Source organism: Pomacea canaliculata, linkage group LG6, assembly GCF_003073045.1.
Source record: "Pomacea canaliculata isolate SZHN2017 linkage group LG6, ASM307304v1, whole genome shotgun sequence".
In the NCBI taxonomy this organism is placed as follows: domain Eukaryota; kingdom Metazoa; phylum Mollusca; class Gastropoda; order Architaenioglossa; family Ampullariidae; genus Pomacea; species Pomacea canaliculata.
The window spans coordinates 1,790,336-1,851,283 of NC_037595.1; the positions used below are offsets into that span (position 1 = coordinate 1,790,336).

At 41.4% G+C, this 60,948-nt stretch overlaps 4 protein-coding genes across 12 annotated transcripts; all 4 read right to left on the bottom strand.

The window, feature by feature from the left end:
• Positions 1–7,038: 7,038 nt before the first annotated feature.
• LOC112566649 (gamma-aminobutyric acid type B receptor subunit 2-like) lies at positions 7,039–24,860 on the bottom strand. Of its 3 annotated transcripts, none has more exons than XM_025242935.1 (18): positions 23,396–24,860; positions 20,466–20,832; positions 19,327–19,464; positions 18,839–19,009; positions 18,439–18,540; positions 16,624–16,689; positions 16,031–16,144; positions 15,062–15,305; positions 14,620–14,787; positions 14,065–14,148; positions 13,829–13,973; positions 11,981–12,098; positions 11,644–11,751; positions 11,383–11,505; positions 10,550–10,696; positions 9,990–10,178; positions 9,161–9,428; positions 7,039–8,577 (listed from the first exon to the last, which is right to left on the bottom strand). In XM_025242935.1, the coding sequence occupies exons 2-17, from the start codon at positions 20,718–20,720 to the stop codon at positions 9,210–9,212; spliced, it is 2,391 nt and encodes a 796-aa protein (XP_025098720.1). In that variant the 5' UTR covers positions 20,721–20,832; positions 23,396–24,860; the 3' UTR covers positions 7,039–8,577; positions 9,161–9,209. The 3 variants fall into 3 exon arrangements, with proteins under 3 accessions (XP_025098720.1, XP_025098721.1, XP_025098722.1); XM_025242936.1 differs by lacking the exon at positions 23,396–24,860 and adding an exon at positions 21,056–21,752; XM_025242937.1 differs by lacking the exons at positions 18,439–18,540; positions 18,839–19,009; positions 19,327–19,464; positions 20,466–20,832; positions 23,396–24,860 and adding an exon at positions 17,298–17,881.
• A 139-nt stretch (positions 24,861–24,999) lies between these two features.
• Positions 25,000–38,251, bottom strand: LOC112566648 (gamma-aminobutyric acid type B receptor subunit 1-like). Of its 4 annotated transcripts, none has more exons than XM_025242930.1 (17): positions 38,041–38,251; positions 35,377–35,642; positions 34,801–34,938; positions 34,271–34,441; positions 33,392–33,493; positions 32,327–32,392; positions 31,286–31,399; positions 30,587–30,830; positions 30,144–30,311; positions 29,479–29,571; positions 29,114–29,258; positions 28,830–28,947; positions 28,016–28,126; positions 27,758–27,880; positions 27,218–27,364; positions 26,676–26,864; positions 25,000–26,368 (listed from the first exon to the last, which is right to left on the bottom strand). In XM_025242930.1, exons 2-17 carry the CDS (start codon positions 35,629–35,631, stop codon positions 26,144–26,146), a joined length of 2,409 nt encoding a protein of 802 aa, XP_025098715.1. In that variant the 5' UTR covers positions 35,632–35,642; positions 38,041–38,251; the 3' UTR covers positions 25,000–26,143. The 4 variants fall into 4 exon arrangements, with proteins under 4 accessions (XP_025098715.1, XP_025098718.1, XP_025098717.1 ...); XM_025242933.1 differs by having other exon boundaries at positions 26,170–26,368; positions 26,676–26,880; XM_025242932.1 differs by having other exon boundaries at positions 26,170–26,368; positions 26,676–26,883.
• A 1,588-nt stretch (positions 38,252–39,839) lies between these two features.
• Positions 39,840–46,837, bottom strand: LOC112567357 (peptidase M20 domain-containing protein 2-like). 4 transcript variants are annotated; one of them, XM_025244039.1, is made up of 9 exons: positions 46,747–46,837; positions 44,715–44,822; positions 43,602–43,729; positions 43,086–43,331; positions 42,278–42,426; positions 41,888–42,030; positions 41,571–41,725; positions 41,081–41,318; positions 39,840–40,561 (listed from the first exon to the last, which is right to left on the bottom strand). In XM_025244039.1, the coding sequence occupies exons 3-9, from the start codon at positions 43,722–43,724 to the stop codon at positions 40,428–40,430; spliced, it is 1,188 nt and encodes a 395-aa protein (XP_025099824.1). In that variant the 5' UTR covers positions 43,725–43,729; positions 44,715–44,822; positions 46,747–46,837; the 3' UTR covers positions 39,840–40,427. The 4 variants fall into 4 exon arrangements, with proteins under 4 accessions (XP_025099824.1, XP_025099822.1, XP_025099825.1 ...); XM_025244037.1 differs by having other exon boundaries at positions 43,602–43,726; positions 46,747–46,836; XM_025244040.1 differs by lacking the exon at positions 46,747–46,837 and adding an exon at positions 46,307–46,420.
• A 1,466-nt stretch (positions 46,838–48,303) lies between these two features.
• Positions 48,304–58,866, bottom strand: LOC112567356 (gamma-aminobutyric acid type B receptor subunit 2-like). The gene is made up of 16 exons (XM_025244036.1): positions 58,255–58,866; positions 58,028–58,168; positions 57,323–57,493; positions 56,649–56,750; positions 56,050–56,115; positions 55,060–55,176; positions 54,371–54,614; positions 53,947–54,108; positions 53,230–53,313; positions 52,788–52,938; positions 52,423–52,540; positions 51,319–51,429; positions 50,905–51,027; positions 50,547–50,693; positions 50,043–50,231; positions 48,304–49,700 (listed from the first exon to the last, which is right to left on the bottom strand). Exons 1-16 carry the CDS (start codon positions 58,567–58,569, stop codon positions 49,389–49,391), a joined length of 2,553 nt encoding a protein of 850 aa, XP_025099821.1. The 5' UTR covers positions 58,570–58,866; the 3' UTR covers positions 48,304–49,388.
• Positions 58,867–60,948: the final 2,082 nt, after the last annotated feature.

The following is a 60,948-nucleotide window of genomic DNA, read 5'->3' on the forward strand; positions in this document are numbered from 1 at the left end:
CTCCACCCTTGAGAAAATAGGATCGCCTGCTGTCAAGTTTGTGACTCGAGAGTAGCCGTTGGCTGGACGAATCCACTCAATGAAAAAGAAAAAGGGGTCGAGGGTTATAAGTCGTCTGCTCGGCTGTCTAGCTGAAACAGGGTACAGACAAGGCGCCTGGAATCTTTTGGAGTAGGTACCTGAAAATGCCACGTGAGTACAAATTATTTATTTAATTTAGTATAAAATACTCGACCGCCATTTAAATTTTACTTGGGACAAGTTTTGACAAACTTTCCTCTGGTTACTGTTCAATTGGTGCTGCGTTATCAGGTCATACAGGTCATTCGTTCGTTTATCTTTCGATGTGCACGACACGAACACAAACACATATTCAAGAGATAAGTTCACTTTATGACATTGCAGTACCTATTATGATCCAAACTGACAAGAATTTTCCAAAAGAGAGCCCAAGGTAACTTTTCACTACAGTCGCCTGCACTGCCCTCAACATGGTCATCACTGCAGTTGTCCCTAGTTGAATGCTGTCGTGCCGAAATAGTCACTCCGAAATATGTATATCCAACTTAAAAGTTTCTCCAGCTTCCGGCTAATGACTCTAGAAGTTCGTGCCTTGGTTCTTTTCCATGTATGGGTTGTTGCTTTCTTCTTGTCTCTGTGAACAAGACGATTTTGTGAGGACAACAGTTGTGACAATGACCAGGATGAAGCAAGGCCTTGGTGAAGACTGGAACATACAGTTTAATTTTTCTGAACAATATTCATATTGTTTGCAAAGTATTTTTGTCTGGGATTCGTTTTTCTTCGTAGAATTGGCACATGGACATTTTTGGTGGTACTAAACAATGGGTGTTTGCAGTAAAGGCCATATTCCATGTGTTGAATATAAGCCCACAGAACATGTACTTCCAGCAATGCCCAAACATCAGCGGGTTATCTAGTATATTTGTAAGCAGTAAAAGTGTTTAAAGTCGCAGTAGTAAAGTGATTCTTGGTCGCTTACACACTGGGGCAGTCGCTATCAGGAAGTGTTCTCGGGATATACCAAGGCCATCGGAAAAACTAAACTGCTAAGAGCTAACCGCAAAGTACTGATCTTGAAGTCAATTGACTGCCAACAGCAAAATTAACCGACTGCCCCCCAGAAGGTCAAGTAACATGATGATGATGATGATGATGAGGATGAGGATGAGGAGGAGGAGGAGGAGGAGGAGGAGGAAAATAAAGGGAAAAAGAAAAGGAGGAGAAAAAGGATTTTCGGTCTCTTTGGATTTGCTATCCCCCTCTGTGTTTTTGTGTGTTAGGGAAGGAGGGGGCTGGGTGGTTTGATGTGTGGTGATGTTTACCACAGGAGTGCAAATGCTAGCCGAGGAGCACGATCAAGAAACACTGTTTCGAACATTTTCCTGAAAAGCTTGCTCTTGTTCTCAGATTCCCGACTTCGCTCGCCTCTTATCCAGACAACATACCCCTTGCGGCCCCATCCTGATTCCCCTCAGCACATATGTTTGGGCGACCGATCGACTTTGATCCCCAGGATCATTATACGCTGTGTGTGTGTGCGCGCGCGCGTGCTTCTTGTCCCGTCCCTCGGACTCCACTCGGTGTCTTCGAAGACCTCCGAACGTCACCCTTCCATCTGACATCAATTTTTTTTTTCTGCCAAAAAGCATTATATTACAGTCATTCAGTCATTCCTTTCCTCGTCATGAATATCAATATCAGTCTACTTGAAACAGAAATAACCCGTCCATCTGCGTCTGTCTGCTTTTCATACTGAATATTTTTTCTTCTTCCTAAATGCATCGCCTTAACAGTCGACATATTCATGCCTATAATGTACACCTTTTATGATTGCCCTGCTTAAATGCAGAAGCTCGCCATTTTAACATTTTGCACAATATTGTCTTCTGTCAAAACTGTCAAACATTTTCATAAAATGAAATTTAAAAAAAAAATTTATTCCGACTTTAACGCTGATCCTTTTGTTGTACAACAATTTCCTGTGCATCTGTTGTTTTTGAATTACAGGTAGTTTACAGTCGGGTATCACTACTGTTGGGAACATTGTAAGCACATATTCGCCACTGAATGTCACACACCTATTTGAAGCTATGCATGACATGCAACATTTTACTGCTAAGCGAGCAACGGCTGGCCTACATGGAGGGGGAATTTTAAGTTTGCCACTTCCTGTCTTGTCAGCCGGTGGATGCTACAACCGAAGTACATTTTTACTTTGTGTCTTTACCACCACACTTTCGCTTTCTCCACCAATTTTATTTTTCGTTGTCTCCCTCTCTTACTCTCTCGTTTAAAATGTTTGTGTGAATGTGAATGTGAATGTGAATGTGAATGTGAATGTGGTTGTTCTACTCACCAAAGCCTGAAGTCTTGTATGCAGATGTACCATCAAAAGTGTCAACTTTTCAGTAGCTTTTTATTTGTATTTAAACTTATGTTTATATTCTAGTTTTCAACGTATTTCATGTTAACGGCTCTGTAAGTGTTACTACGATGACGCTACCATCATCGCCACCACACCACCACACCGCCACACCACCACCATATTGTAATACTGTACTCTGTACTATGATGTACTCTGTATACTGCTAGTACGACTGCGGGACTGGTATCGGATGATGACTACATCGCCTGTGGCGGTAGCTGTGGTTCGGACATCATGCGGTGCTTGCCAAGAAGGGTGGGGAGGCCGGGGGGAAGAGCATCCTCAATTTGTAGGCGAGTCTGGGCAAATAATGAGGCTCCTGGGCTGCTGACTATCAGGGACAACCTCTTGCGTGCTTATCCGTGGAGCACAGAGAGAGTATTGCCGCGGTCAAACGCCTATTTCTTAGGTGTGGAAAATGCCAGCAACAACAAGGTCCCGTGACCTCTGATGACACATGCCTAGGGATGACGCTGGCGTGACCTTTCACATTTTATACAGACATGATTAACTTCCTTAGGATCAGCCGACATCACCTTGGACACAGTGTTTTGGGGGTCTTCGAGAGCCTTGCCAGTTTTCAAAGGCTAATGTATATAACAATTGCTTTTCATTGTTGTTTCCTTACACTTTCTCCGTCTTAACTTATTTTCTCTAAGAGATATTATATTTGTTTCGGTTTAATATTGTGTGTGTGTGTGCTCGCGCGTGCGTGCATACCCAGTATTATTATTTTTGCTATGTTTATCTCTTTGACCAAGGGAGAAAGTCGCTTCCCTTTTGTAACGAGTGTCGTATTTTTTTCTCAGACGATGAATGATAGGTAAAGTCATTATTCAATAACTTTTATTTCATTTACTTAATTTTTAAAATCTTATATAAAGCAGGGAGGCGGGATATGTTGATATGGGCATGTTAATTACTTCTTCACAAAAAGTCTAATGATGGGGGTTTCTATACTCATTAGAGGAATTGATATTAAGTAGTTTGTCTTCCACCTGCAGATACAGTGAACCAAATGTCACAGCGATGATTAAAGCAGCTGCGACTGTTTATGATGAGATTTATAATCAGCATGTACATTAAGAAATGTGTTATTTGATTATGATGATGGAGCCCTTCCCTACCATCAAGGCAGCCCAAAGCGCTTTACAAAAACAACACCTGATAACACATCAGGCAAACAGGTCCTTCAAGCCAATTAGGCAAAGGGACATCACTCTCAAATTTTTTTTAAAAATTCCTAGTAAATGTGGAAACTGTTTTTGCTTATTTACAGGCTTGATTACGGACGCTTTGCCGATTTTGTGATACAAGTTCGCGATTATAATTATTATACTTTCAGAAACGAGTCAGCACAGTTACCTCCCTTCCACCATCCACCACAAAATTTTGGCCTAGACAAGGATGACTGATTGTTGTGCACAAATGGAGTAACTTTCGCTATAAATATGTTTCGGGAATGTACAGAAATAGGTTCATCATCTTGAAGTAAAGGTGCAACAGCTGTTATCTCGAAATGTAAACACCTAATCAAAAACATCTCTGGCCACAGATTCCCTGTTATCTGATAAATCCCTGATTCTAAATGGTATCATCAGCAACTTAATGAATTTAAGAGTTTATATTATGTATGATATCTATATATATATATATAGAAAAGTAAAGTTCTTATTCAGCCTCAAAGGACAGTTTCTGACGAATATTTGGATATAATTATTTTCTACACGAGCTGTCCTTTCCTTACTGCGTCATTGCATTTGAAGAGACAGTAGTCAATATAGGTTACATCTGTTCATATTTTGAACTGCGTGTCTGTGCATATGAATGTGGCTACAAAGCACACTAACACACACACACAAACAATATTTGTACTGTCTTATGCGAACGGTGCCAAGTTCAGCCAAGTTCAGCCAAGTTCAGCCAAGTCAGAATCCCCGACCCTGCCTTCCAGCCAGGGCGGTGCTCTGGCCCGGCGATTGAGGGGTTGCCATGCCAGAATCCCCGACCCTGCCTTCCATCACCCCTTCCAACCAGTAAAGCTAGGGTAAAACTAGGCCGACTCCCCACCCATCAGAGAGGACAATGCTGGGATCTCATGCAATAAGTAGGATGATAGTGACCGATCTGCCTTCCAGCCCGGTTGTGGTGCTCTTGCCCAGTGGTAAAGCTAGGCCGACTCCCCATGGTAGATGTTTTCTGTTTTGGCATCTTTTAGTAATATCAGTAATAATAATACTGATTATTGATATAGCGCTTCTTCCCATCATTAAATGTCTTAAATTATTAGGTTCATTAAATTATCCCTCTGGGATGTAATCACGAAGATCATTTCTCTTACTATGTAAGCCTGTCGAAGTTTATTATTTACATTTTCTGTTTAGAAAAAAGATTGAATCCCAAACAAGTTATTAGTCCAATAGTCTCTTTGATAAATGGTTCACTTTTTATTAAAGACCTGGGTGTAGTATTTGCTTTGCTGGATGTGTACAGCACAGTCTTCCGCCGCCTTTGACCAGTCGGAAATGGCTGTGCCCCTGGAAACAATAACTGGACTTCTAAAATCTGACAACAGCCCGGCTGGTAATCCTCCCTCGCCCCTCACCATCTGACTTCACCCTTTACCCCTGCTGACTCCGCTTCCTGCTGCTTTCGTCGCCGAGTGGGCAGGGAGGGGTCAGCGGTGCTGGCCCCCCATGCCATCAGCCCCCTCGCCGCCTGGACAGGGCTGGGCCACTGGAGCATGGCCCTCCCTGCCATCAGGGAGGACAGGGCTGGGACATCATGCAATAAGTAGGATGCCAGTGACCGATCTGACGCACCTCACGTGGTCTGACGTGAAGATGGAGGGGTGTAGAGGCAGCTTAGTCCATGCGATTGTACACAAAGCGCTGAACAATATTTCTTATTATATCCCAGAGAGAAATAGAGATTAATAACCTAGGCAGCAGTTTGTTTTTAAATTTTTGGAGACTTGTCGAGGTCATTATGTACAGATACATGCGTGAATACAGTTAGAAGAGAATGACATATAACTGATTTTGACATATTTCCGATGTGATTTCTCCGAATTAGTAAAATCATCAGACCCATGAATTTAGTCATAGGGTTGCAAGCAGTTCGTTTGCAATAACTTGCTCGGGCTTGGACATAACATTTTTTAAACACAAGATTGCAGTGTTCATACAGATAACATTTCATAAAATTTCTCTCTCTCTAGGTCTGTGTGTGTCACTGTCCCGGGAAAAAGTCTTATTACAAACTTATGTCTTTTCGGAGGAGGATAAGAGACATTCACTGAGAAGAGCACCTCCTTTAACATAATTATGGCTCCCAACCTTGTCTGTCTATCTCTCTGTCCGTCTGTCTGTTCATCTGTCAGATTCTCTTTCAACGTCTCTGTAGGCAGTGTACTTCTCAAACAATCGTCGTGTGCTTCTCTTATCTTTCTCAACAACCCACCCGCCCACCTCCTCCTCTCTACATTTCGCATCCTTCACGTTCATGCACGTTTAACTCCACCTAGATGTACCCTCTTTAATTTCACCAAAGTACTTTTCTTCAAGCTTTTCACTGGTTTTGAGCTCCATGCAGGACGCCCTGGGCAGAGAGCTCGATAAAGCACAGTGCTCAGTAGACCTTTGCTAACTGCGGCCTTGTGATATACTGAGATCATTTAAGAGCCCGTCCTTGACTGAACACTTAAAGTGCAGCAAAATAATGTGGGTCGCACCGATCAGTGATGCACTAAAACTCTTGTCTACAGGTCGTAAGTGCGGTGCAAGGGAAGTAACCTGGTATAAAGTAATGCGATAGTCCTTCTAGGGTTCTTTTTCTTTTCAGCAACGCTAATGAAAAAGAGTTTATATTATTGGCATTGCAGATCATTTAGCATATTAGTAAGTTTTTTTTTTCTTTTGAATTTAAAAATTTCTAATTTAATTTCTTTCAATGTTCGTACCTCAGCATATTTCAAAGTAAACCTGGCGGTGTCTTACATAGAGTACACGTCTAAGCTTGTGTTTGATTGTGGTATATGTGTGTGTGTGTGTGTGATTTTCACGTTATTAAATGTAGTTTCTTCCCATAAATCTAAAGATATTCCCATTCTGTTCTGAAAATATTGATCCCTAGATTAAATGATTGATAAAAATGATATATAGTAATGAGTGTGAATATATATATATTGAATATCTCAATACCCTTGAAACGGCGAAAGAATAAAAAAAATCTTGAATCATAAGCTTAAGAAAGTGATGACACCCTGAAAAACATGAACTAAGTGAATGGATGAAGATGTAGGAATGAACCAAGTAATGCTAGATTACACAAAATATTTAAGAATGCTTAAAAACTAAGTAAAAGGTTATAAAATCAAATGCCCACAAATACAAGCACTGTTAAAGATTCCAAATGCTGTGCTTGTCTGTCCATGATAGGAACAGTTTGAACACTATTGCCAATGTTAGTTATAAGATCATTGGTGTCAAGCAGAGGAATTTGGGTTTTTGTTGCAATTAGTAAATTGTCAGGAAATTGGCATTCACTCAATATCTGATGTAAGGGAAAGGTGTGTATTGTAACTGAGCCCTTGCTTTGTAATTTAGCAGACCTATAAGTAACCTATGTTATTAATAATGCTTGTCAGTAGTCAATGACATATTTTTTGTGCTCCACTCACCATATTCAGTGAATGTATAAATCAGTTGTCAACATCTACTACAATGTTGCCCTCTCCTAATGCCCCTTAAGTGTGTTTACCATGTGTGTAGACTGTAAATGCAATGAACTTCTCCATCGGGAGGAGGTTGGTGTGTATGTGTATACTAGTCACTTGCTTTCAAGCGTTGAATAATGCATCATTTGGGTTATCAGTGTAATGATGTAACGAATTGAAACGAACATGAAAAGAATATGAAACGTCAATAAAAGAAAAAAAAAAACAAAACAAAACACGAAAAACTGTGTACAGTCTACAAAGCTCAGAACACTTCTATCTTTTGAAAGAAAGCGGCCGTTGCTGTAGGCTGAGGGTAGCCGGCGGATTAATCTCGATACCAAACTCCTAGGGTTAATTAGTGGAGAAAACGACTCAGGGTTAATTTTTATTTCTCAAATGAGAGAAACGGACTGACAGTATGTGCATGAGATCTCTAGATTTGAGAGCTTCCGGGTAATGGGAAAGGTAATTATAACACATATCATAACTAAAACTAATATCTGCAAAAAATAAGATAGCAATTAATAACAGTATCATTAAAAAGTGTTCATGGTTATACTCAGATACATATTGTCGTGCAAGCTGCTCGAACGAGCTTTTACAAACTTTCAAATCACAAACTGAAACACATAAACGTGTAAACGTCTGTGTGATACAATGTGTCATGTACAGTTGACATTGTATGTGTCATGTACAGTAGACATTGTGTCATGTACAGTTGACATTGTATGTGTCATGTACAGTTGACATTGTATGTGTCATGCACAGTTGACATTGTAGATATGTGTCATGCACAGTTGACATTGTATGTGTCATGTACAGTTGACATTGTATGTGTCATGCACAGTTGACATTGTATGTGTCATGCACAGTTGACATTGTATGTGTCATGTACAGTTGACATTGTATGTGTCATGTACAGTTGACACTGTATGTGTCGTGTACAGTTGACATTGTATGTGTCATGTACAGTTGACATTGTATGTGTCACGTACAGTTGACATTGTATGTGTCACGTACAGTTGACATTGTATGTGTCACGTACAGTTGACATTGTATGTGTCACGTACAGTTGACATTGTATGTGTCATGTACAGTAGACATTGTAGATATGTGTCATGTATAGTTGACATTGCAAATATGTATTATATTGTTAACATTTTTGACTCTTTCCACATTCTTTCTTTTTCTACTTTCATTTTCTTAATGTCCCCTTAAGTTCAAGAACACTCAGAAGCTTATTGTACTGCCAGTCATGTCTGTACGTTTGATAAACCAATGTCTCAGTATCCACATGAAGTTATGTTTCTTCAAAGACATCCTGGTCTTCTTCCTTTCTTTGTGAAGACTTGGTACAGTGCATCATGCAGACCAGTCTGGGGCGAGAAAGCACGATGTTCATGTTTGGCTGAAAAACAAGAGCACAGATAATCCAGCAAAATGTCTCAACGGAAAAGCTGAAACAAAACTGTGATAAAACATCAAGGTCCCAAGGGCAGGGGGAATATAACCATGTCTTGGATGCATTGTTACTGGAAACAAGGGGAGGGAGACAAAAGAATTAGACTAGGACTACGACAGCATGTAAATAAAGCTTACATATACCAAGACTGAGTTGTTTAGTGAGGCGATATCACACTCTCCTGTTATTGTTAGTTATCGTAGCAATGCACCGTTTTCTAGTTTCAAGGTGGTCACATTTCGCACATGCACTGAATCATTAATTCTGTATAAAACTTCAACTGAGTATTTATTTGTGGTGTGAAAATGAAGTGTATGACAACGAGGTCTGCTAATAGCAGCAAACAAACGACTATCGCCACGAAGAATTAGCAAGAATACTCTAATAGAGCGGAAACCTCACTACTGTCATGTTACTGTTGACATCATGGTTTAAAATCCCCAAGTAGACCTGCTGCTGTGATATTTAGGCCTTTAAAGCACAACATTATCGAGGTCATAGGTAAGATAAGCGTGACCCTTGAACTTACACCTTCCTGGAGACCTGGAGTGTCAATGAAGGATGTCGACGAGCGTCCACTAACAATTGCTGTCGGACTTCCTCGACCTACAGATTCGACAATCTTCAACCTCGGACATCGTGTTCACGGGAGAGGACTTCAAGCTGGTGACCACGGTGACGTGCTGCGACGTGGGCGACCGCGTAGAGCCAGAGGGCGCCAGGCACATGTTCTTCATCACCAGTCTACTCAGGAGGACGTCGGGACCTGCTTGTCGCTGGCGTCTGAACGCCATCATCTGTAGTGTCACCAGGGACGACAATGACAATTGAAATGCTTGTCGAATCTTGCTTATCACACAATCAAGACTGAATAATATCCGTGAATATACCATAATAATGAATAAACATTATATAGTTGTTTATACTCTATGAGCCTTAAAAGTAATATATATATTCTAACAGACGCTCATAAATTCAAGGAGTTATACATATTGAGAAAAGAATTCTCAGATTTTTGTACCCACTACAAGGCCTCGAGATACTAGCAGACAACTTAGAAGATATACAGATCATGTTTATTTTACAAATTGTCTACCACTAACCTCAACAGAAATAAAGCGCGAAACGAAGTCATGGTTTATGATTTCAAGGTACCAACTCTGTTTTTACTTGATTTTTTAAACAGGTAATTGGAGACTAATAAATTTTGCAGTTAGTTTTAATTTCCGTACATAACACAACTTCAATCGAGATCGACCAGTCAGACATCTCTGTGAAGCTTGTCTGGTTGGAAATAATGGCGATGATTCTGTGTGTGTGTGTGTGTGTGTGTTGCAAGAATAAAAAGAGATGTTTACCTTGGGAACAAAGATAAAGTACTGTGTGACACTGGCACCAATGAAGGCGATGACAGAGTCCGTGAGGTAGGTCATTTCGGGGGTCTGGTGTGTGCCCATCACCAGGATGGCGCGCAGAGAGCCGAGCAGCACCACGTTGTAGATACACATGCCGACCCAGCGAGAGTCGTTCAGCTCGGGGATGCTCACCTGGGAAAACAGCATCACCATGAGAAACACGCGAGCTTATGCTGTTAAGAGGCATGTGACATATTTCCCTGATGAAAAACTTATAACGTTTGACATTATTTCATGTTACTCAAACATAAAACGAGCAGATGACTGTCATGAGCCAGCACAGCTCAGCAGGTTTATGAAAGACTAATACGAGCGCTCAGCGAAAATCGTTCTTGCCGGAAACGGGAATTTTCTGAAAAATTTTAAACATCAGACGTGTGTGACTGGACTGCCAGCTTGTTGCCATCAGACGTGCGACGTTACAAAAACGTACACGTGATCACAGGAGGACCTAAAAATAGTTCTACGTCACGTGACGTAACATTCGGCTAAAGGAGCGTTACCTTGCGAGTCTGCCACGCCAGGAAGGCGCCAAAGAAGATGAGAAGCCCCTGAGTGGACAGCAGCACGAGGTCCAGAGACTGGGAGTATTTCAACCTGCAGCGAAGACTCTCGGATATTTCTATATAATCTTCTTCCTTGTTTAGTTCCTGTGTGGTCACATGACATAAGAAAGGCTCGTCATACCGATCGTACTCATCTAAAGCTTTATTGCATTTTTTCTTACAGAGACAAATATTGCTACAAGAGATCTTCAAACCTCATACAAGCTACATGAAAGCTTCTGGTGTATATATATATCTTACACCACATGAAACAGTCGGGCAAAGAATTTGACCAGTCAGACACGAGAATAGGCGATGGGCTCTCTCTAAATAATTATCATTATTGGAACTGTGAACATTTGCACTAGTTTACAACACTATTAGTAAAAATGTACGTAATATTACATGCTGTTGACTCAAACGTACCTACATTAACTTCCAAAATACACTAAGATACGCAAATGTGTGCACGTGTAGGAGCTAATGTAGATTTTTCACTTGCTGTTAACATTACTTGTCTATGGTATGTGTTATTCATGTTGTGTGTCCTTGACATGTTAGTATCACAATGTTGTAGGTGGGTGATGATAGGTCGTTAACCCCTGTGGTCGCAGTGTCAAGGCGGAGCACATCCTAAACACTCGCCAACGGAAGTAGCAAGTATCAATACTACGTGTGACTAGGACATGGAGTGAGTTGTAATGGGTAACGGGGACGTCCTTTTCTCGGTCCTGAGAGTACGCTGAGCACTACTCACTACTGTAAGGGGTAGGAGAATAAGAACCACTCACCGGCTGGCCCTCGGTTTGCCTTTCCACTATGAAAGGATCAACGCTGGTCCACACAACAAGCAGCAAAAGGTTAAAGATCACAAGGACTGCAACTCTCAGAAACAAGTGGCGATCTTGGAGGTCCTGAACAAGTTGGAATAAAATAAGCGGATGGCAAGTAACAGAAACAAAGACAAGGTATTTGAGCACGCAGACATGAAGAACAAAGTAAGGAATCAGGCTTCAGCTTAAAGGGGGTTTTGACATTCGAGGAACACCTACCTGACCGTTAAAGGACAGATCTGACATGATCTTGTACACCCGCCAGGTCTTGGAAAACAGAGCTCCGAACGCCGTATAGAAGCCCAGGATAGTCACGTACAGCTTGGCCTGCATCATCATCATCATGATCAATCATCAATCATCAATCATCATCCATGCATCATCCATCATCAATCATCATCATCAAGCAGCAGCAGCAGCAGAATACAGCACTGAACTTAAAAATGGTTAAGTAATTAAATAATAGAAATAATAGACAGCAGTTCCTCAACTGACGACATTTCGTCTTTCCTAGAACCTATCGTTTGCACACACACACACACAAAATAAAACTTACATAACAGTACACGCTGAGGCCAGAGAGAAAGACATCTTCGATGAAAATGCTGGAGTAGGAAAAGAGGCAGCCAATCACAATGAGGTTGTTGATCATGGGGGACGACATCTTGATCATCCTGAAACAGGAACACCACCTGCTTCTCATCTTCGTGCGCGGGGAAGGTAGTTAAACGATACTCCAACACACACACAGATAAACTGATAGGTTGGCGGGTGGACAAGCAGAAGGGCGCAACACCAAACAGGACTCTAAAAGGGACGAGGTGTGTGGGACAGACTGTCACTTGGCAGAATGTGTTCTAGACTGATACTGGCCGTTGGAGGGGGACAGAGTGCCCACCACTCACACCTATCTCAGCCATTGGTCAATGGGAAGCTGTCCACCCCTTCTTGACCATCTTTGCAGGTCAACAGAGATGGTGGCAGCTTGACTGTTGGTAGTCTAAACAAACGTAAACTAAAAGTACAAAATACATTTTCTACAGATAGTTTCTACAGGCTTGCACACGTTGACGCCCTAGCACTTCCTGGCTATTGACAGGAACACTTCTTTGATGTTTACAGCGAGGATGTCTGCATCACAGTACACCAGGTTCATTGCGACTAGTTTAGCTTTATTTTTCAAAATGTTTGGTATTTTAAGCTTCCAAATTCGGTGGATGCTTGAGCGGCTTTTCGCCTTCAGCTTGAACTTATATTTATCATGGTCGCTGCCTATATCAGTGCCTGATTGTGTCTTTGTCTTGGCTTTGTTGACGCTAGGTTTGAAGCCACTAGGCAGCAGGACGAAGTATAGAGTACTGGCCTGCGAAGCCTCTCGGAGTCTGAGGCCCTGTCATTGGTTTTGCCCAGGCGTAACTACACATCGTTCTTGCCATCTGCTGGTGGGCGTCTGAGCTGACCCTTGACTTTCAGTCTAAGTGTCACGAGGATGTTGCTTTTTACAACCGTCTTTATAACTTTGTCGTTGGTAAAACTCATTCACCTCGTTGTCTCCTTACATGAAAGTCAGAGCATATCATCGGACAATGGCGACATTGTGAGGTCTGCCAGAGACGCCATGTAGACCAGCCTGCTGGGTATGTGTGTACAGCTGATGACGGCCTGACTACATTCTCCTTTTAATGTAGTAAAATATTAATCTAGAACCAATCAAAACAATTGTACTATATATATGCATTTATGTATGTGACATATATGTGTTTATTCTTGTGATATATATATATAATGTTTGTAAGATATCTGTAGATAGATGTGTGTTTAGATGTGTGTATATATATATTTGTGATATATATATATATATCCATCTGTGGTGTATATATATATGTTTATGTCTGCGTTTGTGACGCATATGTGTTTGTGATATATAGATATATATGTATTTGTGATATACACATGTTTGAGAATAAAGATATATATATATAGATATTGTGTATATACAAGCGTGTATGCACATCAAGGTTCTTATCCTGTCCTGGCGAAAACAAAATATCCCCCCCCCCCAATAAAAACATTAAGAAACTGTATAAAATGAAACATCAGTATCGAAGTATCAAAACTTACCATAACTAGCTATTTTTAATAACAAGGATAGTGTTGGCTTGGGTATAGTACGTAAATATACAGAGAATTTTAGTCCCAGTTGAATTCCTCATCGATTTTGTTAGAAAATTGAGTTTAAAAACTGAGTTCGATGTCCTGCAATTATGTTTACAGCAAATCCACTCATTCCAATCTGGTAAAATGTAAAGAAAATGAACAGTTTTCTTAGGCAGGTACGACGAGACAGCAGTCTTTTGAGAGAAAGAATGTGTGCGTGCGTGCGTGCGTGCGTGTGTTTGCTTGCCTGACGTTGCGGTAGGCGATGTTAAAGGTCAAGAAGATTGCTGACGTCAGCATTCCCAGTGCAGCCAGAGAACACATGACGATGTACTTTTCTTTGGGCAACGGTATTAATCGTTTCTTGGTAGGACGGACAGAGACTGGCTTACCTGGGCAAGAAAATGACCAAAATCAGTTTTCACATCCAGATCACAGCAGCTGTCTCTCTGTGTGTAATTTGAAAACTTAATAAGAAATTACCTTTTGGCCAGTAGACCCTCGTATTGTTCCATTCAATCTCCATGTCTGATCGCTTTTGCCTCCCGATTGCTACAAACTGACCTCCTGTAGGCCACACACACACAAACACAAGAAGATATCGTGAACACAACTTTCATTTCCGTGTATAGATGTGTATATATATATATCTTGTTCTTTCATGTGTATGTATAATCAGAATTTTAGAATAATCCAGCCCACAAAAATATCATAAGAAAACAAAACTACATTTGAACTAAATTATTACTTACGCATTCCATCAATAGAAATGAGACGTGAATGGTCATAGCCCATATGTACAACAACCGTTTACAGCTAGGAATAAAAGCTCGTAATAAGAGCCAATACCTGTGTGAGAAACATGTTCGTCAAGAGACATGTCAGCAGACATTATTTAACCTAAGTGAATTGGAAAAATCTACTGAGCTGCCTGCTTATTCTACCAGCTCTAAGGCCAGCCTGATCTTTTTCCATCAGTTCTTTTGAGTCGCCCTTAAATAACTGACCATTGTTCTAAATATCACTTTGAAAAACTACCTGAATTTTGCTGGAACTGAAAGACTGATACGGTGGCCACTCTTTCCCCTTTTGGTGAGAACGCGATGTCTCCAGATATTCCTTTAAAAGAAACATTTTGCATATTTTCGTAGATTTTCTCAGCTAGCTTCGTGTTGTTGTATGTGAAGTTTTCCAGTCCACCAGAACCTGCATAAAATAGAAATGACCAAATTGTTCTCTTTCAAGATTAAGATATTAAAACAAATGTATTAATCCATTAAATTCAATAGAGAATTTTTTCCTATTTCGTCACGCAACGATGGTCAGAACTTGTGTCTGCTCCAAGACAGCAAACAACACACATTTGGAGGAGACGGAAGTGTAAACATCATGACTGCTACCAACAAATCTTTCTCCATTCTAATTAGAAAAACTGTAATTGAAAGCTGCCCCATCTACGTGAGACTAACATTGCACTTACCAGAAGCCTTGAGGTCAGTGAGAGTTTTGTGGAGGGCAAGGGCCACGGCCCACATGGCATCATAAGCCAGGGGCATGTAGTGCAAGCCCTGCAGGTCATCAACAGAGTTGTCCTTGTAGTGAGGGTCACAGGACTGGTTGCGCAAGGTCTTGTAGCGACAATACACGTCAGAGATAGACATCTTGCTGACTGTGTCATTTCCGTGGTAATGCGATGGGGCGATGGTGAAGTAGCCGTCGATGACCTGTTCGTCCAGATGATGTAGTCTTTCTTACATGTTTAGCGGGTTGTATTTAGAGTCTAATACAACATTTATAAGAATACATTTAGCGTCTAATAGCAAGTTTATTGGGTTGTATTTAAAGTGTAATAGCTTGTCTATCAGAATATTTCTGATGAGTCTTCCCAGTTTGATGGGATTGATGATGCTGCTGCTATCTTACATCGTATTGTGTTTGCATTGTTACAAAATGTGTTTACATTCTTATAACATGTCTGTTAATATGCTTTACTGGTATTTATCTGTGTTAATTCAGGGTTAGTATACTCATATTATTGTAGAACTGCTAAGTGCCGACTAGGTGTTCAAACAGTATTTTCAAGATGTTGATTTTCTAAGTTCTGATGCCGTTTAACTTAACTTACACGTACATTGAAATGGTATTGGCGGCAGTGTGGAATCAGAGAACACACTCACTCCTGTGAAAACTTTTCAACATCATGACCATCATCATACGTGATTTGCTCATTTGAAAACTGAGCACTGACAGCCTCATGGCCACAGCAAAATAACAAGACGATTAATGAGCATCACATTATTTAATTTTAAAACGTACAAGAAACTTTTTTTTACTCTAGTAATTTATTTAATATTTTATGAAGTGTAGTTTGAGTTGTAAAACACTAAGTTATAAAGAATTTTTGGCACGAGCAATGGGTAAGATGACAGCAACGATGAGACGTACGTACTTGCAGCATTTGAGATGCAGTGCACTTTGTGTCGTTAATCTCGTACCACTTGCTGCCGTAGGAGGCTGGAAATATCCACACTCTCTGGGGTCCGTAGAAGTTCCTTCTGTAGGCCTAACACATAAAATAGATTCTGTGGTGCGTATCCCACTTAAACATCTTCAAAAACCCGAAGCTTTCTAAGTATTCCCTCCCTCCCGTAAAGGTAATTCCAGCACATAGAGAGTTAAAAAATAATAGTGAAATCTTGTGAAACACGTTATGATTTTTGTGATGTTTTAAAAGATTATTATTTTCATTTTCATTTATTTCAACTATTTATTTTTATGTTGAAACTGTCTAAAAATACACCTACTTCCTCCCCCAGCCCCCCCCCCCACTTGCCGTTTCTGAAATTTTAGAATGGAAGGCCAAATGCTCTTCTGTGCATGAGGCAAACTCGCTAAAAGGAATTCTTGAGTTCAACCACACTTGACTGATGAATGACATGGCAGCGACACGCGGCATCTTAAGATACAGCACAAGATGGTTTGAGACAAAGTCATGTAAACACAACATGCACAACAAGAGGAGAGAGGATGGAAAATACTGACCGCGCATACTGCTTGCCTGGCCTTGTTCTCGAAAGAAGCGACGTAGATAATCCGCGCATCCTTCGACTGCAACAGACTTTGGGAACTAAGATTTCACTCAGTCTCGTTCCTAACGGTAGAGACAATGGTCTTCACGATTTTAGCACAAGTGTAGGGACTTGCTGGCTCTGAGCCTTTAAGCTTAACAACAACGACAACAACGACGACGACGACGACGACGACAACAACAACAACGCAAGATTTATGTAGCTCATGCTTGCAAATGTAAGGAGCAAGCTCTCAGCGCTTGTCCCAAGCGGATACAAACTGAATGTGCGGCACAAGAAAGATAAACAAACAAACTGACCATCAACCATACAATAAACACAAGCGTCAGACAGCCGATAGCACTCTAAAAAAGCACATGGATGAAAACTTGAGTAGTAGACGGAGCTACTTACAATGCAAGAAATTATAGAGTTTGGGTTTGAGACCGGATGTGAAGGCTTACAAGTAGACTCAGTTTGTAGAAAAAGGGGAAGACAATTGTTGCTCGCTTCGAAAGTGAAAAACAAGAAGAAAAGGAGTCATGCTGAGTACCTTTTCAGGAGATCTTCCTTAACAGTAAACTGAGAGTGTTTTTTATTTTTTTATAATTTTCTTTTTTTGGTAACAGCAAGCGAGAAATAAAGCACCTGATCACTTATGAAATTGAAAATGAGATGAGAGTGATTTCCCTTCTCATCAATTGGTGGAGGAGACCAGCTTTCTGTCGTTTTGTTTTGTCCGTGGATCTGTGTCGAGTTTGAGGTTATTTTACCGACCTGTGATGTTTGCTGCGTTGTTCTTATCTGTTCTAGATTGTTCCTCACTGCTTGTGCTGCGTCTTTTCTTCCAATCAACATTTTTCTCCCACTAGCGGCTTCTGTGTCCTGTTCTTCGCTGCCATCTTGTTTGGGTTGTGGACTGAACAGGATGATAATCCTTCGTTATTGACACAAACGCTTCCGAAGGACCGTGCAGGTGGCTACATGGGAAGCTTAGATCTCCCATCTTAGATCTCCCATCTTAGATCTCAAATCTTCGCTCTCTGCGCTCGCGCGATGTCGTCTACGGCTCGCGCGATGTCGTCTGCTCCTGCGATGTCGTCTGTTCGCGCGATGTCGTCTGCTCGCGCGATGTCGTCTGCTCATGCGATGTCGTGTCATCCTGCATTTTTCCTTGAATAGCCAAGGATCAGCGGCACCCACGCGTCTCGACTTCTTTGCTCCCACCATGGTTTTTTGCTTGTGAATGAAATCGTGGCAGATATAAGGATAACTTTAGTACCTTCCAACCGTTGACGAGAGATCACCCGTATGTTGACTGTTGAAAATCTGCCTGCTTGAGTCGCTTATTTTAAAGAACAAAATTAGTAGTCTGTTGGGCTTGAGGTTGTTATTACTATCAGCATAAGGGACAGGAAACCTACCAGCAGATCTTTGTCTTAGGTTGTCCGAAAAAAAACAACAACACGCGTGTTATGCATTTATATAATGTACTTCCATCACATATGGTGACACGATGTCAATCTATTGTTCGATTCTCATGTGCATGTAAATATATAAGATAAAAGTAAAAGGTTGCAGAGTTTAATAGCAGTAAGGGAGGGTATTCTAAATGGTTTATCGGACTGAAGAATATATCTGTATAAAGAGAGAGTCGGGGTTAATAAAGAAATCGGAAAATCATACTAAAAGTACTAATTAATGTTTTTATTGGAAACACGAGTAAAATGGGAAAAATATGAATGTGTTTATGGTTTGAAGTGACAAAGGTGAGAGTTCAAATAGTTACCTTAAGGTTTTTAATTGTCTTCCCTACGTTCGTGTGAAATGTTTCGACGTTGACTAGGGTGATATTAGTGGCGTTCAAAAACATATTCATCCTCTCCTCTGTCTGTAAAAAAAAACAACAACAAATTAACAGGAAGCAAGCAAGAGATTGCAGCTGTTTTCAGATCTACGTATAGTTATCGAATAGAGATCAAGGAAAGTGATCGTTCCAGACCTTGCCCTCGCCAAGGAATAAAGGTTCCACCGTCTTGTGGGGACTTCTAGAAGGTATATGCTAAGGAAAAAAACTTTACTGCAGTCAATGCTATTATCTAGCACTTACAATGTTGTGAGTAGTATATTACTATTGTAAGTTCCTTTACACACTTGCAAGCATGCAGGGACAAAACTTTGAAACTTACCGAGGTGAGCAACGCGTAGGATTGGTGTATCACAGAGAATTCGACCCACTGGAAGTTTTGCATCAGCTTGATGAAAGCTTGAGAATAGACTTCGGTGGACAGAGAGGTTCTGAAGAACCAGGGGAACTTGCTCTTGTCTGACAACGCTGGATCCGCGGCAGAGAAGGAAATCTGAATAAAGGGAAGGATGAAGATATGTGAGAGATACACATGTGACATGAACACACGGATCTCAAATCAGGGTAGACATGCCACATCGAGTATGAATGGCTAAAAGCAACACGTAGGCCAGAATGTATTCACAAACTTGTTTCTTACAACGATTAGACACTTTGCTGACCGTTAGAACTCTTTACCAGTTCATCAGGAGAACAGAAACGACATGGCTGAGCAGATGCTGTCCTTTTGTTGAGGTCTTTGGTGCGGGAATAAGTGAGAAACTTGTGTTTGTTCTTTCCGTCACAGTGTCAATGTATTTTCCAGCCTACCTGTACCAGATTCCACCTGCGGGATATTGCAGCCGTGAAGCTGGTGACGTACGATGTGGAGGCTCCGAGCACCATCACTTTGGTGGGGCATTCAAACAGCATTTTCAGCAGTTGCTCGATGCCTATGGAGACGTCGCCCTGTAATACAATAGAGTTCGTCAGACGTCACAGTGGAGCATGATACGTCACTGGCAGTCTTAACAGCTTTGAAACAGTGGTTAGATTGTTAGAATGTAACACGGACTCATTGAAAGCTAGGAAACAACACCAGTAACACAAATATTACATATTTACTTACAATAAATATATCTCTGGGTATTGGCATGAACAATGCTTGAAAGGTTGTTACTGTTCCTAGGTGTGGATGCAGACAGAAGTAGAGCCTATCCCTACATGTCAGCCCTACAACATACATGCTGATACAAGCTCATCATCGATGAAATCAGACTGCAAAGATGACCTCAGCTTAAAGGTCAATGGGTCCTTGCCTCAGCTTGTTTTAACCTCTGTCGAGCTAAACACTGAATGTCCGGACATTCAAGGCTTAAGAACGGATGTGAAATGTGAGCACAGTAGTCACTCGAGTTCCCTTCGTCCAGAGAGAAGGACGTTCCCGCCGCGGGCTCCAAGTGACACAGGTACCCTCATCAAGATGAGGTAAAATTGTTGGTGCTCATATTAATTTAAACTTTCAGTGCATGTATTCAGCAAAGCATGTTGGTGCCAGTCTTTTGTAAAACTGTTGATGCTCGCATTGTTAGGAAACGTTTGGTGCAAAAAGTGTTACGAACAGAGATTGTACATTTTCCACTGAGCATGTGAGAGATAAACAAAAGTAGTGAATGTCAGAGAAGATATTGTTATTACGCCCTTGGCTGTGACCATTTTGCCATCTGGCTTTGACCTCGTTAGAGTTCAACGTTCGATCGAGTCAAGGTCGTCTGGCACCGCGCGGACAGGTGGAGCTGCACGAGCTGAACAAGCAACTGCGAAGCCTTTTAAAGAAAAAAGAGGTTTTAGACTGGGTAGCAGAGGTGTAGATATCAAATACTGTTCAGCTTTTCACTTTCTATCGAGACAGCGGGCGTGCACCCGAGTCAATAGTCACTGTAGCGGCCATGTTTCGTCACGTGACGTACCTGAGTGGTGGCGGCCAGCAGGGCGATCTTGTAGCCCGGCAGAATGTCACTTCTACTGTTGATGTCGTTCACTGCCAGCTGTGCACCGTGTTCACTGATGTCCCCAATATCATATTGCACCGTTTTTCCAAACAGACCGATGACGCTTAACGTTTTATTGTTATTGCAGGAAACACTTTTTTGAAACAGTGCTGTTAATCCATCCAGGGTGACGAACACGAACCAGAACGTCAGCACGCGCCTATGTAGCTTCATGCTAGCTAACTGTATGACCAGGTTCTACGGTGGGTTGGACACAGTATCTCCTGCAGTTCTCTTTCTCCGGTATATATCAGCGCCACAGTAAGCGAAGATGTAGGAAAATTGTCTGCAACAAAGAAAGTGAAACTGAAATCCAACTCTGGATGTAGCCATCTAGTCTCGTTCCTTGCCACCTTTTAGGATCGACTCTAAGGAGTTGGCGAGTCCAAGATATCTGGCATAGATAGAGGTTAGTGTTTCAGGTGGTGGGACATTAAGTTGTCCTAGTGGCAGTCGTCTCGAAAAATGCCAATAATCATCGAATTACTAACAATTATCCGAATACGTACATTATTTCAATTTTGTTGATCTCAGAAGAGTCTCAGTATTACTCATGTTATCTCTACTTCCAATAATACAGTCGTTGCCATACTGGCTTGTCAAGGTCTTGAAGAAAAGTCCCTTGACGTTCAAAAAAAAAAAAATAAAAAAAATCTGGAAACTGGTGACCAAGGGACCAAGTCATTGCCAAGTTCTTGTTCACTTCAGTTTCACTTCAAAAACCAACACACATCCAAGAGTTTAGACCTACACACACACCCAGCGTCCTCCAGCCAATCCCCAACTAGCCGGAGCAACTGCAGAAAGACCACAACCCACCTAATCAGTCACTAACCCTAGAGTGTAATTCCGCTCTGGTGGTGGCAATATTAAGAAATATAGGTGAGTGGAGGAGGGAGGTAGCGAGAAGGGAAAGGGGTGACGGTAGTTGTAGAGGGAGGGTAGCTTCGTCCTCTTACTACTGTTGGTGCCCTCTGTCAGCTGTTGTTCCGTGTTCTTAGGTCCAGGAGGACTGCTATCTGCAGTGGTGGTGAACTGTGTTGGTTGCCAGATCCCTTCACGTGTGTTTTTTAAAAATTGTTTTTATGGGATATGTTATCCTATTAATACTCTTTGACAGTTTAGATAAATCTAGAATTAGGATAGACTGCCACCATTTTCACTCCCATAGCTCTTTGGGTGGGTTAAGGCAGCAATTAATGTGTGATGTCAGTCTATATTTATCTAAGACCTCTCAAAGTTTTTCTTGTTTGTTTTCAGTATACGCACCACCGCAGAGAAACTGCTAGCAGAGGAACAGGATGGTTTCAGACAAGGTAGGAGTACAGCTGAGCAGATCTTAAACAGTGTTAAATCTGTATAGAAAAGCATTTTCAGCATCATTGGGACCTCCACCACAGCTTCATTGACTTCAAATAGGTATTTGACAGAGTCTGAAACGATGGGTTATGGCACTTGATGCGAAAATGCAGCACCAAACATCGTTCAAGTCACGAAGGTATATATATAATAGTTCTACGAGTTCAGTAATGTTGAATAACGAAATAGGAGATTACTTTCGAACAGCAGTAGGCGTACTTCAAGGATGTACCCTAACACCGATGTTGTTCAACATCTTCTCTGAGAACATCATGCTCGAAACCTTCTACGACCAACATTTTTCCATTTCCATTTGTGGAAGGCCAATCTGCAACCTACTCTTTGCAGACGACAAAGATCTGTTAGCAGGCACTAACAAAGAACTGCAAGACCTCACCAACAGATTGACAGACAGTTCAAATGCATATGGAATGGAGACCAGCACTGTAAACAGCAAAGTTATGGTCAATGGCAGCAGCAAAACAGATCTCTTTGAACGAGGTACAACTCGAAGAGGTCAGCAGCTTCAAGTACTTGGAAGACACCCTCTCCAAGGACGGCAGCTCCATGCCAGGATCGCGACAGCAACAGCGGCATTGGCTAGACTAGATAGGATCTGACATAGCCATGAGATGAGGTTCGCTACCAAATACAATCTGTAAAAATCCCTGGTAGTGCCAATCCTGCTCTATGTTATACATTCTCTCTGAAACAGGAAACGAGAATCCAGGCATTGGAGAACAAGTACCTGAGGAGGCTGCTCTGGATCTCATACAAAGAACGTATCACCAACGACTTTGTACGAAACACGCTGGCGACAGTCAAAGGACAACAGGAACCTCTACTTTCAATATTCAAGCGACGTAAGTGGTCTTCTTTGACCACGTGACCCGGACGACACCCTATCGAAGACTGTCCTTCAAGGCGCCTTGGAGGATAGTGGACGAACGTCATCACAGTTCAACATCACACGTGAGGTGCTAAGGGTTTTAGATATGTGCCAGTACGAGGGTCTTAATATTTAGTTAAAGTATGCGTCGGGAGTCTGATGGACACGAGCATGCTGTCGGGATTTATTTCTATTTTGGCAGATTAAGAGATTTTGTAAACAGTTTGTTATTCTGAGAAAATTATTCCTAAGAATTGTACCCGAGAGCTGTGCCTAATGGTTGTCTAAAAGCTGACACACCGGGCCCTTTTAGTTATTCGAGTGGCCTGTGGTTTGTGAACGCCTCTACCATTTCAGTCACAACTTTTAATTGTAGATTTTCGTGTCCCACTTAGCTATCACATTACAAGAGTTGTTGAGGCCGCAAGTTCTTATAATCGCATTCAGTCGCTCATCAACTGAGTTCCTAGAGCACATCAACAACAGATGAACTTCTTTAAATTCCAGCTCATCCCATTGAATTAACTAATAAAAGGAAACATGGTAAGCGTGATGAGTGCACAACTAAACAATTACTAATTAAATGTAAAGAATACGATACATGTTCACTTAATGATTTCCCTCTGCTATCGTTTTGCTCCTTCTCCATGAAGCAACAGCACTTTACTTCTTATCTTGCTGACGTACCTCTGATATCTAACACGTCAAACTGCCGTGATGCTCACCTTCTATTCTTGCTCCTCCTCCTCCTCTTCTTCCTCCTCCCCCTCCCCCTCCTCATCATCATCTGTTAACAGTAACAATAGCAGTGGTTTTACTTCTTCGAAATCGGGTTCAAAGTACATTTACACACACAAAACAACGCGGAGCAAACACATAAGGGTGAAGGAAACCGGAGTACCCATCGCAAATCAGTCTTGCAAACAGGTGTCACATACAGAAAGAGATATGTCGAAGCCGAAATACGAACCCACGACACCCGATTCTCACTGTCATAATGACATTCACATTGCGCCATCAACCGTTTCAAAATTATTATTTTATCGACATTTCTGCTGTTATTGCTTTAATAAGCAGACAAATAAATATAGAAAAATACAGTTAAATGTTAAAATTGACAAAACCGCAATTACTAAAATCACTGCCCTGTATGAGAATAACAGAATTCAAACCATTCTGCTAACCGTTGAGTCGCTCCGAGTGCGGGAGAAGTAGCACAGCACCGTGCAGGTGTTCAGGTCTGCTGTCTAGTCGCTCAGGTACGAATCTCTAAATCCCTTGTCTTCTGTTAGTAATCAGTAACTTAGCAACTTAAGCATTAAAGAGGTGGATGTTAGGCACTAGTGGCGTAGGAGTTAAGTATGTGTAGAATAGGATGAAATTGGTCTGCACGTGTAAATAATGTAAATAAACCAATTCTAAATATTGTGTGACAGCGCGTGTTGTAGTTTGTCATTGTCCCTGGAACAGCAAAGAGGAAGGAACTGCGTGGCGCTAGGACATAAAGGAGACGCGATAAGCGGGTGGCCGGCCACAGTGTTTATTCGGCCATGTAAACATGGTGCGGCTACACCGTGTTCTAACAGGACTCTTATAATGTGCATTTTATTTTTGTTCCGATACAACTTTTATAGAAATATTTACAGTTTCTATAGACGATTTTGGTGGAAAGACCTATTACAGCTCCTAGAACAGAAATAGAAACAAAGACTTTGTAGGAAACAAGATGGCCACACTCGCAGGGGACGACTGACTGATTGACAAGAAACCGTTAAATTTTTCTGATGTGTTTTATAGAATCACTTGTCACAGCTTAATAGATTTTGTACAGGAACAATCCACTGCCTCATGTTACATCAGAACTAAACATGTTTATTTATGCGTGTGCTCAGCTCTACTAAGAAAAAGAAAGACAAATACTCAGACAAAATTAACGGCTTGAAAATAAAAACAATTAGTAAATATCATAATGTTGACTAATAAACAATATCTCTGTACTGTTGGAGATTTTACTGAAGGTTTTCAAGCTTAGTATCGGCAGACGTCATCATTAAGTTTCCTTGTATAATAGCTGCTGCATGGTTGTCGCCCTTGTTTAAGGCATTGTTGTTGACATCCTCCGTGTACTATCATTAATGACCTCTACTGTCTTATACTCTACGATAATGACTGTGTTACAGAGGAAACAGCAGACGAAAAATCAGGTATTTGTCGAGTAGCTTTAATTTAAAAAATGCATTAATTGTTACCTGTTGCAACTTAATTTTTTTAATCTAAGTGATACAAGCATTTTGATAAACAGGTTGTTATTAATTATATCTTTTCTGTTTAAATTAATTATATAAATATTCTAAAACAACACAGCACAAAGCAAACCTATAATAAATCATCTAATGAATGAAAAGGTTCGGATTGAAAAATAGAATGATTTTTGTTTTAAGTTATAACATACAACTATATTTTAAATATAAAAAAGGATAAAGAAAGAAGGGAAGTGCTCAACCCCTACCACCAAAAACAAAAACAAAAACAAAAACAAAACCCCCCCACGTGATTAGACCCAGGTGAATGCGATAAAAAAAAAAAGGTGCAAGCTTAACCATCATCAAAGTGTTGCACTAAGTCAGACCAACGCCAAGTCGTTTCTAAAAAAAATCATCTTTGATCGCCTGCAGCAGTCCAGGGGAGGTAAACACGTCGATAGCAGCCATCACCAGTGCTTTCCCTTGGTTTAGCGTGTTGGGTTGTGCAGCGTAGTAGACGCCATATATAAACAAAATTTCTGTTACAACGACTAATAAAAATACACGATAAATGTAGAAAATGATTAGCTCAGTAAACATTCATCCATCAATCCTCATTACTTCTTCTTCTTCTTCTTCTTCTTCTTCTTCTTCTTATTATTATTAATTGTAAATACAGTCCTTAAAGAAAGTTCCTTCTCTTAGGTTACTTGTTAACAACATGAAACAGGTGCGGCTTGACCACCCGCGCTGTGTTAAATACGCAGATAGTATTTAAATCCTTTGTAGGGGTTTTTTGACCGTTTGTAAACGTTGATAAAATGTTTAAATACTATCAGGGTAGTGAACCTTATGTAATCCCTCTGACAGCATTTCTTCTCTCTTGTGGTATTGTTTGTAAGACAAAGCTGCGAAACGAGCGAATATTGTCAGCTGTCGAAGCAATACACTGTTTTCCAGTTTGAGGAGGTCAAACATCGCATACACTGAATAATTACATCTGAAGCAACCATGATGAAGCTCTTAGCTAAGAAAAGCTTCACTCGAGACCTTGCACGTCCATCGAGACCTCGAGTGTCAAGGCTGTCCACGAATGCCCTCTGACCTCACTCGTTGTCTGACTCTCGCGGCCTAATGACTTGACAATCACCATCAGAGGTCGTGTGAATGGGAGAGGATTTCGAGCCGGCGACCACGGAGGTGTTGAGGTGCTGCGACTGGGGGGACTGCGCGGAGGAGCCGGCAGAGGGCGCCAGGCACATGTTCTTCAGCACCAGTCTACCCAGGAGGACGTCGGAGCCTGCTTGTCGCTGTCGTCTGAACGCTATCATCTGTAGTGTCACCAGGGAAAAGTGAATTTACCAGAATGATGAATGCATATTGTATTATAAGCGTTAAAAGTATTATATATTCTAGCAGATGCTTTTATGCACTATGAAAGTTACGCTGGATTTTAGTGAATAAACGCGAAAAAGGAAAATTAGTTAAAGAAAATCATTATATTTTGCAAATTTAAAAGTTCTTCATGAGAAACCATTAATCATTGGATGTTTTATCCATTACAAGGTCCACAGATGATAGCAGACAACTTATAAGGTAGTCAGAAAATGTTGCCGGCATAAAACGATGGTTAGTTACCTTGGGAACAAAGATCAAGCACTGTGTGACAGTTGCACCAGTGAAGACGATGACAGACTTCATGAGGTAGGTGACTGCGGGGGTCTGGTCTGTGCCCATCACCAGGATGGCTCCCAGAGAGCCGAGCAGCACCACGTTGTAGATACACATGCCGATCCAGCGAGAGTCGTTCAGCTCGGGGATGCTCACCTGGGAAGATCGCATCCTGCTGAGAAACACGTGACCTTACTCTGTCACGAGATATGTGACAGATCTTGCTGCCGTAAAACGTACACCAAGGTTTACGCTATTTCGTGTTATACAAACGTAAAATGAGCACGTGATTGTCACGATTGTCACAAGCCATGTGCAGCCCAGCACATGATTGTAATGAACCGGCAAAACCTAGAAAATAATTGTCATGACCCCACACAAAGCCCAGAAGATGTTTGTCATGGCCCCACACAAAGCTTAGCAGATAATTGTCATGAACCCACACAAAGCCCAGCAGATGTTGTCATGACCCCATGATACCTGGACGTAACGTCATCTCGGAGCGTTACCTTGCGAGTCTGCCACGCCAGGAAGGCACCAAAGAGGATGAGAAGCCCCTGAGTGGACATCAGAACGAGGTTCAGGTACTGGCTGTATTCCGACCTGCAGCCAAGACTCTGGAATATTTCCTTAATGTCTTTTTCCTCGTTCACTTTCTGTGTGGTCACGTGACATAAGAAAGGCAAGACAGCTCGTCACTGACGATCGTATTCATGTAAAGCTTTATCGCATTTCTTAGTACCAAGACAGCAAGAGGACTCCTACAGGGAGTCTTGAGAACTCATGGTATTAATATTACTTTTCTATGATTTGTGTTATTCATGTTGTGCGTTCTGGATATGTTAGTAATATGGCATTGAAGTAATGTCAATACAAGTATCAATACCATGTGTGACCAGGACATTACAGGGAGTTATGATGACAGATGAGCAACAGGTAGGTGCAACGTTTTCTCTGAGGACTACTCACTACTGCCCGAGTAATGTGATACTGTAAGTGAATACGGTCTGGTGCTTGTCAACAAGGAACTGCCTGTGTGAACCACTCACCGGCTGGCCCTCGGTTTGCCTTTCCACTGTGAAAGGGTCAACGCTGGTCCACACAACAAGCAGCAGAAGGTTAAAGATCACAAGGACTGCAACTCTCAGAAACAAGTGGCGATCTTGGAGGTCCTGAACAAGTTGGAATAAAATAAGCGGATGGCAAGTAACAGAAACAAAGACAAGGTATTTAAGCACGCAGACATGAAGAATAAAGTCAGGAATCAGGCTTCAGTGGAATGTGTTTGTGATTCGAAGAACACCTACCCGACCTCTAAAGGACAGATCTGCTGACATGATCTTGTACACCCGCCAGGTCTTGGAAAACAGAGCTCCGAACGCCGTATAGAAGCCCAGGGCAGCCATGTACAACTTGGCCTGCATCATCATCATCATCATCAATCATCATCATCATCAATAATCATCAATCATCAATCATCAATCATCATCAATCATCATCAATCATCATCATCATCATCATCATCATCATCATCATCATCATCATCATCATCATCATCATCATCATCATCATCATCATCATCATCATCCCTACCACATGAAGATATCTCGGGCTTGATTTCAGTTCAAGTTACATCACTAGGTTTTATTTGTTCTATCCTTAACACAAATTCAGTTCATCCTTCTTGCTGAGGAATCCGTCCACATTGGAGTATAAACCACTCTACATCCATTCAATTTGTGCTCGACATCTGTACTATCCACCTTTCTGTATTAAAAACCATAATTTTCAGCCTCTAATTGCTTAATTGCGTTCATCGATTCGTCTTTTCAGTTCCATTCTTAATTTTCTTTTGATTCATCCCTCTGTTTCTGAGTATAATCAGGATCAACATAAACCAGAATGAGTCATTGGAATAATAGCTTATCAAGAATAACTGCAATTGTAATCCATGTTATCATAATTGACATATCCATTGCAAATTAATTCATGATAATGGAGAGAGTGAAGCAGCACACATCAGATTCTCCCTGTTCTTGCCGATTCTGTTTTTTGTCGTTTTTTTTTCTCTCTCTCTCTCTCACCCCACCAACACACACACACACACAAAATAAAACTTACATAACAGAACACGCTGAGACCAGAGAGAAAGACATCTTCGATGAAAATGCTGGAGTAGAAGACGAGGCAGCCAATCAGAATGAGGTTGTTGATCTTGGGTGACGACATCTTGATCATCCTGAAACGAAGGTAGTTAAGACAGACAGACAGACAGACAGACAGACAGACAGACAGACAGACAGACAGACAGACAGACAGACAGACAGACAGAATGAATTTGCGTCTGTTTTCTTGGTTTGTGTATTTGTTAGTGTGTGCGTGCGTGCGTGCGTGTGTTTACTTGCCTGACGTTGCGGTAGGCGATGTTAAAGGTCAAGAAGACTGCTGACGTCAGCATTCCCAGTGCAGCCAGAGCACACATGGCGATGTACTTTTCTTTGGACAACGGTATTAATCGTTTCTTGGTAGGACGGACAGAGACTGGCTTACCTGGGCAAGAAAATCGCTGATAGTAAAAATAAAATTACGAAAACTGTTTTTGAAGAATTCGTGCAAAATGTCCTATCTTCGTACGAGCAGCGATTTGCATCACAAACAAATGTGGCACATTCCTGACATGTCACTATGACAAAAAAATGGCGAGGATGTCACTGAGTGTCCCACTGAAGTCTCGGTCGGACACCCTGGGTCTTTCTTCAAAGGAATTTACCTTTTGGCCAGTAGATCCTCGTGTTGTTCCATTTAATCTTCAGGTCTGGTCCCCTCTGCCTTCCAACTTCTACGAAAACACCTCCTCTAGGCCCTACACACATAAAAACACAAGACGATATCGTGAACACAACTTTCATTTCCACGTATCTGTATAGACATGTGTCTAAATATAATATTGTTCTTTCATGTGTATGTATAGTCAGAAGTTTAGAGCAGTCTAGCCATCAAAAATATACGAAAACAAAACTACCTTTGAACTTATTAGTTCTGCATCAAATAAATAGAAATGAGATGTGAATTGTCTTCATTGTTTATGCGTTTGAAATGTCAGTCAACATCATCGTCAACAACACAACTTTGTTTCCAGCAGATCACAAGAACTCCGTCCTGTGTTTTAAAGGATAAAATACAACTCTCTTGTCATACATGACCGGCACTGAAAATGTACAAAAGTACTGGTTTATTCACCATTTTTTCTCAAGTCATGATTATACCAACTACTTATCCCGTATCACATTCGACTCTCCATCGAGTCGTCGCTCCTCAGCAGACAACTCTATCTTACGTCTGTCAAAATTTCACACAAAATTGTCGACCGACACTTTTGTTATTCTAAACCCAAACTGACTGTAGATTGTTCTGAAAATCACTTTGAAAAACTACCTGAATTTTGCTGGAACTGAAAGACTGATACGGTGGCCACTCTGTCCCCTTTTGGTGAGAACGCGATGTCTCCAGATATTCCTCTAAAAGAAACATTTCGCATATTTTCGTAGATTTTCTCAGCTAGCTTCGTGTTGGTGTATGTGAAGTTTTCCAGTCCACCAGAACCTGCATAAAATAGAAATGACAAAATTGTTCTCTTTCAAGATTAAGATATTAAAACAAATGTATTAATCCATTAAATTCAATAGAGAATTGTTTCCCTATTTCGTCACGCAACGATGGTCAGAACTTCTGTCTGCTCCAAGACAACAAACAACACACATTTGGAGGAGACGGAAGTGTAAACATCGTGACTGCTACCAACAAATCTTTCTCCATTCTAATTAGAAAAACTGTAATTGAAAGCTGCGCCATCTACGTGAGACTAACATTGCACTCACCAGAAGCCTTGAGGTCAGTGAGAGTTTTGTGGAGGGCAAGGGCCACGGCCCACATGGCATCATAAGCCAGGGGCATGTAGTGCAAGCCCTGGAGGTCATCAACAGAGTTGTCCTTGTAGTGAGGGTCACAGGACTGGTTGCGCAAGGTCTTGTAGCGACAATACACGTCAGAGATAGACATTAAGCTGACTGTGTCATTTCCGTGGTAATGCGATGGGGCGATGGTGAAGTAGCCGTCGATGACCTGTTCGTCCAGATGATGTAGTCTTTCTTACATTCTGGCTAGCTGCTTAACTAGCTTCAATATGTTGAATTTCCAGCTTCGGATGTCTTTTAACTTAACTTCAATGTATTTCTCAAATAGTATTAGCAGCAGTGTGAACATTGTAGTCAACACTTACATAAGTGCAACGTTGCCCATGTAAACATATCAACATCATGGTCATGACCATTCGTGATTTACTTATTTAAACACTGAGCAATGACAGATGACAACAATAAAATAACATAAGAGCAAGAAAACTCCACATGAAGAAATCCAGATTCTGATATTTTTAATTATAAGATACACATACAACTTTACATAGTCCAGTAATTTATCTTATATTTCATTAAGTATAGTTTAAGCTTAGTACCATTTTTTGAGAAACATTCGCACGAGAAAAGGAATAGATGGCAGCAACGAGAAGACTCACGTACTTGCAAAATTTCAGATGCGCTGCACTTTGTATCATTAATCTCATACCATCTGTTGCTGTAATAGCCCTGTAATATCCACACTCTTCGGGGACCGTAGAAATTGTTCCTGAAGGCCTGACACGATGTAATATTTTTAATGATTCAGGGTTCTTCCCTAGATACATATAGGTAAGCATGCTAGCCACTAGACTTCCACTCGTGCATGTATAAAACACGCAGAATAAACATAGACATTATAATGCATATGGTATAAATACAGACGTATAATACACACAATATAAATAAAAATGTATTAAACCACTACAATCATGCATATGCACATGTACAGGCATGCAGTCAATAGTCATACATTTATGTATAAACACAGACATGCCATAAGCCTTTTGACACCAAAGAATCATGTAAACACAAAGGGACAAACACTAAAATTTAAAAAAAATTAATTGTAGTTTATTACGTAATCAACTTGCATTAACATTTCTGTGTGAACATTTCTAAGTGTAAAGGACTTTAATCAGCAGCACAACAGCTTTTTCTTATTCCAATGCATTGTAAATAAAGGAGGCGATGCATGGTGTAATTAGTAGTCGGGTGTCTGCCTTCAAGAGTGTGAAATGAGAAAAGGGAAGGTTTCTTTAATAGTATTTTTAGGGGGTGAAATATCTACAAAGATCCATATGTTCTGGGCATGCAAGAACAAAATACTGTTTAGTTTCAGCTGTCTCAGGACAAAAGGGTCAGTTCCAACATTCTGAATGAGTAAAGTTGCAGCGGTGATGATAACATTTAAGTATGGTTGCCGTTTCTGCTATGTTCTAATGTTTACGTAAAGATACAAACTGTGGATGAAACTATGGCCAAATATGAATCTATATTCACAATTTTTAAAGAAGAATTGCCAATATCCCATTTTTTCTACAAGATATAAGCACACACACGCACACACACGCGGCATCTTAAGATAGAGCACAAGATGGTTTGAGGCACAGTCATGTAAACACAACATGCACAACAAGAGGAGAGAGGATGGACAATACAGACCGCGCATACTGCTTGCCTGGCCTTGTTCTCGAAAGCAGCGACGTAGATAATCCGCGCATCCTTCGACTGCAACAGACTTTGGGAACTAAGATTTCACTCAGTCTCGTTCCTAACGGTAGAGACAATGGTCTTCACGATTTTAGCACAAGTGTAGGGACTGAAGGACAAGCAGGACTTGCTGGCTCCGAGCCGTTCAGAGTAGTAGTAGTAGTAGTAGTTATAATAATAATAATAATAATAATAATAATAATAATAATAATAATAATAATAATAATAAAAATATAATAAAATAATAATAATAAAATAATAATAAAATAATAATAATAAAATAATAATAAAATAATAATAGGCTTTTTGAAGCTCGGTTTTCCATGTGGGGCAGACGAAAGAGAAAAAAACGAAAAGACAGCCAACCGTACAGTAAACAAAGGCGTCAGGATACAGATAACACCACGACAGAAAAACGCATTGATGAAAACAGCAGAGTAGGTGGAATTGTACTATTGATAATGCCAGAAATTAAAGAGTTTGTTTTTGAGACCGGATATACATTATAATCTTTGAAAGTAGACACAGTTCGAAGAAAAAGGGAAAGAGAATTGTGGCTCACATCCGAAGTGAGAAAAGCGAGAAAAGAAAGACGCCAAGTGGAGCGCCCGTAGAAATCTTGGTGAACAGTCCCCCAAGTCTTTTCTTAGTAAAGAGAGAAAACAAAGCCTGATCACTAACTCAAAGATCGGTTACATCAATCAGAAACTGGGGCATTCTTCTTCGAGAAGAGAGTTATGCTTGCCAGCTATCGTTCCTCCTGAGGAATTGCCAAATGTGTTCTGGTGGGTTTTTTTCAGAAAAAAGCCAACACTCACTTTCTTTGGATCCCCCGTTACTCCCTCCCAGTCTCATAGCAGTAAGAGCTGTGAATTTAAAGTGGCTCGCCGTGATTAAGGATGTACACACATATGAATTTAAAGAGAGTCAGATAGTTAATAAAGAAACATGAGAAATAAGTGAAAATATGAATACATTGCGTGTTTTGAAGTGACAAAAGTGAACGTCAAGACTTACCTTAAGTTTTGCAATAGCATTTTCTAAGTCATTGTCAAATGTTTCCACGGTGTTTATGGTAATATCTGTGTTATTCAAATACCGTTTCATCGTCTCCTCTGTCTGTAAACAAATTAAAATGATTAACACAAGAGATTGCAGGTGTTTTCAGGCCTATATATAGCCTATCGGTAGCTAAAAATACATCAAGAAAAGTTGTCACCCAGACCTTGATGAGGTCTTCAGACTGAGCTTTCTTGTGCCGGCTCAAGCGTTTACCTCCCTTTCAGCACATGTACATGCACTAGTAAGAAAAATAACTCGAGACAATGTTTTCCCATGACGGGATGACACGCATGCGCATATCGTCTTTTAGTTTTTCCCTTTATAAAAAGAGAACTGCAATGGGCAACACGGGCATCAAGAAAGAATTATCAATCCGTCAATCCTTACAGTTGTCGCCCAGTGGTGGGGGTGGGATGTTGGTGAGGGGTCAACTTCCTTTCACGCGCTCAGTCAGACGCAGGACTAGCGCCACCAAAATGTCACGACCTTTAACCTCGACAACTTGACCTGTAACCCCCACGGCTGCGTGTCTCGTCACGTCAAACTAGTTTTTGACGTCATTATAACTATGACGTCTGTCACCTTGTTTTTCCTATTCCCTTACATCGCCTTGACCTCTAACCTACTGACCTCCCCTCTACACATGTCTTGAGAAATATTTGGTTTAAAATCAAACATCACTTCCCACTTTACTGTGAAGTCGTGAAGCTGAGATACATTACAACACATCAGTTGTGACTTATTATGTCACTTAACATGTTGTGAGTAGTATATTACTATTATAAGTTCCTTTACACACTTGCAAGCATGCAGGGTTACAACTGTGAAACTTACCGAGGTGAACAACCTGTAGGATTCCTGTATCACAGAGAAGTTGAACCACTGGAAGTTTTGCATCAGCTTGATGAAAGCTTGAGAATAGACTTCGGTGGACAGAGAGGTTCTGAAGAACCAGGGGAACTTGCTCTTGTTTGACAACGCTGGATCCGTGGCAGAGAAGGAAATCTGAATAAAGGGAAGGATGAAGATATGTACGTTGAGATACACATGTCACATCAACACACGGATCTCTAATCAGGGTTGACATGTTGGCTGACGATACACACGCCCCATCAAGATACATCTCTCTCTCTCAAAGCAACACTCAGGCCAGAAAGTATTCAGAAATATATTTCTTACAGCACATTAAGTAAGTTTAAGACCAACGCTGTTGAATTTTTAGTAAGTAAATACAGATGCTTGAAACAGGAAGGTTAACTTTTTTTCGAATATAGAATGTTTACTTTTCCCTACGATAAAGTTTTTTCACACAAAGAATGCTTGTTCTTTCCTTAACAGTGAGTGTTCTGTATTTTGCAGCCCACCTGTACCAGGTTCCACCTGCGGGATACTGCAGCCGTGTAGGTGGTGACGTAGGATGTGGAGGCTCCCAGCACCATCACTTTGGTGGGGCATTCAAACAGATGGTACAGCAGCTTCTCCATGCCTGTAGACACGTCACTCTGAAATACCACAGATTTCGTGAGACGTCACAATAGATCATGATATGTCACTGTTTGTCTCACCAGTTTGAAACAATCAATCAATCAATCAATCAATCAATCAAACACCACCACCACCTATTACAGGTAATAAGATAGGTGACAACACAGAAACAATGTACCCTTTCAGACTGTCATGCTCACATCCCAGTCTCTTTTGCCCTATTTATAATAAATATTGTGGTAGGCAATTTGTCTTTGGATGTATGGGTAAACAATATTTTGGAAGGTTCCTTCTCCCTTTCTTCTTCCAGGTAAGCATGGGACCAGTATTTTAAAAGGCTGTTTAGCTTCCTAGATAGCAAGGGTGTAGACATGAAATATTTTCTATGGAGACACAGCGGCCGCCCAGTCAAGTCGCTAGTCGCTGTGGCGGCCATGTTTCATCACGTGACGTACCTTAGTGTCCTCGGCCAGCAGGGCGATCTTGTAGCCCGGAAGAATGTCCTTTCTACTGTTGATGTCGTTCACTGCCAGTTGTGCACCGTGCTCACTGATGTCCCCAATATCATATTGCCCCGTTTTGCCAAACAGGCCGATGACGCTTAAAGTTTTATTTTTATTGCAGGAAATGTTTTGTCTGGACAGGACTGTCCATCCACCCAGGGTGACAAGCACGAGCCAGAACGTCAGCACGCGTCTATGAAGCTTCATTCTAAGGGATGCTGCAAGCAAAAGTAAAGACTTGTAAAGTAGTCGCATACCATCTTTAGAGTTCACATTAGTTCGCAAATTCAACAGTTGCTCCCAGACAGGATGTGTAGCCTTGATTACAGTGAAGCCTGTCCTAAGAGAATATCAGGATATGATATTCAATATTCAAGACATGTCAGAGACAGTAGAGGCTTTAGTGACTGCATTCAAACCGGACTTTGCATGCACCGACTCAACACCCGTGAGACGCAGAGAACCCACCCACCAGTAACTCGGTTGTAGAATTGGTAACTAAGGAGTTTTGAAGGTAAAAGCGGGGGAGAGATGGACACCACCCTCACAATAGGCTAGCTGTGAGAAAAGTGGGGTGTGTATGGCAGTCACGTCTGCTGCAACACAACTTGTCATTGTAGGCGATTTTCGTTTCCCACTTAGTTATCACATGACTTTACAGATTCGTGTTTTTGTTTTAATTTTGTTTCTGGGGATTTTTCTCTGACTTATGTCCGGCCTTTCGTCCCCCTCGCGTTGGTCGTACGTGACACGCAGCAGGTGCCTGAGAATCTGCTTGCTTTCATGGAACCCGATCTTGTGGTATCCTGAGATCAGATAAACTAAATCAGGAATGCCTGTGTGCTGTATTATCGCAGTTTGACATCCTGCCACAGCCGCTAAGGTTTTCCGCTTCAGTGAACGATGAGTCACGTCAGTGGAGTTGTGACCGGACAGTAGAGATGGAGAGAAGGAACTTTGGGTAGGGTAGATAAAACTACAGAGCGCAGATTGCTCTAGACATGTTTAGGGCAGTCGATTGGATATTAAAATGTTTTATTCACATAATATTCTAAAATTTTGTCATCATCAGAGCAGTCATCATCGTCGTGGCAGAAGTCCAGCGTATTTAATTAATTAATTAACCGCAGACATGGTGAGATAGTGAGCTGACATAAACTAAGTGTACAAGTGAACGACAATTAATTATAAACTGTGAACAATACGTTAATATACATTTAGTGATTTTATTTTGGACCAATCCATCCGGTATCGTTTTTCTCCTGCTCCTTTAGGCGACAGTTGTCTACATCGTCGTCTAGACTCGCCTCTGATGGATGTAACGTCAAGCTTGAGTGAAGGACTAGCTCACCCTCTATCCTTACAACCCCCTCGTTCAAAGTTGGCTGATTTCCTACCCGTAAGATCATCACCATCTTCTTCGTCTGTTAAAGTAACGAAAACGGAATATTATTTTATTGAGCTGCGTCACTTTGAGCATCACGTGTCACGACACGGGTGGCTGAACAGCACTCACGCCAGGCGAGTGCGCGTTTGTTCAACACACAACAAAACATCACAAGGGGTCAGTACCGCACGACATCCAGCGTGGATGGACACTACCCTGCTCTCTCTACTAGATACAAATCTCAACCTTGGGGATATTTACAGCTCGTGACTCAGGCTCGTCTTCTTCCGTCTGTATTCCGTCCTGAGTAAATTTCTTCCCTCTTTCCGGCTTAAAAATATCTACTGGTGAACCGGGTCACTTTGTGTCACAGTTAACACTTTCCCAGCTAATGTTCTCATCCATCCTCCCATACATTCAACATCCACTTGCAGTCCGTAAGTCTCAAAGGGGTTAAAATTCTCTGAAAAACACGGAGGCGCGGATTGGTCCGTGATATGCAAATGAAGGTCATAACCCTGCTGACGGACAAACAACCTCGGCGTCGTATGTTCTGATCGGTTTGTTTGATTACTAAAAATTAATCTGGCTTTAATATAATTGTTAATCTATTAAAGTGTACCTCACATTGTCTGAATTTGCCTCTTTTCTGCGATATAGTATATATCGGCGATACTAGGTGGGAAAACAACCATGTAAACGTAGTTTAAATAGAACTGTTCTGACTCTAGTCCTTAAAAAATAGTAATTAGTCTTTATTCAAATGGTAACGGTTGTCGTATATCATATTGTTGTGACTATCAACACTCATGTTTACAGATTTATTTGTATCTCACTTTCATTTTCCTGATATTATTGATTTAACAAGTAGACAAATGAAGCTGGAAAAATAAATTAAAACGACATTAAAATTGACAAAAGTGCTATTAATATAACAATTTATTTATCCCAGAGGGCAAATCGGGAAACCTCGATATGAAAGCAGTCAAAGCACAACATATCCATATCCTTGAAACAGACTCATACATTCATGATTCCTACAGATATATATATATTTGCACTCAGAAGTCACTAAAGTCATGTCCCTGGTTGAGAATAACAGCAGCCGAACTATTCGCTTAGTTGTTTTTTCACTGTCTGGACTTGCTTCTGTTCTTCTCCTGACACTCTGTATTGTAATAAATATACACATACACACGCAGAAAATGACTTTTGCTCTGTTTACTTACGTTTTGTAGCACTGCTGGCTTATAAGTGAAGTAGAGCCTCAGACCATCAATTCATGGAACTAACTAATACAAAAATGTTAGAAAATTAGAAAGTGTTTTGCTCGCCATGAGCAGCACAGTCTCATGGACTGAGTTGTGGGATGTGAAGATCTTTCCTGACGACAGGGATGAAGTCAGATCGTCTCGCTCTGTCCTGACTGGCTTTGCCAAGCTTTTGTTATCTACAATTGCAATATATTTCCTTTCTGCCCTCTGGCGGCGATCAGTTGCAAACGTCTGCAACCATCAAGGTCTAAATTCTCCGTACCAATTATATTGGTAATTATCAAGAATGCTTTATCGTTAAAACAGTTTTACAAGTTTGAATATTTGTTTTTCACAATCCCTGCTAAAAACCACATTCATACAGTGTTATTATCATAAGGTTTAACGAGATTATTTCAGTGTACATTTCTAACAAGATAAAGACAAAGGATGGTGTTGCGTGACCTTTAGCCCGTAACATGCGGGTGGTACCATCCACACCAAGGTACCATCCACACTCACAATGAAGAAAGACATTTGGGTTTCTTGCGGAGACACAGAGTAAGCTTTTCCTGTCAAACAGATGATGTCTTTGTCAGCACTACCCCCCCCCATCCAGTATTTCTGAGTCATATAAAAGAATTGGCTGAAGTTGAGGATCAAATAATTAGAGACAATGTTGGGTATGTATCGCCTAATACAGACCTGGGCAAACGCCGGCCCGCGGGCCGGATCCGGCCCGCCTCCTGTCTCTGACCGGCCCGCCCGCTGGCCGCCCACCAGTAAATATACTATATATACAGTATTGGGTAAAACTGAGTTAACTATATTAGTCCGGCCCTCTAGAACCATCCCAGTTTCTCATCCGGCCCCTTGGGAAAATTAATTGCCCACCCCTGGCCTAATAGTTCAAAACGTTTGTGAATATCCTGATGGCCGAAGATGGGTCATTGGTTTATTTGCTATGAAGTGAGTTCTCACTGCGAGAAAAATGTGTTTAATGAGAAGGAAACTTAGGTACCCTGAGTCGACCGACAAAGATGAGGACTGTGTTGATGAGCTGTTATTAACGAAATAATGAAAGCGCTGACTAATGAAATATTTCCCCAGATCAGTTAGTTTGTAACAGTTGAGTCCTTGTTACTAACGATCTGATGTGGGGAAATATTTCTCTCAGATCCCTGTATATAGTAACTCAGTTTTCAACATGTGCACATCAAGCTTTTTTTCTCTTGTCATCTACATCATTGTCTGTCTACAAGTCTCACTCACTCGTCGTATCACGTGACCGGAAAGGGCGACTGTATCTGATTTCTGATGATATCTTCATCAACATTTTTGAACAGGAAAGAGAGCCTATGTTTCCCTGCACCAGTCCCAGTGTTCACAGGTTACGGATGTATTCTTTGCTAAGTGCTTCCTCTCTCACTATCGTTGGTGTTGTATCGTGAGTTGATTTATAGTTGAGTCTTTGTGTTTCTGATTGTTTCACACTGTTTATGGTGTGGGCAGCGAGATGTGAGTAAAGAGTGGCGATGAATGTCTGTTGTTGCTGTGGCTGTTTTCTGCTGATGAATAAAGACATAGTGTCCTCTGATCTCTGTTGTCGAGGGTAGGGGTAGTGAAGATAAGAAAACAATTGAAGTGAGGACCTACCCAGCCTCACACACATGAAATTTGGTTTTAAAGTATGGTAATGCTCCCAACAAATCCAGTTTTGTCCCAGCACAACACAAACTCCAACTGCAGACTGTAATAAGAACTATTCAAGCGAGTGAAGAAACAATTTTTTATTTCATAATGTCTTTGGATCAGGAACTGTTATAATTATGGGTAAGTTGAGAAGTTATTGTTTGTCGTTGGCTGAAAGGCTCTTAGACTAGTGTTATGGTTGTGGACATCTTCAGTGTTCTTTCCCTAATGGCCTCTGCATCTTATAGTCTATGGTCATTACTGTGTTAGAGAAGAAACAGCAGACGAACAATCAAGTATATTTTCTGATAGTCAATGGTCATTACTGTGTTACACTTGAAAGAGCAGAAGAAATATCAGGTATGTCCAGTGGTTTGAACAGAGAAGAAGAAGAAGAAGAAGAAGAAGAAGAAGAAGAAGAAGAGAGAGAGAGAGAGAGAGAGAGAGAGAGAGAGAGAGAGAGAGAGAGAGAGAAAAGTAAAAAAGATTCTATACTTATGTATTACTTTGTTCAATATTCAGACAGAATGTAATTGCTACCTGCTGACTCATTGTTTTTCCTTTTTCATTAGATTACATAAATATCCCAAAACAACACAGCACAAAACAAAAATAATAAATTAGCTCCTTATGTAAAGGTGCCAGCTAATTCATCAAAATGCTGCACTAAGTCAGACCAACGCCATGTCGTTTCTGAAATCATCTTTGATCGCCTGTAGCAGTCCAGGGGAGGTAAACACGTCGATGGCAGTCATCGCCAGTGCTTTCCCTTGGTTTAACGTGTTGGGTTGTGCAGCGATGTCGCCTACAGATAACACCAAAGTAACAGAGCAAACGTGTGATGAAAAGCAGCATTTCATTAACATTAACGAGGATATATATATATTGTTAAATCAAGTTAACTTCTCAAAGACAGCATTTTCAGAACTTTGAGTAAGCATGCTGGCCCTGACCATTGCCACGTGCACAAAGACATCTGGAGATAGTGCCATCAAAAATATAGATACACTTATCTACAAAAAGCAAATAACCAATAGGAGGGCTGGGGCTCTCCTTTTGATTCTGCCATGTTGTCTGCACCACGTGACATATTGTTGTCCTTTGTATCTGAACCAGTTAGCGCTTGTACATCTCTTTTCCACACTCAGATAAACTCATTAGGCTTGTTCGTGGACAATCATGACGTCACAGTTTTAGTCTTTCTTAAAGACAAGATGGCGGTACTTATGGGATATTTTCTCACTCAGATATTGTTAACGCTAGTACTAATTACAAAAAAGCAGTTTGGCACATCTGGTAGATGTTTAGCAAGTTGTGTACAAACCTGACGCTTCGGTGAACTCTCGGGTGTGATTGAGAGCATTGCGGCCAACGGAGTACATCGGGTGGATGCTGGGGACCACGTGCGACACGTTGCCCATGTCTGTTGACCCTCGCGGGACGTCGGCCCGGACTGGCTCAAACTGAATGTCCAGGTCAGCAGCGTTGGCTTCGTAGGCTTTAATGAGAGAACTGTTGATGACCATGGCTGAGTACTGCACAGCTTCTGGAATGATCTCCACCTGGTAGTCACAGCAGACGGTAAGATGTAATGCCAAAAAGCAACTAACAAAAAAGAGGGAGCGCACGCGTGTGTAGGATTATTTTATTTTTGCAGTATCGAAGAAATTCTTTGAAAACTATAATTTTAAAGAAATCAGCGATTCTAATAAATAGTCCAACAGATCTTAAGAGCTGTAAAGGCTAAAACTGAGTAGTCTTCAAAACAATAAGTACTGAGCATAGGAGAAAACCCAGAGCCTGGAATAACTCACCGAGCAACCTGTGGCGGAGGCGGCAGCGTGGAAGTTGTTGTAGAGTTTGTCTTTAAGAACCTTGAGGTCCGCATCTGTCTCGGCCCTGATGATCAGTTCCAGCTCCGCGAAGTCGGGGATAATGTTGGCTTTTGCGCCGCCATTTTTGATGATGACTATAAGAAGATAGAAGTTTGTATTTGTATTAAAAGGCCGTGAAATATTGATGTTAACCATCCAATCGTTTTGTCATATTCTTTGAAAAAAAACAACAACAAGAGATACACACACAAAGGGAAAGAGAAAGAAGGAGAGAGAGAAAATGCCGACCACGTTACCGTTTACCCGCCATGACGGTTTAAACTGTTGTCGCATGTTGGAAATTCCCTGGTAACACATCACAGCAGCATCAAGGGCGTTAACTCCTTCCCAAGGAAAAGCGGCCGCGTGTGATGCTCTCCCCCGATACTTCACTGAAACACTGATTGACAGTGACAGATCAATCCAAAGGTGTCTTCTCACAGCTCCAGTACAAGCGAGTTCAAAGAGATACTTAAGAATAGTTGTAATGATAATGATCACACACACACACACACACACTCACAGTCATTCACACGTAAACTCTCTCTTATAAACACGCAACACACATATATATACACGCACTCTCTATCTCACACACGCCACACACACATATATATATATTATCACACACTCAGAGCACGACCTACAGAGATGCAGGCATGCAAGGAAACCGCGACATGTTGAAGGGACTTGGATGAACCATCATGGCGACATCCACGTCCTTAAAGACATCCTTGTTGATCAGCTCTATCTTTCCCCCTCCTCCTTCCTCCGCTGGGGTTCCCAGAACAGTCAGCTGACACAAGACAACGGCCAGTCGAGTTATTGAACATAAAGTCTGTAAAACTTACACAATTATATCACGCCTCTCTAATTTAAACACGTTTCTTGTTTTGTTAATTAAAGACATTGACTGCCACGAAGGTCCTGCAACCCAAGTGCGAATTCAGTTGTAGTCTCTACTTCGATAGAAAGATCATGAGAATGAGAATATTAGTTGAAGTTTTAGTTTATATGGCTATGAGGTATAGTTTTTTCAGAGCAGTCAAACTATGAAGAGGAATGTGAAAAACAAGATGAACATATGAAGACTTATTTTACCCATAAGAGGAATATCTGGAGATTGGCTTCAGACATTAGAAAGCATCTGGAGACTTATTTAAATTAAGAATGTTTTTAAGGTCAATGTAAAACTCACTCCGCCTACACAAATCTCAGGTGTCTTCATAAATGTGATTCTATGATTATACTTTCTACATATCTAACAAGTCATTGAAAAAATCTTTTCCTTATCCTTGTTAATAAAAATTTAGTTCATTAAAACAAAGACAATCAAAGAGTTTAGCAAAGATTTTGTCTCTCATCGCTTCTCTCTCTTGTTATCAGAAGATGACATGAATGTTGAGTGTTCAGAAAAGGATTGAGAGGAGGAAGAAAGAAAGTACATGTACAAACCTTCCCAAGAGGCTTTCCTGCTGTCTCCATGGCCGCTTTGATCCCCAGGCCAGCAGCGATGCCAGCCTCCGCGATGAGGTTGTGCCCGCAGCCGTGTCCGATTTCCGGAAGTGCGTCATACTCGCACAGCACCGCCACGTTAGGACCGGAAGTTGTCTCCCCTCCCCACGTAGCACGGAAGGCCGTGTCCAGCTTAAAGGAGCGCTCCACCTGGAAACCCTTCTCCTCCAAAAACTTCGTCAGCAGCTGCAACCACAGATGTGCGGATTGTTGTAAGATTGGACGATCGTTTGTATTCATGGAGGTGTGTACAAGACCTCGCTACATCGCATGACAATGAACTGGTGTGTGAACAGACAGCACACAGCATCCATAGGCGCCAACTGGGTGCAATAATCCTCACAATAATCCTACACAATAACCTCATTTGAAATCAAATGGCTGACTGTTACTCACTAACCAGCAGCGCTAACATGTTAGGACTGTAGGAGGACCTGGGTGTCGAGTGGATCTTACCGTGTGAGCGAAGTGTTCTTGGAAGTTCAGTTCCGGTGTTCGCCAGATGGCCTGACTGAGCGCGTGCAGCTCCTCCGCGTGCTGGTCAATGCGATCGCGCGCCACCTTCTTGAGGTCCGCCATGTCTGCTTGGGACAACCACAACGATGTGTCAACCACAGAGACTGTTGTCACATGACACCTACATCCGTGTAACTATGAACTAGTCATACCACACTCTCTCGTCACGTGACAGCTACACTAGCGACACCATAGCTTACCACACTGAGACAGATTTTACTTCTCTAATCGTGTTTGAGTATCTGTAAAACATGACACTTGTTACTGGTTGTCGTGTAAACACCTCAGTGATCACAGAGGTAGAAAACAGCGACCTGCTGACATTTTAGTTTCCTATCGCGGTGCACACATCCGGGTATTTTATAAGTTTTCTTCAGGCTGATCTCCACCTGGCCAAATCTTCTAACTGCGTTCTTCATATCAAACACTGACTGTCGCTGTATTGTGTGCTGTTGTGTCACTTGACCGTTTATCTTTTGTTCTTTCTGTGTTGGATTGTTATTTGATCTTCCTGCTCACTGCACTGACCTTGACAGGGGAGCATGCTACATGCTATACAAGTGAACTTTTATTACTGTAAAGTGCTTTGAGTCCTGCTAGTGCTAGAGACAGGCAAATGTAATCATAAATGTAAAACAACAGCAGCAGCAGCAGCAACAACAACAACGGTTAAGTTATTCGCAGGTGTGGCGGGCAGTGGACCCACCTGGCGGGAAGGGGTACCTGACTTTAGAGAGTCGGGGAAGGTGACCAGGGAGGGAGAGGAGATGGGCACCACCCTCATGTAAAGCTGATCACAAGAAAAGTGAGTGTCTAACACCTGACATTCAACGACCTGTAGTCAGAACAGTCTGTGGAATATGTTGCTATAGCAGACACCTGAGACCATACTCACGACATGTATGAAGTTTATATACGTGTTGTGAAATGTCCTAGGACAAGGGAGATAATTATAAGGATAAATAAAAAATGATGACGAGTTTATCAGTAAAGAAACTACAGTGTAACTGTGAATGTACATTGTTGTTTTAACCTATACGAAGTCTCCCTTACCTGCTAACACTGGGGTGGGACAGTCGCGCAGGAAATCACAACACAGACTAGAGTCAGGAGCTGAGACGATGGTTGACTTGCTTTCTCCTGGAACGGCGGAGGGCGAAGCTACTCCACAAAATACATGAATGTTAATGTGAGTAAGAGCATTTTAAACACATACACACCCTTCTCTACCCTGACTCCTTATACACTCCCCCAATCCAACCTTCCTTGTCCCACTTCTCATCTGTCTCTTAACGAACCCAGTTACTCTGGCCTTGACATAGAGGCTTGAGTAGACCCAGGAGGCCGCCGCAATGTATTTGTAGGTGAATATGTGTGTGTGTGTGAGAGTGCGTGTGTGTGAGAGAGAGTGAGTGTGTGTGTAAGAGAGTGTGCGTGTGTGTGTGAGTGAGTGCGTGTGTGTGTGTGCCAGTGTGTGCGTGTGTCTGCACACGCCTCCCTTACCTATTCGCCTGACTTAAAGTCAAAAATAAAATGTCATGTCATCTAGTGCCAAAGGGTCAGAAGGCCGAGCGGAAGGACGACAGACTCGGGGTTGTTCCAGTCTGGGTGTCACTTAAGCGGTACAGCAAAGATAGAAAGAAAATGAAAAAAGAAAGAAAAAAGGCAAAGATAACTGGGTCACCGACCTCCTGTGTCTGACCGACCAAAAAAAATTAGAAAAGACGAAAACGAGCGCATAAATATAATTGTTGTAACAATCAGGGTGCCGTAATACTGTAATAACAAGCACTGTAATACACTTGTATTTTCTGAACGCGATTCATTCTTTATGCATCGGATGAAGCCAGGTCATGGACACGACCCCATTTACTATATGGTAATCAGACGGGACACGCATCCCACAAATAGGTCAACACCAATTACCGTTGACATGTCTGGTGTACTTTTTTTCAATGGTTTGTGTCGAGAGGGTGGCATTGGGGGGGGTGCACTTGTGATGGGCAACCCATGTAGGCCCCATGTGGCCCCCACTTACAAAACCCACCGTGGGCCAGTGATGGACTTCCCCTTGTAAGACCATTCCTAGCCCACGTAGGGTTTGCTGGATGTGTGGAGTAGGTGACAAGAAAGCCTGAATTGTTTCCAGATATTTATGACAGGATAGGACTCCACTAGACATATAACAGTCAGGTGAGTGCCCATATTTTATGAACATCTTAAAGTTGTTAACCATCCAGGTGAGGCTTAGTGATGACGTGTGCACATGTCTCTTATCTCGTGGAGTACAAACCTTAATGTTGAGACTAACTGATTAAAGTCTCGGATTTCCATATTTCTCGTAATAATAAAAAGTTTAGTGTATAAAGGTTGCTATTAACTCTTTTCAGTCACGTTTAGATGAACCTATCGTATACGACACCACTGCTAACATCTTCCATAATAAAATCGTTTTTATTTTGCACATACTGAAATAGAATTCATTACAGGCTAGATACTATGTGTTATAATGAGATAATAGAATTCATTACATGCTATACAGATTATGTCTTACAATGGAATACTAGGACATGTCATTAACTTCATCAGCAAGGTAATCGTGATAAAATGTCACACCTTGATTTAACGAAACTTGTAATACTCACTTCAGGAATGTTCTTACAAGACGTTTATATAAAACTTTGCATACAAAGAACTGTCACAAAAATGTCCACTTGTAATTAAAGGTTTAAGCGACCCGTTAACATCTTATCATTACATTTTGAAGTAATCCCGGTATCAGTAGACAAAATAATCTATTCTATGCATCATCGTGATAGCAAACATGCGACAGATATGTATATATACTAGTTTGTTTAGGGCATGAGGCGAAAAGCGAACATAAACTTTGAACTTTTAAAAAGTAGAATGTATAGAGAAAAATATTCAGCACTTGGCTGGCTGTCTGCTGTGTGTGTGTATGTTATGTGTGTGTGTTGTGTGTGTGTTTGTGTGTTTGTTAAGAACAGATCGGATACAGCTACCCGAACACGAGCACAAACACAAGAAGAACGAGGTGTACATGCAGGTGTCCTGTACTACTTACCTGTCGGCAGCTCGTACCTGAAATGACTGCTGTGGGTCACTCGTGTCCTTCAGTCTTATCTGGCAACATTGTGTAACGAGTATCCGCTGACACTGTAAGCCAGAGAACAATACAGCTGAGTAAGGCATCCGTCAGTAAACGTAGATATGACATTTCAGTTGCACGGGTACTGCGCACTCTAGCAATACAACTTAAAAAAGAAAACAACCCACCCTGAAGTGCCCTTTATTTCTAGTCTACAGATGGCTGGCTATCTGAACAAGCAGCAATAATCATCATGTCTCTCACCACAGGATGATAAATCGAAAGTATGGTGATAAATCTTTACATGGTCGACGATGTCTGAGTCTTGGTGGGAAGGTAAGTACAGCACTGGGTCAGTGTGTTCCACGTGTCAGTGAGTACCGTGAGTCGTGAGGGTCGACTGCACCTAGTGCTGACAGGTGTAGTGAGATGGAGACATAGTGCTGTGGGAATGTATATCACCTAGTGCTGACAGGTAAAATAATTATAGTGTTGTCGGAGATATCACCTAGTGCTGACAGGTGTAGTGAGATGAAGACATAGTGCTGTGGGGGATGTATATCACCTAGTGCTGACAGGTGTAGTGAGATGAAGACATAGTGCTGTGGGGATATATATCACCTAGTGCTGACAGCAGGTTTGATGAAGAAAGAGCCGTTGAGCTTGTCATCTAGTCAGATGTGTAACTGATTTTGCAGCAGAAGGTGACAGTTGTACAGAGGGAGTTTGAGAGCTGCGGCTGAACGATGCTAGGCATCCTGTACCTGTCCAAGGTTGCACGCTTGCGCAGTGACCTTTAACACGTGTGGCCATGACCTTTGTGCTGGAGCTGTTGTACAACACAAAATACAATAGGACCACAGCTGGGCCTCTACCACACTATGCCAATATCCAGCTGTGACACCCAAACCATAATGAGATAATGCTAAGACACATGTCGTCCCCAAGTAAAGTCTTTAAGACAGAATACTCCAGTGACTGGGAATTACACGGGTCTGGAACTGAAGTTGTAACACGCAGCTCATCCCCCGTGTGTGTGTGTGTGTGTGTGTGTGTGTGTGTGTGTGTGTGTGTGTGTGTGTGTGTGTGTGTGTGTGTGTGTGTGTGTGTGTGTGTGTGTGTGTGTGTGTGCGTGCGTGTGTGCGTGCGTCTGTGTGTGTGTGTGTGCGTCTGTGTGTTTGTGTGTGTGTGTATGCTTGTCTTTGTTGCTTGTCGTGAAACCGTCAGCACCGTGCCGAGTGATGCTAACAGTTTAGGTCGGTTTCCTCGTAAGGGACAAAGGAAGCAAAATGAGAGAGGGAGGAAGTGAGATAGAAGATATATAATTAGACTTTATCTAATGCCAATCAAAGGCCATGACCGAAGAAAGTTCACCCCCCCCCCCACACACACACATATGTAAGATTAGTAATCTAGAAATATTTGTAGAGCAGACTGTGGGATGGTAGAAAACAAAACGCTTATCATCAGAAATTCAGAAAGTCGTTGACATTGAAGTGCACTGGCTACACTTGATTATGTACAGTGACAAACTTTAGGCAAGATAGTCAACATTTTTATTTACACACAGAGAAACACACACACACAAATTATGTTCAACACTTTTACACACACACATATATATATACAGAAAAAGAGAAAAAATATATCTATGTTACAGCTTCCAAATATAAAGATTTAGTCCTGCGCAATATTTATTATTTGAATACTTATATATTAGATGACAACTGTCGAAAATCTGAATAACGTCGAGAGAACAGTATGAACCCTTTTCAGGTGCAAATGGTGGGTTGACCTTCACCCCTACTACCCACTACATGCACCCCAAAGATGAACAAGACATTGCTGACATATATACAACTCTGAGTGGTCACTTAGTTACACTTAGTCACAACTGTTACACTTTGACACTTTAAGTCTGCCTCCGAGACATGTGGATAGGAGCAATATTAGTAGCTTCACAATTTAGTTTTTCATTTCTTTTATTATTTTTTCGTTCTTCTTTCTGCACTTTTGCTAGTCTGTAAAAGACTGAGAATAATATTTTTTACGAGTAAAGGCAAAATTAAAGGATACATTTTTTAAAAACTACAATTAAAATTTTCACCAAAACAAATTTACCTATACTACATGTACATCTACTTCAGTATTCTGATTTCACCAAGAGACATTCCGATATTTTATAGCAGGTAATATAAATAAAATATAATGTACAGATAATGATAGCAATATTTACTAAAATAAAATGCATCATACAAAATCTTTGGACAAATATTTACACCAGAAATATTACAGATGTCAGGAGTAGTCCAAAACCTGATGTAGAAGTTTACTGCACACATTGATGATGTACATTGTGAAAAATGCCTTTGTCAAGAAATTTAAACGAATTAGAATCGTCCACGATGTCAGGAAACTCACAAATAGTATGTGTCATAAATAACCGTCGTTTTGAAGCTTGATTGATAGATTGTAATTATGTTCTTTATATTCAAGACACGTTATAAAACATTAAAATTACTGCGGTAAAAAAAATTTCTGGCTTTCAACTCCTATTGAAAAGTCTGTCAAATCGTCGTCTGATCTTCAAAATTGCGGTATGGCTGTGTGGTCCTCTTCTACACCTTGGTTTTTGAGCAAGGCAGGTTTGGCAGAACTAGGACAGGTTTGGCAGAGGGCAGAACAGGTTTGGCAGAGGGCAGGGCAGGCTTGGCTGAAAGCAGAACAGGGGGGACACAAGGCTCAACAGGTGTGACCGAGTCAGTGTAGGAGCTGGGAGGTGGCGACAGATGGATGCTGGGTATGGAGGGTAGCTGCTGTTGTTGCCGCTGGTAGGAACACATTGAAGAGGGAGAGAAGCCTGTTCCTTTGGCTCCTTCCCTCTCCACCTGTTCGTTCTCATCTTCTTGTTTCTTCCTGAGGGCTAACAGCTAAGACAGGAACAGAACAACATGTAAAGATTGCTTTTCTTTAGAGCTTCATTAAAGATAATAGCACCATTGCTAAATCTTTCTGCCACCACTTTCTTTGTCACTAAGAAATGTTGCAAAAAAAAAGAATAAAAATCGCAAATAATGAATGGTATTCAGCTAGTCGAGTATTAGTTGCTAAAATATAGTTCTTTGTGAAAGAAAATAACCAAGGAAATAAAACAATTGAAACTAACAAATTCCTCGCAAAATCTTAAATAAAAAACAAAAATTATGATCAGTATGTTACCCCAGGATGATCTGTTGGAGGTTCAGCATCAGCAGTTGCCGGGTGGCGCTTACCTTAGGCACAAACACCAGGCACTGGGTGACCGTGGTGCCGAAGCAGACGATGGTGGACTCCACGACGAAGGTCACGTGTACTGACTGGCGAGTGAGAAACTTCAGGATGGCAGCTAGAGAGCCGAGTAGTACTAGGTTGTAGATACACAGGCTGATCCAGCGAGAGTCATTCAGCTCTCGGATGTTCACCTGCCAGAGGGCGTCACGTTACTTCCTGTTTTTTTATTTGTTAAATCGTTGTCTTGTTATTTGTTTCTGTCTTTAGTTTGCTTGCTTATCTTTGTTTTTGTCTTCTTCTGTCTCTGGTTTTCTTTTGTCTGTCTTTTTTTGGTGATTGGTTTGTTTGCTTTTGTATGCATTTGTCCGTCGTGAATATTCCAGTAATTTGTTTATAGCTTGTTTATTCATGACAAGAAAAGTCAGCAAGTTCAGCGTATATGTCTGTAACAGTGGTTGGATGGCTCGATGGATGGGTGAATATATTTTGCCGTGTACGGGAAGTACCTGTCGAGTCTGCCAGGCGAGGAAGACCCCAAAGAGAACAAAGACAATCTGAGCGCCCATGACGATGACGTAGAAGTAGTGTTTGTAGCCGGAAGTGCACTCCAGCATCTCCCTGACCTCCCGCACGTCTTCCGCCTCCTTCACCGTCTGTTGGGAGACAGACATCACACAACAAGCAACATGTCACGAAGGTTATTTTGGTGAGTGTGACAGAAATCATCGAGGAGCGATCATACAATACTGTCTGATATAAACAGCAGGTCAAGATGGTGTGATGGATGTCACTGGCTGCCTGGTTGAAACCAAGATTTAGAGCCTATAACCTACTGACCTTCGACCTTTGACACTGTGTACCTACCACTACACCGTCATCAGTTTTGACCACTGTGAACGGGTCGATGCTTGACCACAGCGTCATCAGCACCAGGTTAACCAGCACGAACACGCCCACGACCGCAAACAGGTTCTTATCGCGAAGATTCTAGAAAGACATCAAACGAAGAAAACGACTATAAAGTTATGTAAATTAAAAAAAGATCAAAGTCAAGACTACCGCAATAAAGCAAAAGCAAAATAAAGAACAATTTTAAAAGATGATAAAACTAGTCAACCGCATGTAGTTTAAGTCACTAAAAACTGCGAAATGCGTGGAATGTACATTAGTTTATATTAGTTGACAATAGCGTACATTAGTTTTCTTAGCGTGTATACTGTTGAATACTTACGGTGGTAACCTACCCGAGGATAACACCTACTGGAACTCAAAACGTACCCGAGCTCTAACTTTGATGCTACCCGTCATGATCTTATACACCCGCCATGTCTTGGCCAGAAGAGCCCCGAATGCCATGGAGAAGCCGATGATCATCAGATACCATTTGACCTGAAATCATAACGGATATTTATTGGCATCGTCATCATCAGGGTGTATAGAAAGCCTTCACTTTATACAGCGCTCGTTAACCGAGATCAGAGAGTATAGTCAGCTGAGACAGAGACAATATGAGCCGTCTCTATATCCATCTCTCCTCTATCTGTCTCTACTCTATCTGTCTCTCCTCTATCTGTCTCTACTCTATCCGTCTCTCCTCTATCTGTCTCTCTATCTGTCTCTATACCTCTCTCTACCTTGCTCTATATCTGTCTGTCTTTTCTATAACTAAATCCCTGCTCTGATACGCCTTCATTTCTAAGGTTCTCATGCAGTAGGAATAAGATTTGCTTAAAGGAAAACATTTGTAGTTATGACATTTTAGAAGATGTGTGCCACTGAGGCTACAATTAACCGGGTCGTGACCTTTACTAATGACGTCATGCTTAAATCTCTCTATACCTATCACCAGTATTATCAACATATGATGTCGGCGATGACAAAGGCAAAGGTAATGATGACAATAAAATTATCATCATCCCCACGGTTATCGATAAAAATCGAGGAAGATATTAATAATAACAGCAATGTAGCATTAATGACAATATAATCATGATAAGAATGACGTCTAGGGAATAATAATAATAAAAATAAAATAATATGTAAATATAATATTTAAAATATTACACATAATAATATTGCTACCAATAATGATAATTGCAAATTTATATCTAAGGATCACTACAGGATACCGGAAGAGTACTGAAAACAACGACAGGATACATGAGGGACCCCGACAGGATAACTGAAAACAAAACCACCTAAAGACCACGGGACAAATTTTGTCGTCTCCTCCATAGTAATGAAAGAAAATTAACAATTGATTCTTCCCTTCCACCATCTGTATATCTTCGAACTTTGTACATCTACTCTTCTTTCTGGTTCATTCACAAACACGCACGCACGCGGGGATGACGCAGTGTCCATGGTAACCGCAGCACTTACGTAGCAAAAAGAGACGCAACCAGAAGCCGTGACGTCTTCCACAAAGACGTCAGCGTAGACAATGACGCAGCCTGCCAGAATGACGTTGTTGATGTTGGGCGATGACATCTTGATCACCCTGTCACGTGACACACACAGGTATGACGCTGGTATTCTTGGATAAGACAGGTGCTTCATTCAGTCTGTACGTCTGTCTGTCTGCTCTGTATCCTTCAGACTATGTCTACACCGATCCTTCTGTCTATCTATATAGATATAAAGTTGTCAGACAGTCATGACATATTTATTATTATTTCGTCAATCAGCCTTTCCTGTTATTGCCGTTAGGATGATGCTCTTGTTTATTCTCATTCACACACACTTGCCTTAAATGACGGTAGACGAGGTTAAAGGTCAAGAAGATGAAGGACAGCAGTATTCCCACACCGGCAAAGGTGCACATGACGATGTAGGACTGTAGTGGCAGCCGTTGAAGTAAGTGCCTCGTAGGGCGGGAACATGTAGGAACACCATTTGCTGGGAGAATATGAAATATCAGTTATCACTGGAGTACAACCCTTTCACCAAGCTGCGTCCAGATGGAAGACAGAGTTTGAAAAGACTTGCAGGACCTGCAGCTGCTCGTTGGCAATGCTATAAAGCTCACGACCCATCCAACTTGTGATCAGAATAGAAATATGTATGTCTGAGCAATTTCTTACGAAGATAACTTTGGTATAGAGAGTTTTGTTAAAAGTGTACAGCGAGCGAGAGAAAGAGAAATAAACAAAACGAGACAGAGAGAGAGAAAGAGAGTGTGTAAATTACCTCCCCACTTCACCTGACTGTCATTCCACTTCATGACCCCATCTTTGTACATCCCAATCTCTACCATCTTGTTGCCATTCGAATCTGTGACACATCAATGTTACACTATCACAACACACCGTGAAAGACAACCGACCGACACATAAAATGTACCATAAACAATTATTGTGACAGAACCGTACAACACACGACACTGTGTACTACACATTGTGTCCAAGAGGAGCACAACACACAGACACGACCCTACATTTAACAACTAATTCAAAGGTTTGCCTTGGAGTAGTATGGGAAGTGATATCTATTGTTACAATTTAAATGAACTTCGTCGAGAACAGTGTTCTTAGACACGTAACAGCACGTGCGTCGCATGTAGTTGGAGGAATGAAAGGGACTAAAGGAAGAAAGAAACATACTGAAGATCGACTTCAGAGTGATCTGTGGAAAAATGTTAAACCATTGATGACATGTGAAAAAATGTAAAACAGAATAACGACTTGGTGAAATGTAAAAAATGTGAAGCAATCTCGACAAGAAGGTAAACTGTTAAAAATGTTTAAACTTCATTGACAATAAGATCAAATAAAGAAATATAAACATCATGAATTACAGTTGTTATTTTTTGCTTTATGAGCGACAAGAGGCGATAACGTGCGATGTAAGAACAAGCTTTTCAGCCATTGCAATATGTCTAAAATATAAATACACTGTAAATAATACCTTTCTGAAACTGAATGACTGTAAATTTCGATGTTCTGTCCCCAGAATCGTCGAATGAAATGTTGCCAGACAGTCCTCTAAACGACACCTTCCTCATGTTCTGGTATATCAGACGACCAATATCACTGCGCTGGTAGGTAAACGTTTCAAGACCTTTGGAGCCTGGACATACGTTTGTAATGATTGCAGTTGATGGAACATATAAAAGTAGTCTCACTAAATAAACACAAAAAATAAACAAGTGACAATCAAACACACATTATGGATATACAGACTCACAATCAGACAAAACAACCTTGCCATCATTCTCTTGCCAAGCACGAGCACGCACTCGTTCATTATGAACCCAACAATAGTGATAGCTAAATACAAGAACAGCTATAGCTTCACACAAGAGCAGTGATAGCTCTACATGCAACATCACCGTTGGCGATGAGGTCGGACAAGGTTCCGTTGAGGGCGAGGGCTGCTGCCCACATGGCGTCGTAGGCCAGCGGCGCCCTCTTGGAGCCACGAAGGTCCTCCTCTGGCTGCCCTCCATTCTTCCAAGACGATGCATTGATGTGATGGAGAAGACGGTGATGAAACTCCTGAGGCGGCCAGCCATTGATTGTGTCGTTATTATCGCTGAGGTGGACCACAGAAATAGTCAGGTAGCCGTCGATGACCTGTTGATGACGAGCTTACTTTGAATCACAGGATCCTGCCTCACAGTCTTGCTCTGGTATCGACATCTTAGTTTCACTTATTTTTAACAAGTGTGCTAAATATGTAGATATTCACGTATTACATAATACTCAGTGCTGACCCCTGAATTTAGCTCTAAGTTATTTTTCAAACATTTACACACAATTCGCCCTTTAACACAATACATCTAAGCTACTCTAACTTAAGGGTCGTTATCGGTATATTATAACCATAAACAGAGCAGTGGATAGGTATAGTGTTCATGAGAGTGGAAATATAATTTTACAGGTTATAAAATTGTATTTTCTAAAAGTGTAGCCACCGTTAAGAGGACCTTAGAGATAATAAAATGAGAACATTTAGAGAGGGCAGTAGCAAGTAGTTGAAGTGAGTTTCGCAAGAAGCTACTCGCCATGAGTCGCTCACTTTTAGAATGTTCTTCACACTACAGTTCGTATCCCGTTCTCGCTCGTACCAGCGGTGGTCATAATATCCAGGAAATATCCACACGATTTTCGATCCATAGAATCCTTTCTTGTAGGCCTGAAAATATCAAATGCTTTGCTAAACACGTTGGGCCATTAAAAGTCAGGTTTCTGTCAGACAAACTGTCGATTCGTGAGGATGAATTAAACACATTGTATCATTGTACTCCAAAAACAAATTGGAGGAGGCAGAGTCAGTGAAATGAGAGAGAGAGAGAGGATAATAAAGAGGAGAGCTGAAAACATACGTGAGATGTAAAACTGTCGTTCTGAGGAAAGGGTTGTAACTGAGAGAGAACAAAGGGAGACAATTCACTTTCTTTACTTCCTATCGCTAAAAGGGAGTGCATCTCCTTGTTAGAGTTGCTTTGAGTTTGTATTTTCGAGAATTATCCATGAGAAATTTATAATCTATAATAATAATAATCTATAATCGATACGATTCCTGAAAACTGATGAACATGTGACATCACGTCTCTAAAAATCACCCATGACAAAAAGACAGCCACTCCAAACACAATATTTTAAACGATGATTTGCTCCTTGCAAAACTTCCAGACTAGTAGATCTGGCAAATCATTTGACAAAAAAAAAAAAAAAAAAAAAAAAACACCCCAAAAAACCAAAAAAAACCCCAAACAAACAAAAAACCAAAAAACCCTACAATAAACAAACAAACAATACTTTCTGGACAGTGTCCGTATGACCCCTTACTTCTTAATTTTCTTAAAAAAAAAAGTCATCATTGGTAACCTGGCGATGTCTAGCTACTATAGACTACTCCACTAGTGCAGTAATATTCCGACAATACCTACTGTAGGTGTTGTATCTTTTAGTTGAATGTTTTGTCAAACCTACGATTAGTACACAAGCCCACTATCCACCTGGAAGTGGCTAGCAGTGTACAAGATGCTGGTTGTCATGTCCTCACCTTGCAGGCAGCCTTCCTCGCCATGCTCTCATAAGCAGCGAAATAAATGATGCGAGCATCGCGTTCCTGGAAAAAATCTTCAATACAGAATAAAGCAGGAAAACAATCTCGCAATCAAAGAAAGTAAAAGAAAAAGAAAGGCCACTACGTCTCGTGTTCGCTTACATCACTTTCTTTCATCGTTTTTACTCCTCCCTACACGATATCCCCGCTTTGTGTTCCTCCTGTGCCGTTACCATCGTTTGTTTGATGGCGTCAACTACCCTGTCAACACCAAGAGCTTCATGAACCCTAGGGACATCCATGTACCCCCGAGGAGACTGGGGTCGACCAACCAACAGGGCATTTGACTCTGTGCCTTCGTTAAACAGACCCTGGCAGTCTTGATCATCTCTCACATCAAGCTCGAAAATCTCCTCAATGACTTGTAATGGCCCCCTCCCTCTAATAAAGGAAATAGCAACACGTATTCACATGATCATAAAATGGCATTTAATAATGCAGTAGATGCAATTGACATTATTTATGATGATATAACATAGAAAAAAACAAAACAGAAATGTCAAATGTAGTATTGTAAACTGTGAACATGAAGCTACCTGAAGTTTCTTTATTATCATCTCCACGTCGCTGTCAAATGTTTCTGTGGCGTTGACGGAGATGTTGTTTCGCTGAAGTTCAGAGGTTATGTCCTCCACGGTCTGGGGACAGACAAACTTTGTGTCGACTGGCTACTGAGAAAAGTTATTCTACAGTTCGAATATACTGTCACATGACCAGTCACACAGGTGAGATCAAGGTTAGAGATGTAACGAACTGTGACAAATACAGTGTATCACATAAACAATAACATCGAAAGGAAAAAAACTATGGAAGCCTGATCATGTCATTTCGCCATGTTCTTACAAATGGAAAAACACAATATAAGCATGTCAATAAGTTTCATATATATATATAACAAGAAAAGCAATGTCAAGGGAGGGCGATGATCAGCAATTGACAGAATTGAGTTTTAAACAAGTACAGGTCTCAAACTTTTCTCTTTCTTCACTCTGCACCTCCCTCAGTAAGATGTCAGCTTAACTAACACATGCATCGTGTCGACATTTTACAAAATATCTACGCGATTTTACACACAAAATATTTTAACGAGTCAGTGAAAACTCCTGTTAAATACAAAAAATAAACCCAAAGTTAACCACAGACTTTCTGTAATAAAGGGATGGCAAGAACTGTGGAGGTTGGTGAGGAAAAGCTATTTCTGGAGCTTTACCTTGGTGTACATATTGAAGGACTGCTGTGCGACGGAAATGACGGACCAGTTGAAGTGCTGAAGGAGGTGAACGAGGACTGGCGCCATCTTGCTTTCCGAGACAGATGTTCGAAAAAACCAGGGATAAGAATCCTTGTCCGAAAGAGTGGGAGAAATGGCGGAGTAGGAAATCTGAAATAAGAAGACAAACGGCGGAAATGAAAAGTCTCCATCTTGCACCAGAATTTTGTTTGAAAAGACCTTGTGTCGATGGCCTCAATAATGAAAGCAGTGTAGAAGGGAAAGTGTTATAATTCTAGCTTCAGTCTATCCGTTATTCCACAGATGGTTAGCTGGATATGTAGGGGAGAGAACCAGAGCGACGGGCAAGTCTGTTTCCTGTGTAAGTGATAAAAGTGAAGATTAGAAAGAATCAACTGAATAAGTTTCCTGTGGTTGAAAATAAGCCAGCGAGAACGATGTATGAGGTCGTGAGGTTAAAAGGTTCAAACTGAATGTTCCTAAACTAAATACAGGGTTGGGGGAAATGGTGTTTGCCGTGTACACAGGTGCCACTCGGGGAGAAGAAACAGTTACTCCGAGACGAGATCTGAACCCAGGACAGTCAATCCTCACTATATTGAGAACAGACGCTAACCGTTTCGACACCTGACTATTCAAGTATAGACTGGAAGATACAGCTTGACGATCCTGATAATCTCCTACCTGTACAAGGTTCCACGCTTGTGACACAATCGCCGTGACCTCTGACACATGGGACGTGAGTGCTCCAATGACCATGACCTTCGTGTTGGAGCTGTTGTACAACATACGAAACAGCAGGTTCACAGCCGGGGCTGTCTCACACTGCAATATCAAATAGAAAACATGCCATTTAAAAACTGTTTAGTTTAACCCCCTGGTCAGCAAAGAAAAAAGTTATTTTCACTCACCTTCGTGTCTCCAGCCTCCATGATGAGCTCATATCCTCGGAGCACATCATCTCGGTTGTTGATGTCGCTTATCGCCATCTCAGTCGCGTACTGGAAGGCTGCACCTGCCGGGTTCCATCCCGTCCGTCCGAAAAGACCCACAATGTTTAAAGGTCGTTTACACGGTGCTTCTGACAAGACTGACCCTTGACATCTGTCCTCTGGTGCCCTGAGTTTGGGCCCGCCATTGGTGTTGTCTTTGTCTGACGAAACTGCTGCCACGAGCACAAGTAGACAGACAGCCGGCAGCAAGCATCCTACTTCATCACTGCGCATGTCTAGTGAAGGTAAGAAAGTAAAAACGTGTAGGTCAGGGTTTTGCTCAATCTTTGGTCTTGGCGGAAGAAGTTGTCATCCTCCAGTGATTTCAAGTCAGGCTTGGTCTGAAGTTTGGAAGGTCTGTTCTTACTAATACAGCTGGCAACAGAACTTCACTTTGCGTGTTCTCAGAAATGAAGATTCACCAAGTCATTGTTGTTTCTTAACAAATCTGTTTCATCGGAAAACTTTGACTCGTCTAACCCAGTGCGATCCAGCAAGTGGTTACCCAGGATTCACGTTTTCTCTGTCAGCGCTCTCCTCTTGTCAGCTGCAGAAGAGCGCGGCTTCGTCACGTGACCGGCAATGACATTTGTATTTAAACTCTCAATAATCTCAGCTAAGTCAAGGCAGTCATTATGTCTATCTCGGCTGATGAAAATGCGGCAGGAAACCTCTTGTCAGATGACAACAGTGTTGGTGGTAAGCACCGTGCAAGAGGCGATGCATTTATTTCCGCACAGTACTTCCGGTCCGCTACAGAGCGCCGACAAGAAAGATCATGTAAGAGGCCCACATTCATGGACGAATCAATGTTATCAACAGCAACCCAAGACTTTCAGAAACTAGCTGGTGAAAAATGCACAGCATAGCACGGAATTTAATTTTAAAAAGAAATTTTATTTCAGCTTGTGTGGTCATGTGACTTCAATCTTTAACTTGGAAAACAAGAGCTTTTAGTGTATAAACCCGACTTGTAAAATGAGAGAAATAAGGTGTTATTCACTTTTTTCCAGTGAGCAGAGATGTACAGCTGACGTCACGGGTCAACCTGCATAATTATGAGACACTACCTTTGTGAGTTCGAAGTTCATGGCGAGGAAGGCGGAAGTGAGCGGCTGATCACGAACTTGTATCACTGGACTGCTGGCAGACCATTTTTTTTCCAGTTAACTACTAAAACGAAGCATGAGACTACAAAGCTTCCGGTTTATTCACAATTCAGATTAGCTACTAAAACGAGGCATGAGACTACAAAACTTCCGGTTTATTCACATTCTTTGTTACGGCTTGTGAAAGTCTTTGACCCTGTTCGCAAATACACATGACTTGGGCAGCCCAGGACAATCGTCTTATTTTTTTGTTGAAAGAATGCACAGCTGTCGTGAATGCTTTACTGAACAGCGTGACATCTGAACGAGGCTAACCTGCTTCCTTCCCCAATTCAGCTGGTGACCAGCAGCAGTGTTCACACTGGGAATCTTGCTATGTGCACCTCGCTGTCTGACTTCTAGCGAGATGTGAAGTAAGGACAGGAACAGCAAGGACCAACCATTCTAAGTACTGCCCTCTCACTAATACGTTAGGAGAAAGAGAGGAAGGATTAGTTATATTAGTGAAATATATTAGAGATAACAATGAAGATGGCTATGAGCAATGTCCAAAAATATCCTTGCATCAGCTCACACTGTTGACGTCATCGAAAGACGAGAGAGACGAAAGAGTCCCATGTTGTTTCTCTTATTAAACACAACATCCTTTAAAACATTCAACATGAACAGACACGAAAACAGACGAGATTCAAACTGCTCCTACTCTTCAACAGATTGTAAGTAAACTAAATTATTTACTTTTGTGTGATTTGACAGAGGAATAGTATTAGATATGTATTTGTGCTGCTTGTTGTCCTGCTCAGAGGGAATCAGAAACAAGTTTCGACAATCAGAACTGAACGTGCAGTGAGCAAGGTATGGAGGTCAGGAAAGGAGGTCAAACATGAATCGCGTGCTTGCGCGTGTGCGCGTGCGTTTGAGTGAGAGAAAATAAGAGAAAGATAATTACAGACACGAATTTCCCACATCTCACAAGTTCTACAATGAGACAAGATATTATTACAATATATTTTTAATGCAGCAAATTAGACACACAGCGTTTTAGCGCGAACTATGTTTTCTCACGATAGGAAATGGAGAGTTTAAAGGGAAGCCACTCGTGTAGCCTTTCGCGTAAAATGTATTACTTCCCTTATTTTCTGTTTACTTTTAATTTTTGTAACCCCAGGGCTATGTCAGACAATAGCAAGAAGCTCCGTTTGGTGGAGCAGCAGTAGCGTTTATCTTTCGTTGACGAAGAAAACAAAGAAGACAAAGACTGTGGCACAGACTCATTGGCACTCAATGAGGTGTCAGAGGTCAGAGGTCAGTGCTCAGTGCTCAGTGTCATAGATGGTGTTACAAACCAGTGACACAAAGAAAAATGTAGAGCGGCACACACTTACATTTGTTACACGTGGCACACTGGCATTAATAATTTATTTCTGTGGGCTCATGTTGCTCGGGTTGCGCTTGAGTGCGTCGTAGACACGGTGAATCACTCACAGTCCACTTACGTGCGGCG

Bases quoted from the DNA above. Each gene is read 5' to 3' on its own strand.
- LOC112566649 (XM_025242935.1), bottom strand. From the start codon at position 20,720: ATGAAGCTACATAGGCGCGTGCTGACGTTCTGGTTCGTGTTCGTCACC. The intron at 15,306-16,030 runs GTACGTACGTCT...CTGGACGAACAG, and splicing joins CTGCATCTCAAATGCTGCAA to GTCATCGACGGCTACTTCAC. The intron at 14,788-15,061 runs GTAAGTGCAATG...TATTTTATGCAG, and splicing joins CACTGACCTCAAGGCTTCTG to GTTCTGGTGGACTGGAAAAC.
- LOC112566648 (XM_025242930.1), bottom strand. From the start codon at position 35,631: ATGAAGCTTCATAGACGCGTGCTGACGTTCTGGCTCGTGCTTGTCACC. The intron at 34,442-34,800 runs GTGGGCTGCAAA...CCCTTTATTCAG, and splicing joins GCAGGTGGAACCTGGTACAG to ATTTCCTTCTCTGCCACGGA. The intron at 31,400-32,326 runs GTCTGTATTGTC...ACATCGTGTCAG, and splicing joins CCAGGCAAGCAGTATGCGCG to GCCTTCAGGAACAATTTCTA.
- LOC112567357 (XM_025244039.1), bottom strand. From the start codon at position 43,724: ATGGCGGACCTCAAGAAGGTGGCGCGCGATCGCATTGACCAGCACGCG. The intron at 43,332-43,601 runs GTAAGATCCACT...CTGTGGTTGCAG, and splicing joins AAGAACACTTCGCTCACACG to CTGCTGACGAAGTTTTTGGA. The intron at 42,427-43,085 runs GTTTGTACATGT...GTCTTGTGTCAG, and splicing joins CAGGAAAGCCTCTTGGGAAG to CTGACTGTTCTGGGAACCCC.
- LOC112567356 (XM_025244036.1), bottom strand. From the start codon at position 58,569: ATGCGCAGTGATGAAGTAGGATGCTTGCTGCCGGCTGTCTGTCTACTT. The intron at 54,615-55,059 runs GTGAGCGACTCA...CGTCATCAACAG, and splicing joins GTGTGAAGAACATTCTAAAA to GTCATCGACGGCTACCTGAC. The intron at 51,028-51,318 runs GTACGTTTTGAG...ATGTCTTTCTAG, and splicing joins GCATCAAAGTTAGAGCTCGG to AATCTTCGCGATAAGAACCT.